This window comes from Erigeron canadensis, chromosome 4 (assembly GCF_010389155.1).
Source record: "Erigeron canadensis isolate Cc75 chromosome 4, C_canadensis_v1, whole genome shotgun sequence".
NCBI lineage: Eukaryota > Viridiplantae > Streptophyta > Magnoliopsida > Asterales > Asteraceae > Erigeron > Erigeron canadensis.
Genome location: NC_057764.1, coordinates 8937631 through 9009719, shown reverse-complemented (window position 1 = coordinate 9009719; position 72089 = coordinate 8937631).

The following is a 72089-nucleotide window of genomic DNA, read 5'->3' as shown; positions in this document are numbered from 1 at the left end:
TTTGAATTGATTTCCTGAAGTTTCACTTTGTTGTATTTTATTTTGAGATTGGTCTCATCTTGCTTAGTTTTAACATGCTTTTCTGGGGTAGGACACTTTGTTTTTAACTTATTGATTCTTGGTTTGGTGATAGTCTTTGGTTCAGTCTTGATGGGTTTGGAAATAATCCGTTTCTTTGAATAATATGAAGTTGGAGCTTTGAAAAACGATTTTGGAGATTCCTCTTTTGATTCAACTTTGATTTTGGTAGATTCAATCTTTTTCTCAGTTTCAGAATCAAAAACATATTCTCCCTCCATGAATTTATCAAAATCAGATTTGTTGAATGGTGAAACCGGAGAGAATTTTGAAAAATCAGGAGTTTTGTTATGTAGAAGTAGCAACACCTATACTAGCACAAGGCTTAGGGTGAACAACTAACTCTTCAGGAAACTCACAAGTGAAAAACCTAAAGTAGTACCATATCAAAACTAAACTATGCGCAACTTCGTCATTCGATAAATCAGTTTGCACATAATCATCAGCTATTTCAGTAGCAGTATTTTGACATGAATATTCAAAAGAATCAGTCAAGGTTTGGGTGGAGGAACCAGTAGATGAAACACAAGCAGTCTGAGTGGAATGATCTATTAAAAGACTGAAATCAGTTTGTGTAGAAATGTTCACACAAACTTTCTTGATATCAACAACAATTGATTCATTCTTTGAATTCAGATTTTGAGACTTTAGATTATTGATAAGGTTTTGTTGAGATTCCACCTTTTGTTGTAAACCTTCTGTTTGTTTTTCCAAAATTGTGGATGGAACATACACTTTAGTTGGTTTAGGTGGGGAAACGACAGATTCTTGGTTTTGAAAATTAGACGCAATCTCTTCTAATTCAAAAATTGATGACTTTTTCATTATGTAAGAAGTGTTGATAGCATCATAATTAACCAAAAATTTATTCTTTTGAATTTTCTCAACTTCATCAGTCTCAAATTCTTCATCCAATGGACGTATGAATTGTTGAACCATACCAAGTCTCAAAAACTTTTCATCATACAAGGGTTCGATCTGGTCTTTGGCTTTTTGCAGTGGAGTGATATTCTCAAATCCCAACCCAAGAAGAAGTTCTGATTTATCAATTTTTGACTTATTGAAATAGGCAGTGAAATCCAAAAGAGGGTTTTGTTCAACTTTGTACAACTTTTCTTGATAGAAAAGTATATTCTTTTTATGTTCCTCAATTTGTCTTCCAAGATTTTCAATCTCAATGCCTTTTAAAAAACAGTTATGATTTAAATCAGAAACTTTTCTTTCAAGTTCAATTGTTTTTGGTGTAGCTTTTTGAAGCTTCTTATTAAGAATATCAACATCCATTTGTCTTGCATTTGCACGAAGCCATTCATTGGTTTTTTTAACTTCAAGATCTTGATTGGCCTTTTCAAGATCAAGAATGGTCTTTTCTAAATTATGACATTTTTCCAATAACTTAGAGTCTAGAGACGCATTCATTTCATATTCTTTAACCAACATTTGTTCTTTAAAGTTTTGAAATTCTTGTTTCATAGCATTATACACAAAAAGAAGTTTAGAATTTTCTTCAAGAAGTTTTGTGTACTCCCTTTTTGAAAATACAATGCTATTTTTCAATTTCTTGTTTTTGTTGGCTAAAGAAGTGTAATGATTCGTCAGGTTTCATAAGGCAATGCTACAAGACTCTTTATCCTTAATTGATGAAAAAGTAGAATCGAGATTTACCTCGTCATCGGGATATTTCTCGTCAGTGTTGTTAGCCTCATACACTTTGTCTTTGCTCAACCTTGCCATGAAACATACATTGGCAGACAGATCTTCATCTTCATCATCAGTGAGCAAAAGCCACTTGTCATCTTCAGCAATCAAGGCTTGACCGGCTTCAACTTGTTTTGCCAGAAGCATCTTCTGCTTGTAATATTCATAAGTCTTCTTGCGAGGCAGCTTGCAATCCACAGCAAAATGACCAGGAATTCCACAGTTGTAACACTTTTTGTCAGAAGTCTTTTGTTTCTCCATGATTTATTTCTCAGTTTCTGCTTTCTTGTCTCTTTTCTTGGAACCAGTTGTTTCACCTTGTTCAAAACTCTTGTGATGATATTGTTCCTTCTTTGGAAATGCACTTGTTGATGAAGTTCGAAGATTGTTGTTAGTTGGCCTCGCTTTGAAATACTTTTTCTTGAAATGCTTGGTCATAGCGGCAAGAGCTTGGTAGAATTCATCAGGAATACCATCTCTTGGAGCCAAGTAATCTTCTCCCTCCTCATCAGACGAAGACACAACAGTCATTTGTCTTTTAAGAGCCTCGGAAACTTTTCTTTCAACGACCAACGCCAAAGGATCAGTAGATACAACTTCTGGCACTTTGTTGAATGAATTTTTACTTAGAACTTTGCTCTCATTCATCTTGAAAGATACATAAAGAGTATGAATGGTGAAATTGGTCAGATCTTGATGTTGTTTGATTTGAGTTCCATATTCTTCCCATTCGGAACCAAGTGCTTTGATAAACTTGATGTTCAACTCAATCTCGTCTTTCTTGACCTTGTTCTTTCTCAGTTCATTGATCACCTTGCAAAATCTGTAGTAGACGGACTCAAGAGATTCATTTGGAGATTTCTGAAAATTGTCAAACTCAGTTAAGACATTTGTCAGTCGAATTGTTGAGATTACATCAGAACCTTCCATTTGTCTAGCAACTTCATCCCAAATCTCCTTTGCTGTGTCGTAAGAGTCAACTGAGCCATAGATCTCATCAGGAAGTGCTTGGTACAAACATGACCTAGCTCTGTTGTCAGCAGCAGTACGATCTCTTTGTTCAGCGTTCAAAAGATCAGGAATCATAGTAGTGCGGGTAGTAGGATGACGATGCATAGCAAGTCCATTGAGGATTGAGTCCTTAAGCATGTGACCATTTGTCTGACGTTCAATGTAATCCATGAACCTTTTCTTCCAAAGTCCATAATTACCACGATAAAGAACTGGTGGTCTTGTATCAGTACCCAGAGATAATGCTTCACGAGTAGTCAATTGAAATTGATTTGTGTTGAGAATTGAATTGATTTTGATGAAATTGGGAAACTCTGAAACGATCTAATTTTGGAATGAAATGAAAATGAAACGATTTGATTTGAAGTAAGAATGAAACGATCTGAATTGGAATTAAAATAAAACGATCTGATTTGAAATAAGAATGAAATGATCTGAATTGAAGAAGAAAAAAAAACGATCTGACTTTGAATTACAATGAAACGATTTATTTTGAGATAGGAATGAAACGATCTAATCTTGAAACGATTTTCAGAAGAAGGAAAAATTCTAAGTATTCTGAAATGATTTGGGCAGAGTTTTGGTATGAAATGGAATAAAATGAATTGAGCAAAACCAATCACGAAGATCAGTTACCCAAAAGTAGTTTGATTTCCAAACACAACTCTTCAGGCATTACTTCAAACTAGAGAAAATTCAAGTGAAACTTGAAACGACCTAAAAGAGATCGTTCTTCTTTCTAGGAAAACTGAAACGATCTAAAAGAGATCGTTTTGGTTTCTCTTCAGAATTTCTCAATCACTTGTGTATTTTTCAAGAATTGAATTGACCAAAACCAATCGAAAGGATCGGTTAGCCAGAATCAGTTCTTCACAACACAACCACACTTCTCAAAACGATCAAAATTTGAATCGTTTGACAATTCACAACACTGATATGAAAGTATGAAGGAAAGAAAAACTGAAACGATCTAATTAAGATCGTTTTAGATTTACACAGTCGTCTTCAACCTCTGAACATGAACAACTCTATTGACGATATTTAAAACTTCAATATCTTTTGTTTTTTTGAGAATTGGAACATGAAACCACTTGCAAACAGTTTGTTTTCACCTCAGCAATGATCCGATTAACAAAATTTAGCTTATAACACAACAGAATCAAATCCCAAATTTTAGCGCCAAAAACTCAAAATCTGAACTTTTGATCCAGATCGAATTAGAACACGAAACTTGATAGGATTATGTTATTAACTATGAGGAATCGAATGATGAACAAACATTTGTGATTTTATGTCATTTGAGAGGTTAATTTTTGGATTTTCAGTAAAAACAAAACGACGAACAGAAACAGAAATAAAACAGAATTAATGGTGATTTTTGATGAAATGTGATTGAAGTCAGTTATGGATCGAGATCAAAATGATGTTTGCTCTGATACCAAATGTAATCAACACGATTTTATCAACCGAATTCACATCAACAATGGTGTTTGGTTAGTGTGTATTCTTGGTGTTTGTGTGTATGTTGAGAGAGAATTGGGATTAAGAGTGTGTTATTCAGGTGTAATGGTATTGAAATTATGTCAAGAGTTATGCTTATGTTATGCAAAAGTTATGACTTCTAAGGAATTGAGGGCTATTTATAGTCTAAACTATTCAACTATGCTAATTAACACTATTAGCCCCTCAACCTTAGAAATCATCAACTCATGACTTAACAACAAGTATGTCCATAACTTAAATTACAATGTATCACTATTTTTGGATTTCTAACACTCTCACAATCATGTATGTCTTTTTTATCTTTTTCAAATTAGCCTATAGGGTCATACACAATTGAACATATATAATATTTAACCATAAAGCTACAGAATGATATTTGATCATTTACGCATTTAATTAAATAGTTTTAATTAATTTATACGTTTATAAATTAACACGAGTTAATTGAGGATAAACGGATAAAACGACAACCGTTATTTATAGTAGTCGATTAAAGTTAGTTTTAATTGATTGATAAATAACTTATTAATTAAATGAGTTTAATTAATTAATTGAGTTAACAGGTTGGATAATTTATAAATGTCCATATTTAATTAATAGTTAATTAATTAAATAAGGAAAGTCGGTCCGACCCACATATCCCCATGGGGCGGTTCTAGATCAATCCTAGGAGGGGGAGGATGAAATTTGCAAGGGATTTTCAGGGTTTTTGGTTTCATAATTTGATTAGAATACTTCCCTATAAATACCTTAAGAAATCCCTAATTAATTCATTTATTCATAAATCCCTAACACACACACACATAAAGGTGAAAATCTTATTTCTCCCTTTTGTGTGTGTCAAACAAAAAAACATCCCAAAATAAGCAAAACCCCAAAATTGTTTTAGCTACAGGGGTTCGAATTCCATTAGGTGGAATTGTAAGGGTTTCGTTTGTTGCGGTCGTAAGCTTCAAGGTGTCTAGCAGATCCTTCGTTAAGACATTGTTCGTGTATGCACTTACGGAGGGTTCTACACTTGGAATCTCGTTTCCGAAATCTTCCACATCACGAGGTATCTTGTCTACCGCAACGAGGTCAGTTTTGTATTTATTAAGTTACTTATATTGCATTGCATGGTGATCTTGGTCCGAGATGTTAGAACTATTAAATGTCTCTTAAAATATTACCACATGTTTTTAATAGTTGCTAACAGTTTATTAACACGCTTCCGCTTAACAATTTGATTTGTATTTAAAATTTGTTTTAAAACTGGGTCGTTACCCGACCCCTTTTATGTTAGCCAGTTAATGAAATCCCAACAAAGGTGTGGGGTAAGATGGGGCAAATTTCACCCCTTTTGCTTATAAATTCGCCCCTTCTGCTCAAAATTTTGTCCATTCTGCTTTGACATATTGAGTTGAAGTGACGTAAAGTTGACAACATTAAAATAAAAAATGTCAGGTCAGATGGGGCGAAATTCGTCCCTTCTGCTCCTAAAATTCGCCCCTTTTGAGAGGTGTCGATAGACAAAAAAAGGGTATCAATAGGAAGCCCCTTTTGATATTTGTGTTTGACAAGTTATTTTACGTGTGTCTTCAAAAATTTTGTTGCAGTGTTATCAACGTGAGCTGTCATTGTGTTCACGTGATTTTAGTAAATTTGATGTGCTAAGAAGTTGTGCTGACATGTTGACAACAGGCCACATACCCCGACCACGGAATATTCTGTAACCCGACCACCCCCCTTTAGGAGCGACAGTCGCTCCTAAAGGGTAGACCCATTAATTGATCGCGGATACCTATGCATATACCCGTTGACCCGTTGACCCGTCAAACCCCCTCTTTAGGAGCGACGGTCGCTCCTAAAGGGGTGCCTCGAATAAATAAAAACCGATCGATCCCCCTGCTTCTTCATCAGTCTTCTCCATACTCCAATCTCCTTTTCTCTTCTCCATTCCAACCGATCCAACCGATCCAACCCCTCTCTCCCCCATATTTTCCGGCCAAGATATTCCGGTGAGGCTTTAGGAGCGACACAGTTTTCCAGTAAGGCTTTAGGAGCGACCCGTCATTACCCCTTTCGTAAACCCCAACCGATCCAACCCCCCTCTCCCCCATATTTTCCGGCCAAGATATTCCGGTGAGGCTTTAGGAGCGACCCACTTTTTCAGTGAGGCTTTAGGAGCGACCCGTCGTTACCCCTTTCGTAAACCGAACGTCGAAGTAAGTTTTTATTTTTTTTTATTTCGTATCTATTAATTTGCTATATAGTATATGTATTAGTTTGATGTTATTCTTGTTATGCATAGATGTATTAGGATCGATCTTATATGCCCATACATTTAACGTATTGTATACGCCCATAGATTTAATGTATTGTTGTTCTTGTGTTCTTGTTGTTGTTCTTGTTGTTGTTCTTGTTTTTGTTATGTAAAAATGTTTGTAAAAAAGTGTAAAAAATATAAAATGTAAAAAAAGTGTATTACATAGTATATAAAAAATATATTTAAAAAAAAGTTTATAAAAGTTTGTACTAGAAAATGTTTGTATTAGAAAATATAAAAATGTATAAATAAAAAAGGTATTAAAACATAAGTATAAAAAGATATTAAAACATATATTGAAAAAGTAGTAGTACAAAAGTCATATAAAAAATTAAGTTAAAAATAAATTGTTAAAAAAGTTGATATAAAAAGTATTATAATACGTGTATTATTTATGTAGATATAAGAAAAATGCTAGGAAAATGTATAAGTAAAAAAGGTATTAAAACATAAGTATAAAAAGATATTAAAACATATATTGAAAAAGTAGTAGTACAAAAGTCATATAAAAATTAAGTTAAAAAAAAGTTGTTAAAAAAGTTGATATAAAAAGTATTATAATACGTGTATTATTTATGTAGATATAAGAAAAATGCTAGGAGCTCACGGCGGCGACGGCGATGGGAGGGATCCGCACCGATCGTGGTGGAAGAAAATATCAGGCTGCAAAAACAGCGGTAAGAAAATTGACTTTACATTAAATTTAGTTATGCATTGAAATAATTATATTCTTATCGTTTAAAGTAACTTATTTATGTTATTGTTACTTATTAGTTTTGTAGGCTCGAAGAAAACACCACCACCACCAAGAGGGGCAGCCAAAAATCTAAAACTTGAGGCTGCCTTGAAGAAAAATGGAGGCCCGTTACCCATGTACTTCGACTACAAATCAAAGACCTTTCAGTCGATCGGGGACTACGGGGCTATGTACAAATCTTTGTTAGGCTCGTTGATCGGAGATGTCCCCCAGTACTACGAGTCATGGGACAATGTGCCTGAGTCTATGAGGGACCATATCTTGGAGGAAGTACAGGTTAGAATATGTTTCTTTTTATATTTTTTTACTTAATATGTTTTACAATGATAACCCCGAAAATGCTAACTTGTATTTTTAAACAATGTAGCGCTATTTTGCGATGGACCAGTACTTAGAGCTTGATGAGGACGACCCCACCCGGAAGGCAGCAAAACTGGCTTTCCGTGCTGATGCAGCTAGCATATATAGGCAGAGAAAGTCAAAATTCAAATCTCAGCATTTTACAGCACGGGGGGGTGTAGGCGCAGCAGATACCCTGCAGACAGCACCGCCAGCTGGTATGGACCCGGAAGAGTGGGGAAAACTATTGCGTTTCTATACGAGGGATGACCGGGTCAAGCGGGCCAAGACAAACCGGTCCAAATAGGCGGTGGGGACTCAGGGTCGGCGATCTATTTCTCTTGCCCACGATCGGGCGTTGGTACGTTTGGTTTTAACAAAAGTATACAATTCTTGTGTTTTTTTAATGCTAATTATTTGACTTGTTTGCAGGCCAAGCACCATAACGAAAAGAAGAAGGGGCCACCGCCCACGTGGGAGTCGACTTGGGCGGCAACCCACAGACTACAACCTCCGGAAGTTGCGGTATATACATAACTTTAAGTTAAATTACTTTTAATTACTGCTCCATTTATTAAACTTACCTTACTATTTATATGCAGTCCCGTCTGGAAGCTGCGCAGGAGAGACATTCACAGGATCCTGCACCGACACCTCCAACCCAGTTGTTCCCGGAAGCGTTTGGATCGCGATCGGGACATCAGCGCGGACTAGGGAGGATTCTCAGGGGTTTCGGATCCCATGATTTCCCTGTTGAGTTGCCGCAACCACATTATGGACCTCCGGAAGGATCCTCCTCCGGCCCGTCTGGATCCTGTTCTGGCCCCTCTGGATCCCAACCTTCCGGCTACCATGTTGACTTGAACCAGCCTGGTGATGCATATTTCGACCCCAGCCAGTTATGGGGTGGGACATCGGCGCATTATGGACCTCCATCAGGGGAATTTGGTAGCTTGTCGGATATGAGTGGATTTTTTAGTGGGACAGGCTCTGTATCCGGACCAGGTGTGGGTGATGATAATGCCGGTGAGGACGACGACGATTCCGATGATTAGACTTTTTTTATTTGTACGAAGTATGGACAATTTTATAAATACAGTTTCTTACATTCATTTTTATTATTTGTGTTTGATATGGACATTTTTATTATTTATGTACTGTTTGTTTATAATGATGGTGGACTATCCGGTTTGCAAAAATGTAACACCCCAAACTTCACGTTTTTTTTGTTTTTTTCTTTTTTCTTTCCTTTTCCAAAGTTTGTTTTTGTTGATTCTCTTTCAATTGGGCCACATCAACTTTTGGGCTAACTTTGTAAATTGGGTTAGTCTTTAAGTATTGGGCTAAACATCAAGTGTAGTTTGGGCTGAATATTTATTCTATTTGGGCTGAATTTGTGTCATTTGACAAATTGCTCACTTGTTATTATTTTTGGGCTAGATAATATTAATTGTTGGGCCTAAGTTTTTTTTTAAACTAAGGCTGAATATTTGGACTGAATTTTAGTCAAGATGTCGACTCCTTCAGACATTTTCTCGGATGATCCCATTTTGAAAGAGTTATTTTCGAACATGACAACAGAACCTACTTGGGATCAAGAGTACCGTCATAAAAATAGGGTGTGCACATGTTGTTAAACTACTTCCGTACAACCTCATACTTTTCCTTGTGCTGTAAAGATTTATTCTACAAAATTTTATGCTTTTAACAAGTTTCATGGGATCAAGACTGAGAATGACAAACTTAAAGAAGAGAATGACAAAATCAAATTATCAAATGATCTTTTTAAGAAAGAGAATGACAAACTCGAAGAAGATTTAGATAAACTCTAATTATCGAATGATCTTAGTTTGGAAAGCATTGAATATCTTGAAAAGGAAAATGATCATTGGTATTCAAAGGTTCAGAGTTTAACAAATAAATTGGAAGATTCTGAGACAAAACTCAAAGAAATCATCTCATATTTGGAATCTAGTCTTGCAAAAAATACCACTCTTGTTTCAAAAATACAATCTCTTGAAGACGAGCTTGCAAAACTTCTGAAACAGTCAAGTGAATCTTCTGTTCCAAAGATTGAGAAACCCCAAAGCTCTCCGAAACCAACGCCATCCAAACCAAAAGTCAATATTCCAAAACCCCTTGAAAGAAATTTTTCTCAATTCACCAACTATTCCTTGCAAAAGGATAGAAGGTATTCTCTGAAACCAAATTTTGATGGAACCAAGACTTCTATATCTTTCCTTTCATTTGAAGATAATTCACTGTTTATCTCCCGAGCAAAATCTCATTTGACAAGGTCAAAATGGAAGCTTATTCACAATGCCAAGTCATCTAAGTTAAAGTCATTCAAATATTCGTTTTTGAAGGTGTTTGACCTTGCACCAAAACCAGTGCAAAAAGTGAATGACTTTGTTTCACCACTGCTTCCACGAAAACTCTTTTCATATTCAATTCTGAGTTTTCATCCTCCGTGGAATGCATATTCTATTCGTCGACTCGATGAAACTTTTCTCTGGACTGTCAAGCCAAAAACCGTTGGGCCGAAAATCAGATGGGTTCTAAAGGTTGTTTGTAAGTGATTTGATGAAAATGGCTTATACATAACTCAATGTATAACCCGAGCTGCAGCTGTTTATGTAAGACATCAACTTCATAATCAACCTTTCCCCATTTTCGACTTATCATTACAGATGATGAACATGTTAGTCACACATTCATCATGAGGGGGGAGAAAAAGCATATAAAGTCGAAAAAGCTTAACTGAATGCTTATCTGAGGGGGAGCAAGAACATTATCCTCAAGTGAAAACCCACAAAAGTTTGTTTGATCGCATATACATTTGGGTTGTATAATACCAAGCTTGTTATTACCAATGTGGTGGGTTAGCCGCTGGTACACCCTTTATATAAGCTTTGGTGATACAAAGAAGGTCATTTGTTTGAGGGGGAGCCAGAACTAAAGACGAATTTAGTTTCTGACTGTACATGGTCGATAAAGGAAAGATTTGTTGGTAAAATGACCATTGTTCGATGATGAGAAGAGTTTGAGATTAAAAAGAGATTGCTTATTTAAGGGGGAGCAAAAGTGAACTCATCAAACGCTTAAGTGATAATAAGTTGCTCCAAAATGATTGTTTGTTTGAGGGGGAGCAAGAAGTTGAAGATTATTTGATAACTTTCCCGAGATACTTGATTGTTTGAGGGGGAGCAAGAAGATTAATTGATCATATGATCAAATGCTCCAAGATAATTGTTGATTCAAAGACAAGTTAGATCAAGAAATGCAGTTTTATAGTCAAACCAAATATCCAAATTCCTAAACCAAGCTTCTGCAATGCCAAAAGAATTCAAAGTCAAAACCAAGCTTCCGCACGCTACTCAAAGATTCAAGTTACAAAGATTTCAATGATGCACCCCAAGTTTTCAAAATTTACAAGAAAAGATCAAGATTTAGAAAGTCATCGTCAAATCAATATGTTTGTTGAGAAGATCAAAGTCAAGGTTGATACAAGACGTTGAAGACAATGAGAAAGCTTCAATGTCCACTCAACATTGAAGATTTTTAACAAATGGGCTCATCATGTTTATTTAAAGACCAATGACGATGCATCATTTACAATTCAAAACCAAGGGGGAGATTGTTAGCTATATAATTTATGGTGTTTAATTGTAAAATTATATTAGTGGAAGGGGTGTTATGTTAATTAGTGGAATGTATAAATATCCCCTTCCACCCCCATTTGTAATTAACCCTTTCATATAATAAAATCATTCTCTTTATAAATTATACACTAAAACCGGTATTCCCCCAAAACACACACTAAAACATACTTTTTCACACACTACACATAATCCACCATTTATCCATAATTAAGCCTAAATCTACTATTTACAGTATATAAAGCAAAAAGAAAAGATTTGCCGGAAGGATTTCAATATTTATAGGACAGTAGTCGAAAATATTCTATGTTACATGACGTTTTATGATAGATCACTAGTTGAAAGGACCCGACTCGATAAACCAAAAATACAATTTATTTTTTTTTACCCCACTACGACTCAGTGGGGTTAGGACACCTCCACTGCGACTCAGTGGAAAATTTCTAACCTGCGAGGTGAAAACCTCCCACTGCACCGCAGTGGGGTTGGACACCTTCCACTGCGACTCAGTGGAAAATTTCTGACCTGCGAGGTGAAAAACCCCCACTGCGCCGCAGTGGGTCTAGACCACTCCCACTGCGCCACATTGGGCATTTTCAGACCTGCACCTGATGCAAAAAATCAGCCATTTGACACACCAAACAACTCCAAACTATAATATTCATTTGCCCAACTTCCACAAACTAAATTTCAAATATTCTAACAACTATAAAGACACATTTCAAACACAATTACAACATCAACGAGTACACAAAATCAAGGTTTCCATCAAACGGGTCATTTAACCACTTTGACACCTTATTGACCAAAATTATGAATTCACAACTATCCAAAAACTTTACAACTGGAACATTTACAGGAATTTACCCAAAAGCATGACCCCAACTAAAATGTACCATGAGCCAAGAAATGAGGGACAACTAAGCTTCTATACCAAAAGATCGTCATTCGCCCGGGAATGACCTAATTACCTTCAAGACGTCCAAATCGCTTCAAACTCTAAATCAACTATCCTCAATCAACAATCACTAGTTCCTTCCTCCGGAACTACCTATATAAGAGGGTGAACATCTAAAATATAAGCAAAGGCTTAGTGAATATACTTGCATACAGTTACGAATACGAAGGAGGGCATAGTACAAGGACTTTCACATGTAACCTATGGCATCATCATGTCACATTTACATATTCACCTTGCACACAAACAATACATTATATGGATCCATATAAGCTAAACAATCATAACAAATCATATCTATTGGGATTCTTAGGCCCCGGAGGTTCTTAGGCCTCATATCACATCAAATATCGGGATTCTTAGGCCCTGGAGGTTCTTAGGCCTCATAAACAATGCCCCACATGGGCTTAACGCCGAACCAATTACCATGCTTAGAACATTCACATCTCATGGTAATTGGCCCAACGTATACATAAAGGTATGCAAGAATACTCACCTCCTTCGCAACAAAGAGAATAACGCTAACAACAAGCACAAGCAAGCTTCAACCTAAAATCATATCGAAAAAATGCATAAGCTTACATTCACAACTTGACTAGTTCAACCTAGCCATTCACAATCACTAGGTTTTTCTAAACCCAAAACCCAACCCATTTGTCATTGAGTTACTTTCATTTTAACTATAACATTAGGTAGTTCAACCTACCATTTTCATTTACACAACAATAACTAGTAATATTCATCTTTTCTTACAAACTCAATTCATCACATGAATTTATCAATTTCATAATCAAACACATCTTATAACTCAATGACAACTAGGTTAACTAAGGAATTGGAGAAAATGAACCATAATTCATTTTCTAGCAAAATCCCCTTATTTGGTTCATCCATGAACCCTAATTTCAAAAGAAAGATAAAACTAAATTAAGGGAATTCAATACCTCAAGATTCAATGAGCTAAATCAAGACTATTGGCTACAATTCCTCTTTCTCCCCTTTTTCCTCTTGATTTTCAGCCACCACCCAAAATCACCAAAACCCTAGCTTGTAAATTCCTAATATAGGTGGAGATGATTAATGATTTTGCTCTTGATGAACTACTCTTTGATTTTGAAAGAATATGAGAAGGAATGCATGAAGGGCAGAAGAAAATGAGAGTGGAAGTATGATTCATACTCAAAAGAAGATGTCTGGCACTTCCTATGGGTGCCACGACCCACTTCTCAATTTGGTGGGTATTTTACCCGCTATCCGCTAAAGTTCCAACTAAATTAACCCCATATCCAAAAATAAAATACTAGGAAGTTAATTTAATGTCAAAACTAAGAGAAGGGGTTAATTTCTTTTACCTTCAAATATTTGGGGTGTTACACTAGTTCCCTTTGACATTGGACATATATGTTTTATATTATGTACGGTAATCGAAATGAAAGTATCATTGTACATTGATGTTTTGATAAGAAAGTTTTATTTGACATATGTACGGAGGGAACGGTTTGCAATGTGTGTGGGGTATGATTGACAATTTGTAAATAACTTCTAAAACAATATATTAAAATACACTATCAATTACTCCATAGTATAGTACTGATTAATTATGTTATCCCTTAAAATTAGCTATATGGTTTTCAAAATCAATCTAACAGCCTAAAAAAACTCGTGAACACCCAAACAAAGAGACATTTAATACCCATAAAAAAACACTTTACTCTCCGTTAATCTCTAGTGTTAGTGAACAAGAAATCATATTTTGAAGTGCATTGGTGAACATGCATTCATAATTGGGTTTAATTTACAGGGGCGACCTCTCTCAGCCGCTCCAAAAATGATGCATTGGGAATGACGATTGCTTTAAATCCCGAAGCTTGCAAACATATGGTTCCAATCGAGGTGGTTGAACCTGGTAACAAATTATTTATTTTTTCTAAATAATAAGAACTGGACATTAGTTGATCATAAATGATTATGGTATTCATATGTGGAAAATCGACATTAGTTAATTTGTTTCCATGTTATTGAGATTTAAATACAAAATTTTATGTTGTAACTGTTGAGTCTTGGATTCGCCGATAAGACTTGCTGGCTGACGTGAGTCATCAGCGAGTCTTCAGTGAGTCCAGTAACTCTCTTCAGCGGGTTGTATGTTGATTCATGGATTCGCTGAGAGACTCAGCGAGGCACTTCATCAACGAGCTCTGAGTGACCCATATTATCTTAAGTTAAAGGATAAGTTCAATGACTCATCGTCATATTTTGTAAGTCAAATATGGGCGGGAAAATGAAGATAAGAAGGATGGTCCCAAAGACACATGGTGCAAGATTAAGATGAAGCCATGTGACCTTGTACCGGTTTAGTACCAAGGAGTTTCTCTTTTATGCCGTTTTGGGAAACAAACAAGATGAAGAAAGAAGAACTCTGCAGATAGTTGACAGTTGATAGTTGACAACCTTCATGTGTCAACATCTATTGGGTTGTCATGTGATTCTCAACTCTGCCTATATAAAGAATCACTTGACCTAGCCACCATTCTGTTGGTCTTTGCATTTTTCATACTTAGAGTTTTCTTTGTATATCATTGTTAAGTTTTTGGTGTGTCGAAAAACTTAACAATCTTTTCTTTTCTTCTTATTGTAAAACCAACCGACCATGTATTCACTGTTTAGTTTATAATACATATAACTAAACTTTCTTTCTTTCTTGTTCTTGTTTTAAGTAGTTTACATTAGTTGTTAATTTACAATAATCTTGCAAACGTTGGGACTTTTAGTTGGTATCAGAGCAGTGTTTCGATACACTGAAACTGATCTGAGTTGATCGTTTGCAGATTATTTTTCTTTTCTGTATCTCAATTTTTTTATTAAAAAACCCCTCTTTCTTTTCTTCTTTGAATACATGGCCTCCGTACCCTCTCTGCTAAACAACCGAGATTTCGGGTACGTCTCCATTCCACCCAGATTTGAAGCATATGACTTCGGATCTTGGAAGGAGAGAATGCTCCTACACATCGTAGGAGTTGAACCCTATCTTATGACCATCTTAACCAGAGGACCATATGTACCTGTTCTGGTCACTAGAACACCAGGAGCAACTGTTGATGCTCCTGAAGCTGTCACCGAAATAGTGAAACCAGAGGTACAATAGACAGATGATGAGCGAAGGCTTGTCAATTTGGATGCTCGGTTGAGGAACCTTATTATTAACACTCTTCCTAATAATATCATGAAGTCTGTTATCAAACTTCCTTCTTCTAAATTGGTGTGGGATAATCTCTGTACCATTCGATGGTACGGCTGATGTTCTTACTACCAAAAAGATCGATCTTAAACGTGCCTATGAAGGATTCTTCTCTTTTCCTAATGAGAATCTAGATGGCACTTATAATCAATTTAAATGTCTTCTGAATGATATGATCAACATTGGCATAGAGTATGATAAACTCGATAAATGCCACTAGTTCATTGGCAGCTTGCCAAGTAAATGGCAATGAATAAGACAAATTCTTAGGACCACCAAACAGCTGAATCAACATGACCTTGAATCGCTTTATGGCACTCTTCAATTTGAAGAGAGAGCTCTTGCTCAAAATTTGAGAGCATAAGCTAAGTCAAAACGTCATGCTGGTTCATCTTCTTCTTCCTCTCTATCTAATACTTCTAATAATTATGACCCTCTAGCCTTGGTCTCTGCTGAACCTATCAATCTAAATGATGGGGTCAACACTTCCACTCTTCCTCCCTCTATTCAGTCTCTTGTCAATATTCTCAATGCTGACGAGAAACAAGAGATGTTCAACGATTTTATGGATTTTGCCTTAATCGCTGGAAAGAGGTATTCCAGAAAGTGGAACAACCGTAAGTGGATTGCTTCATATAAACCTCATGTAGACAAGTCTGAAAAGGAATGCTGGAGATATGGTCGAAAAGGCCATTACCAAAAAGAATGCAAAGTGTCTATTCCCACTTTACAGGTATCGAAGCCCTCTTCTTCTTCATCAGTTAAGCCATCCGATGAATACAAGAAGAAATACTATGAACTTCGAGCCAAAATGGCAGAAGTTGAAGTAACAAGGCTTCCTGCCAAAAGTCTTGTTGCTGAGCAACATGACTGGGCAGAATCTGATGATTTTAATGCTGAAGGCGAAGAGTATGTTGATGCCATTTGCTTCATGGCACTTGCTGATGACCAGGAAATGACAAAAGATCAAGTGTGCTCTAGTCAATGGGTCAACGTCACACTTAAGAAGGTATGTAATTTTTCCTCTGCATCTGAAGAGGATAAACCTAAAATTCATGAATCTCTTACTTGTGATCTTCAGTTTGTCGAATCTCTTCGTGTTGATCTCCAGTTTAAGCTTAACTCAGTTAGTGCTGAGCTAAGTGACAAAACTGACAAGCTCAAGGACTTAAGAAACGTCCATGTTGAGCTTGAATCTCAAAAACTTGCTAATCAAACCTTGTAGGTTTCAAATGAGAAACTAAAAGACAAGGTCGCTGACCTTGAACGAATTGGTACATCATGGTCCAAAGCATCCAAGCTTCATGACCAAATTTATAGCAAACTTATGCCTACTCAAATCAAAGCCATCATTGGTAGAGATTATGAGACATCAGCTCTTGTTACCGCTCACTTTGGTAATAATCCTGCTGCTGAAGAAAGGCTTCCACCAAGTGTTGTGGCCTCTCCTGAGGAATTGATGAAGTATTACTTTATAAAGGGAATGGATAATTACCATTTTGAACTTGGTAATAGTTCATCCTCTCCCAACACTTTTTCCTTAACTCCAAGATCTGAAACTAGCGAATCTTCAAGATCCGCTGAAGTTGTCCTCCCAAATCATCCCATTATTGACGTGATGCCTAATGAAGGCAAAGGTCAATATTATTCTAAAACACTTGAAGGAAATCCCTCAAGTTGTAGTACTAAACCCATTGCTCCTCAGGTTGTCACTGTTGAACCTAAGGCTTTTGAACCCTTCAAAAGAAGCAAGGTCGCTATCCCTTATGACTACAGTACTCCTTAGCGAGTAGTACATATGAGTCAAATAGCTGATAACTCCATTCTATCAGCTATCGCTGAACACCCTGTGTCAGCCATCCACTTCAATCATTCATCTTCATGCTGAAAGTAAGTCTGATATGCATGATCGATTAATGAAAAGATGAACCAGGTTTGTTGATACACGCTATCAGCAACCCAATTCAGTCTATGTCCCAAAAGGAACTTACTTCCCTTTGCAACCACCACCTGTTCAGCAGGTCAAACCTCATCGACAACAAATTGCTCAAGTTCCTCGTGTGTCTCAGCAACCCAAACTTGCTCAGCAAGTTAGACCACCTCAGCAAGGAGGTCAGCGAGTTGCTCAGACCTCTTCAGGACCCTCTTCCTTCAATGCTCAATCAAATGGTAAGTCTGTTCTTGGACCAATCCCTAAGTCACATCCTCCTCATCAATCGAGGAAGAAAAAGACATCATCTGGAGCATCATCCTCATCTACCAATCCTGAGATAAGTGCATTAACCAAGAGAGTAAATGACTTATCTTCTCAGCTAAAAGAGTTTCTGATCTCTTAGAAACAAAACCCTAGAAAGTGTTATCTCTGTGAAGAGAGAGGACACATTGTTGCTGAATGTCCTAACCAGGAGTCTAGAAATCCTCTTGAGATAGTCATTCAACCAAATCCACCCTCTTCTTCTTCCGCTGCTCTTTCTACATCTACAATGGAGGAACCAGACTCTCCCATTGAGTCTGATGTCAGCTCCAATGCAATCTCAGTTCTAAATGACAGGCAAATCGTTGATCTTATTGCAGCTCAGCGAATTGCATTTCCTCAGTCTCAAGAGATCATCACAAATGATCATGGTAGTATTCTAGTGGAATATGGTGAAAATAATCAAGTCACCAACCTTACCATTCTTAATACTGAGAATATTGTCACTTATGTCTCTCATGGGGATGAAGGAACTCATGAAACTACTCGTGATATGCCTTCAATTCTTCAACTACTTTACTATTCAATCGATGAGACTGCTGATCACAGAATCTCTTTACCTCTTGAACCTCTTCAAATCTCTGCTGAACAGTTCATCAGCAGAGACTCTAATGATTCAACCTAAATCCTTCTTATGTTATCCTGCAGGCATCGCTAGGAAAAGAAGTGTGGTATTTGGACAGTGGTTGTTCAAACCACATGACTGGATTCAAGGACCTGCTGGATAATTATGTGGAGGCCCATGGTCCCACAGTTGTGTTTGGTGATAATTCTACTGGCCAAATAGAAGGATATGGTTCTCTCTTAAGTGGGCTGATAAAATTCACTAAGATCGCTTATGTGAATGGGTTAAAGCATAACCTTATCAGCATCAGTTAACTGTGTGATGCTGACTACAAGGTCATTCTTGACAAGCATCAAGGCACAGTTGTTAATATCAATAAAGAGGTAGTGTTAGTCGCTCCTAGAAAAAGAGATGTCTATCTAGTAGACTTTACTCCTATCAAAACTGACAGCGAGACCTGTTTCTTCTTTAAAGTTGCTTCTCAAATTAATTAGTTATGGCACAAGCGTTTGTCGCATGTGAACTTTAAAGCAATTAATTCTCTAGTGAAGAAACATCTGGTTCGTGGTCTTCCTCCACTCACTTATGAGAAGGTTAGGCTCTGTGGTGCATGTGAAAAGGGTAAAAGCCATCGAGCCACTTTCAAAACAAAGCAAGCTAATTCTATAAATAGATGCTTTCATCTTCTTCACATGGACCTTTTTGGTCCAGTGAATGCCCAAAGTATAAGGGGTAGCAAATACACCTTAGTTATTATGGATGAATATTCACGATATACTTGGACAATCTTTCTCTACTCTAAGAGTGAGAAAGATTGAAAACCTCAACAACATACGTGTTAAAGAACTTAGAAGTGATCATGGCACTGAGTTCAGAAAGCACACTCCTGAAAGTTTTTGTGCTGATCAAGGGATTGCACAAAACTTCTCTTCTGTTCGACGTCCTGAGCAAAATGGAGTAGTTGAAAGGAGAAATCGTACTCTCATTGAAGCTGTTAGAACAATGCTCAGCGAGTGTTCTCTTCCTAGCAAATTTTGGGCTGAGGCAATTAGTATTGTCCGTCATACCCAAAATAGGCGTCTTATTGTCAAAAGACATGATAAGACTGCTTATGAGGTTCTTAAGGGTAAGAAACCTCAAATTGGATATTTCCATGTTTTTGGTTGCCCCATTTTTATTCTAAATGATAATGATCATTTAGGTAAATTCGATCATAAAGCTGATGATGGATATTTCCTAGGATATTCCTCCATCAGCAAGGCCTTTCGAGTATTCAATACTCGAACTCAAAGAGTTGAGGAATCAATTCATGTTACTTTTGATGAAAGTAACTCAGCAATAGGAGACTTTTCTACCTCTTCATCTACTGAGGCTATTCTTGAAGATCTCGCTGACACTCTACATGTTTCAGCGACTCCTCAGAATCCCTCTGAGACAACTGACGCTGACCCAGCTAATGCATCAGCAATCACCGAGTTTGTGGAAGCTCACATTTACTCTATTGACCCAGTTGAGCCTCTCCTAAGGAATGTTAATGCCTCTTCCATTAACACTCCCCTTGCTGAATCTCAGGATAATGACAGTGTCGCTGAGGAAATCTTCCATGATGCCTCAGCGAATCCTATCACTGAATTTGCTAATGAGGATACCTCTCAGCAAGAAGTGTCTTCTACACTGAGTGATCCCCCTGTCAGCATTCCTGAATCATCCTTATCAATTCATTTCTCCTCGTACTCTCTTCCTCCCATCACTTCATCTGCTGCGACTCACTCTTCTTCCATCCATACACCAGCACTTCAATGGACTGCTGATCATCCTCTTGACCATGTGATTGGAAATCCACTCGATGGTGTCCAAACCAGAGCAGCGACAAGCAACACTTGTGTTTATGTTAATTTCTTATCTCGAATTGTGCCCAATAATATTGGGGAAGCCATGGCTGATCCTTCTTGGGTTGAATCTATGCAGGAAGAACTCATCCAATTTGAGAAAAATCATGTCTGGTTTCTAGTTCCTTCTCCTTCTTACAAAGAACCTATTGGCACTCGATGGGTTTATAGAAACAAGATGGATGAAGCAGGTGTGGTAATTCGCAATAAGGCAAGACTGGTGGCACAAGATTACACTCAAGCTGAAGGCATTGATTATGTTGAAACCTTTGCTCCAGTCGCTCGTCTTGAAGCCATTCATGTCTTTCTTGCTCATGCTACATATAAAGGCTTCATTGTTTATCAAATGGACGTCAAGAGTGCCTTTCTTAATGGTACTCTTGATGAAAAAGTCTATGTTAATCAGCCTCCAGGCTTTGAGGATTCAAAGCATCCTAACCATGTATACAAGCTCAATAAAGCTTTGTATGGTCTTAAACAGGCTCCCAGAGCCTGGTATGAAACTCTTTCTACCTTTCTATTAGGTCATGGGTTTCAAAGGGGAACTATTGACAGCACTCTCTTTATTTATAAAAAGAAAGCTCATGCTTTGTATGTTCAAATATATGTCGATGACATACTCTTTGGTTCTATTTCCACTAAGCTATGTAAGAAGTTTAGTGCTCTTATGTCAACTACGTTTGAGATGAGTATGATGGGTGAGTTAACCTTCTTCTTAGGTTTACAAATTAAGCAACTTCCTAGAGGAATATTCATCAATCAAGAAAAGTACATTAGGGATATGTTGCATAAATTTTACTTCACCCATGTCACTCCCAAACGTACTCCCATGTCTCCTCCCAATAATCTTCATGCTGATCCTGATGGGAAGTATGTGAATCCCACATACTATAGAGGCATGATTAGGTCGCTCATGTATCTCACAGCGAGTCGCCCTGGCATTATGTTTGCCACTTGTCTCTGTGCTCATTATCAAGCTTTTCCTCGTGAGTCGCATCTCCTCGCTGTAAAGCGAATCATCAAATATCTCAAAGGTACACCCACATTGGGCCTTTGGTACCCTAGGCATTCAAACTTTGATCTTGTTGCCTTTTTTTACTCCGACTATGCTGGTTGCATGCTTGATCGCAAAAGCACTAATGGATGATGCCAACTGTTTGGGGGGGGGGGGGGGAGACTCACTAGTTGGACTAGTAAAAAGCGACACACAATCTCCATCTCCACAGCTGAGGCAGAATATGTCTCTGCAGCGAGTTGTTGTGCCCAAATGCTTTGGATGAAGCATCAACTTGCTGATTATGATCTGGAATACTCCAAGATTCCAATCATGTGTGATAATACAAGTGCTATTGCTATTACACACAATCCTGTTCAGCACTCCAAAACCAAGCATATTGATATTCAATATCACTTCATTCGTAACCATGTCATGAAGGAAGATGTTGAAATCTATTTCATTCCAACTGATGATCAATTAGTTGACATCTTTACTAAACCCTTGGATGAAACTAGATTCAAACTACTTGTAAGCAAGTTAGGAATGCTAAATAGGGAATCAGCTACATGATTTGTCATGTATGTTACCTCAGCGAGTGTAAGTTTGTCTTACTCGCTGAGACAAAAAGCAATGAAGAGCTTAAAGTCTTCATCTAGTCCAGTATCAAACGGTTGCTGGTAAAGACTTCTAAAATCCGTGGATCCCTGTTGCTTTGGGAAAAAGCAAAACAATAGCAATGGAAAGCTAAAAGTTTCCATCTAGTCCAGTAGCAAACGGTTGCTGGTAAAGACTTATAAAATCCGTTGATCCCTGTTGCTTTGGGAAAAATCAAAACAATAGCAATGGAAAGCTAAAAGATTCCATCTAGTCCAGTAGCAAACGGTTGCTGGTAAAGACTTATAAAATCTGTTGATCCTTGTTGCTTTGGGAAAAATCAAAATAATAGCAATGGAAAGCTAAAAGTTTTCATCTAGTCCAGTAGCAAACGGTTGCTGGTAAAGACTTATAAAATCCGTTGATCCTTGTTGCTTTAGGAAAAAGCAAAATAAAAGCAATGGAGAGCTAAAAGTGTTCATCTAGTCCATCAGCAAACGGCTGACAATTTGCCAAAAATTGTTTTTCTCAACGACCTCGTGTTAGTCATGAGATCGCTGACCATCCTCTTTTAAATATAAGTGTCAGCACCAAAAAAATCTTTACCTTAAAAAGAGGTGCTGAAGCATTTTATAAATAAAATAAAATAATATTGAACATATCTTTTCGATATTAAATAAAACATAGGACTACATCTGAAACTAACTATTTCGGATGTAACTATGTTGTTTGACGTGGCAATTTTTGAACTATATGTTTTATAATTCAAACTAAAAAGGTCACCCACTTATCTCCTTGAGTACGTCATCCGTCCACTTGTGGCTGTCACTGTGCATCTAACTGACTGTTCTGTCTGACACATACGGCGCACACTCAAGTATCTGTGGACAAAATTTTCTTTTCCTTTCTTTAAACGTTACTCACAAAATAATTTTTTATATTAAATATGTATTTTCCCTATACATATATACATGACAGTTGTTAAATACAACTGTTCCATAGTGTAAAAAAGATGAGAAAGAAAAAACCACTTCTGTCTTTTCACTTGACCAATCATGGTCCATTACCATACCCTATATATACAAACTTATATCCATTTTTCCCATTTTCACGCTTCCTCATAACTATTCATCTTCTCTCAAATTGATATTTCTCTCTTAAATCTGTTCATCTTCCTTATTAAATCTCTCTAAATCTTTATCCCATCTCTTTCAAAATCAATGGCATCTTCATCCGATATTCCTCAACAAATAGAAAATGTTGAGATCTCCTATTCATCCATCACTTACCTAAATTCTCCCTCATATAATCCTGTCAATGTAAATAAATCTTTAAAAATTTCTTTCTCTTCTTCAGATATGGTTGTAAAACCCAACAATCATATCGGCTCGTTTAACGTGCCAAAGGGCACAAAAAGAAGATAAGCCTATGCTGGATTTCATCCACGCATCTCCTGCCAGTTATTGCATAATGGCAGATCCGGATAAGATATTTGTTCATCTTCTTCATGAGTTCTGGTGGACATGTGATTTTGATGAGTCCATTAAGACAATTTCTGGCATTGTTCATCAGGGGTCAAAGATCATCACGATCTCCCCTGCCTCTCTTCGCTAAACTCTTCGGTTTCCACAAGAAACCGATGATAACAAATTTGTAGAGGAAGTTGGTGATGATGTATGGAAGGCATGGTTACCTTCCATTTGATATTATCACAACTTGATTAATCCCCTGGTTGCCCCAAGCAACCCCATAAAGAATAATCTTCCAGGAATCTGGAGAGTTCTTTTCACCTATGTAATTCAATGTATGGGTGGAAACTTAGGATCGTATAACCAAGCATCCTTTTTCTCTATGCCGATCATCCACGCCCTCGCTGAAAGGAGGTTCATGGACTATGGCTTTCTAATCTTCAATGACATGAAGAACAAAATTAGCATGAACCATAGATCTCACACCGTGCCCTATGTAAGAATTTTCTCACTTATCTTCGAAGAGGCATTGGGTGATGAGTACGAGTTGCCACTCGCTGCCACAATACCAATCGCAAGGGTCGGCAACAACATTTACAAGCAACCTGCTGAGCATTTGATTGCACGCCTCACTTTATATATGAAAGAGGTACTTTTCTCCCTTAACCCTTCTTTATACCTGAAAGACAGCGACTGGGAGGCAACACTTCTTACTGATGAAGTGGCTGATACGGTCACTGTGGATGCTCCAATGCCTTCAGAGGCTGGCTCACTGGAAAACCCCCCATCGACCTCCAAAGCCTCCAAAAAGACCACATCTAAGACAACATCCTCAACAAAAACTCTATAATCTTCACCCTCCGCTGACGTCCCAAAACGTAAGCGGAGTGTACCAAATGGCAAACCAAAGGTTAGGAAGTCCTCAGCGCCCAAGGACAATAGTACCCAAACCACCCCATCAGCAACCTCCCAACAGGTTACTGACGAGTTAAAAGGGAACAGCGAGCAGCCACCTCAAACTTCTTTAGGCGAGGTTGGTGAAGATATTGGGTCACCCCAACCCACTAGAGGTATCAGTCTAACTCCACCCCCAAATAATTCTCCTTCTTCTTCAATACCCTCTGAGTCGTTGACAGCAGCCAGATCACAGGTGATGCTAGAGTCAACACCCGCTACGGCCGATGATGTCCTAGTAGAACAACACACTGAGATTAAGGTACCAAGTTCCCTTCCCCATTCTCCATTGAATGTCTCGGAAACTGTTTGTGCAAGGACAGAGACTAACTTTTTTGCAGACCTTGAAATGGATGATGACAATGGTAGCGAGTTTGATCCACAAGATACACAAGTTGAAGTTACACTCGCTGCCGCTGAAGAAAGTGAAGAAGTAGTTCACGTTGGTGACTTCTTGCCTTCAGAATTGGGATACATCATTGTGGCTCATCCACCACATGATGATGCGGATATCCCAGAATTCTTGGCTAATAGGCCCCATACTCCAAGTTTCTCTCTAAGGCCCACAGCTGAGTTCGAACAAGTGGGTCACTATGGAGAGTTTCAAATTGATTTAGATAAGGAGGAGCTGGCTAAAAGGAAAGAATTATGTCATCTTCAGCGAATAAGGCCAAGAGCATATGCTGAAACTGAAGAAGTAGATGATGACATAATCATGGAGGTGCCTCCTTTGCACCATCCAGATTTCTTCAAGGTACCATGTGTTAGGTACCCAGTTTCCTTGAAGTCACTTCGAGTTCATCAAGCTGATGAGGATCTTCAGACAGCCTTTACTGCTATCCAAGTGCCTGGGCTTGATTATGTGGAAACCTGCCAATTACATGAACTTTTGAAAAGAGTGCAAATTTGTCAAAGCCAAGGCAACAGGCAAGGTTATTTGTATGGATGGTTGGCTGATCAAGTTGCTAATGTACACAAGGAGATGCACTTTAAGCTCAAGGATGTGGTCGCTGGCAACGTCACAATTATTTATGAGCTAGCTGAGCAAAAAGACGCCATTTTTCAAATTACAAAGGCTCAGCATGCTCAAACTCTCTCCCATGAGCGCCTCCTTCAGCGCAATCAAAATTTGCTTGATGCAACCATGAAAGGGTAAGTGTTTCAAACTCTTCTATTTCTGCATCGCTTGACAACCTTAAAGAACAAATAGCCAAGTCAGCGACTGCCAGTGAAACACCTGGCCTCTTATCATCCCTTGAACAACTCTCTCAATCCAACATCCTCTTCACAGCCCATCTCAACCAATTACAAACTTCCATTAACCTCTTCTCTCGCAATCAAAACAACTTCCTTTCTACCCTCACAAATGAAATTTCTTTTCTCAAGGCTCAACTATTTTCCAAAACCCCCTTCCAGGTCGCTGTTGACCAAAAACTGCTTAATGAATCTGTCAACAGGACCAAGAAATTGGAAGAAGAGGTTGGAAGCCTCAAAGGCTTAATGAATGAGATCCTGGGACTTCTAAAAAAAGAGAAGATGGAAGTAGCTAGTTCCTCTGCTACTTCCAAGGGGGAGAAAATTGCCAAGGAGGTCCCAACAACTAAAAATGTTGACATAGAAAATGCTCCCCAAGAATCTCAAGAAAAATATGAGCAAGCTGAGAAGGTTGTTGAATCGGCAGCAACTATTGAGGGGGAGCAAGCTGAGATGGTTGTTAAACCGACAGCTGAAGTTGAAAAGAAGGTCGCTGAGGATGTGCCAGCGAGGCCAATAAATGTGTCTTCCTTCAAGCCAACTGATGAGTTCCATACTACACTTGTAAAATGGTATGCTGATAAAGACAAGGGCAAAGCAGTAGTGTCTACTCAAAGCAAGCCACCCAAAGATCCTACATCAGCAAGGGAACAACAAGAAAAGCTCATGTCTGGAGCTTTTCCCAAGCCTTCATCTTTTTCAACAACAACTGCCGAACTCACTCAAACAGAGATTGTGATTCAAGAAGAGTTAAAACAAAAGAAAATTCAAGAAGAGCTCTCTCAAAAATTCATAAGTGAGAAGGATGTTAATGAAGAAACAAAAAGACTTGCTCAACAGTCTGGTGGCTTGGAGGCATTAAGGAAGAAAGAAGAAGAAGAATTCTTTGCTGAGAAAAACAATGCACGCCAGACTTATCTTGACTCAAGAGAAAGAAGGCAAAGAAAAGAAGAGATCTTGTGGGTCAAGCCTTCTCTTACTCAGCAGGGAATGAATCTTCAAATACAAAGGAAGGGTGTGCCCAGGATGTTTACACTAAAGAATGTCAAATCAGACACTCTTGGGCCCACTTAATGGATCGAAATCTATAAGCTTGTCAAGGATAATAAAACTGCAGCTTTCAATCCATTGCTGAAAAAGGCTGGGGATTAAATCAAACATACAAGGAGGATGGAGAAGAAATACAAGGTTGAGGATTCTCTACTTAGCTCAGCCAGACATCCATATCCTCCTCCTCCACCTCACTAACAAAAATTTGGTGTCAAGAGGACAGCCTCTGGTCAAGCAACCTCTCAGCGTCCCTCTATTCTCAGAGTTGTGCCTAAGTCAAACATTGAGAATGAGCCAATGCTAAATCTCAGGATGCCATCAAGAACACTTTTTATTGATGGTGCATATGATGAGAAGCTGAGAGGTTTCTGTTTTTGCAATATCCATGGTCATGAACTCTTCTTCAGGACCAATGAAATTGGAATTGCTCCATCTGGCTTTCTTGTAAAGTTAAGAAAGTATTGCATTAAGTCCTCCAACAATCATGAATTCATTAAGCTGATTGATCAAGAATTGCTGAAGCCTGAAAGACAAAAGGATAGAGCATTCATTGAGGCGAAGGAAGAATGTCAGTGGGAGTAAATGAGTCTTGTAATTTCATTTGTAAACGCTGTATATTGTAAAGGTGTTTTGTCATATATAATATCAGTGTTTCCTCATTCTACTTGTTATTCTAATTACTTCAAGCGACTCATACTCAGCTAAGTCTCCTCAGCGAATAGGGGGAGATTGTTGAGTCATGGATTCGCTGAGAGACTCAGCGAGGCACTTCATTAGCGAGCTCTTAGCGACCTATATTATCTTCGAGTTAACAGGATAAGTTCGATGACTCATTGTCATATTTTGTAAGTCAAATATGGGCGGGAAAATGAAGATAAGAAGGATGGTCCCAAAGACACGTGGTGCAAGATCAAGATGAAGCCATGTGACCTTGTACCGATTTAGTACCAAGGAGTTTCTCTTTCATGCTGTTTTGGGAAACAAACAAGATGAAGAAAGAAGAACTCTGCAGATCTGAACCATCCTCCAATAGATGGTTGACAGCCTTCATGTGTCAACATCTATTGGGTTGTTATGTGATTCTCAACTCTGCCTATAAAAAGAATCACTTAACCTAGCCTCCATTCTGCTGGTCTTTGCATTTTTCATACTTAGAGTTTTCTTTGTATATGATTGTTAAGTTTTTGGTGTGTTGAAAAAGTTAACAATCTTTTCTTTTCTTCTTTGTTCTTATTGTAAAACCAACCGACCATGTATCCATTGTTTAGTTTATAACACATATAACTAAACTTTCTTTCTTTCTTGTTCTTGTTTTAAGTAGTTTACATTAGTTGTTAAATTACAATAATCTTGCAAACGTTGGGACTTCAACTTAGTTTCAAGTTTCGTTTCGAGCTCGAGCTTGATTAGCTCGCATTTGAGCCCGACTAAGCCCGTCTACCAATTTAAAAACTAACTAACATTAATCTTCAAAATTAAAAAGAATACAAATACTGTGAGACATAACGAGTCATACATAAAACAAACTTCATTACAAAATAGCTTATAACTAGAGATGACAAATTAAAGATAAAGTCTAACTAGATGGATTTCAAAATGAAAAAGTAGACATGTTTCCAACTCTTCAAATGCTTGTCAAATGAACTTGCAACAAAAGTCATCTCCTACAAAGCTGCGTGACATACAAAGTTAAAACTTTGGTTGAAGTTAAAACTAGTAAACTAACCCAACTAAAGATTCATATATCAAAGACATCAGGAAAGCATATCTCTTGCACTTGTGTTTCTTTCTGCAAAACATGTAAATGAGTTCAAGTTTTAATGTTATGTAACAAATGACAGGATAACAATATTAAATATACATATGTAGTTAAATTACCTTGTTTTTCTTTTTAACTCCATGAAGCTTACAAATCTAGTCTCCTCCACATATCAATGCTTGTAGAATTTCTGGTTTCAACGATGCTCGATACGTATCAATTACCCGACCCCCGGCACTAAAAGTTGCTTCTGATGCCACAGTTGTGATCGGGATAGCTATTTGAGCTGCCATCTTAGATAATACAGGAAACTTTGCCTCACGTGATTTCCACCAATCCAAAACATCAAAAGAGATAGCTGAATCATCGTTACAAAAATAAATACCCAAAACTCAAGTTGATAACTGCACTAGTCTCTTCGGCATTCGTGATTTTGAAACGATCGAAATTCATGGCCTTTTGAATCTTTGGGCCTTTAATAATCCAATGTATCAATAGTTATGATTTTAAATTTTCAATATTACACGACGTTTAAAATTATGTACACGCTTCACATGGGTATTTAGTTGTAAATGCAGTATAGTATATACTATATAGTATATAGTATATATTTATAAAAATTCTAGACTTTTGTTAAATCTTTTATTTATAAAAAAAGTCTCTTATTTTTGAAGGTTTAAAATTAATCAGTAATATAAGTCTATAAGTTGAAAATATATATATATGTATTTAACTTATAAATAATTTTATATAAGTTATAAATTAAAAATTACTACTGAATATAATAATAGTAATATGAAAGTTTATTACATTACATAGATATTTTATAAAATCTTTACATAACATAGACATTTGGACATAGTTAATGTAAGAACTCAACTCGACTCGACCATTTTTTTTAGAACACCTTAATATGTTATAATACATATATAAAATCTAATTTGTAACTTATAGGATGACCATATTAAGGTGTTCTAATTTGCTAGCTTACTAGGCTTATGTGGTGCTTGATGCACAAAGTTGAAATGACATGATTATGATTATGTGTGTATGCATTCACTAAGCGTAGCTTATATTTTTAGTGTTTAACTCTTTTATAGGAGTTGGTAGTAGCAAACTAGAACACCTTAATATGAACACCTTGGTGCTCTTCACTGGTCTTTCTCCTCCACAGGTTAAGCCTACTTCTCAATAAACATCTTATCTCATCCACCTATTTCATACAGACCTCTAATACATATCCTAACAATTTAGAACCCCTTAATATATTATAATAAACATATCCTATAAGTTTCAGACCTTAAAACCATCGGATGAAGCTCGGAAAAATTTTGCTCGAAGACTGAGGGACTGCGGCCGCAAGCACGGTCGACCGTGCTTTGCGTCCGTGCTCCCAGAAACTGAACATCAAGAGGAAATACTGTAGACGCTAAGCACAGTCAGCCGTGTCTGCGTCTGTACTCTAACTGCACGCACCAAACATCAAATTTGACTATTAACTCAATTTGCAACCTTTTTCAAACTCAAACACAAGTTCCATCACACATCAAATCTGATTTCAAACCTTCACAAGACATAATTAAAAACATAACTCAAGTGCCCATTTGATCATACATCATTTACACATCTATATGGGTCGTTTATCCATTTTGACGCTTTTCAAGTCAACAACATTTTCACGTACTAAAAGACCATACAAACTTTACCAAAAGCTTACATTTTATCACATCCACAAATTTCCAAAAACTCAATAAAAATAAGTTGACCAAAAGAACTTGTATCAAGAGCCTTTAGGTACCAAAAGGGACATCCGACCCAAATTATCCAAGATACCAACCTTGGATATGGCAAAAGACTTCACTTGAACTTCACTCTACAACCTCCTTGCTCTTGCTACTACCAACTCCTATAAAAGAGTTAAACACTAAAAATATAATCTACACTTAGTGAATGCATACACACATAATCTACACTTGAACTTCAATCTACAACCTCCTTGCTCTTGCTACTACCAACTTTGTGCATCAAGCACCACATAAGCCTAGCAAGCTAGCCTTTTCATACAAATCAAATAGCATACATTCATTTTCAACATGGCCATGGACAAAGTGTAGTAGGAATTTACCCACCTACTAGCTCTTACATACAATATGACTAGTATGAATTTACCCACCTACTGGTTCTCACAATCAATCAAATATTGGGTCATAGGAGCTTACCCACCTATGACCTCTAATTGCCTTACATGCAACTACTTACATTCCACAATTCTAACACTATGGTGTTGGGCTATTCAACCCTTTTCCAACAAATCCAACTTTTCATGATACAATTTTATTTCATGATTTCTAGCCAAACACCCCCAATTATGAATTTCTTACTAAGGGGAGTTTTCCATTATCAATAAACTCTTTAAATCAAACTAACCAAATTCTCAATAACAAAAACCCTCAAATTCTAAGATTAAGAACCCTAAATTTTAATAACAAATAGAACTAGGGTTATGGAAATAAATACCTCAAGAGTGAAAGACAAGAGATTAGGTTTCTCAAGATCACAATTCCTCCCTTATTCTTCCTAGAATTTTCGGTCACCACCATCTCCAAATCAAACCCTCAATTTCAATTTCTAAGATAAATGGTGGTAATTATTGTTGTTGTTCAAAGATTAAGATTCTTTAATTTGAGTTTTGAAGCTTCAATTGCATGAGTTTAGAGATTTTTGAGAGATGAGTTAGTTAGAAGTGGAGTGAAATTTGAAATTGGGAAAAATGAGTCACAACAATATGTGGCTCGCTTTCTTCTCAGATGGCCATGTCCCATACTAATTTTAATGGGTTTAATACCCGCTAGCCACTAAAGTTCCATCTAAATTAACCCCTTAACTCAAAACAAAATACAAGGAATTTATTTTAATGTCAAAATTAAAAAAGGGTTAATTTTTTATTACCTTAAAATATTGGGATGTTACAGTTAATTACATCCATAGCTAATAAGCCCTAAAAATTTATATTTATGGTAACAACAAATATTATATATATTTTAATACAAGAGTTCTAATTCTAATTATATTAGAAATTCATATTTTTAACTTAAAACTAAAGTTTATATAAGTTACAAATTAAAAATACTATGTATAGAAACAGTCTATTAAAATGACCAATATTGACAAAATGTTTATGTTATGTGAAGATCTCGTAAAATGTCTATGTAATGTAATAAACTTTCGAATTCTGGTTATTAGATGTACCCGAGTATATGTGACAACCATATAATCTGTCACGTGTAAGTTTTTGATTGATCATGTACATCTAATAATCGGGGTTTGAAAGTTCATTACATGACAAAGACATTTCACTAGATCTTTACATAATATAGGCATTTGGTCATAGTTACATTCATAGGTAATAATCCCTTATACATATAATTATATGTTATCCTTATAGAAAGAATTTTGGACAAAATCAGCTATATGATATTCGTTTTTGTTTAAGTACTAAAGGATACCTAACATATGTATTAGTTATCAAATATTTTACCATTAAACATTTATCAATCTTTATACATGTATAATTGAAACTTTGATCACATTACTATGAACAAAACTGATCCACTAAAAAATGATCACTATTGAAATAAAGTTATTCAGAACATACATGTAGTAATATGTTATTCACAACTATATGAGAAATTTATTGTTTTATTTGTCTTTACTTGAATACTTGTTTTATATTTCCAATAAAATAAAATGCTAATCTTAATTTTGATAGAACGTTTTAATTCATGGTAATATGATGAAAAGTTTGTTTGTATTTTTGCATTTATCTTAGAGCAAGTGATCTCACAAAAATTAAAATCAATAATAACATGTTATTTTTAATATATATATATATACATACAAAAAGTTTAGAAAACATATTATATTTATAATTTTTAAAGAATATAGATTAGTTATCAAAATAATAAGTTAAAAAAAGTTAAAAATGTCAAGAGCAAGCGACACATATCACATTATTTGGAAGTTGAAATAAATTGGAAAAAAATTAAGTTTGATACACTATTAAAGTATTAAGTCTTAATTTAATTTTTTATTTAAGTAATACATAAGAAAAATGAATAGTAATATTTAAAGACTTAAATATTTGAACCTTTATATAAAATATATGCCAGGATAATAACAAAAAGATGGTTGTCTTTAGTGGTTAAAGTGTCATCCATTAAACTTAGAGGTCATGGGTTCAACTTTTCTTACTAAGCTCGCGAACAGCTCGACTCGATTACCACCCCTACCCGTATCTTTTAAAATGGCCTCATTTAAAATTAAAAGTATATAAAACCATTAAAAATATAACAAAAAAACTTTTAAAATTTATGCTTATAGAATATAAAGCGTATGATTCATGCTTCCTTTTCGGCACACACGTAGATATAAACTTAGAAGATGAATTAATTACAAGTGTGAATATACTACTGATCAAAAAGAGAGTTGCCGATGAGCTTTTGATTTAGTCTATGTTTTGGTGGTATATGGGTGAAGGTGGTTGGACAAAACAAGATCAGTAAACTCATTTCTCCATATCGTTTTTCTTTTTACTATCTTATAAAACATTTTGATTTTTTATTTATAGTATGTCTTAAGAAATTAAGCATATTTCTATTTAGCCCCTTTCAGTATATTATAGTTCACAAAATGCCCCTCCACACACTATAACACTAAATTATCATATCTACCCTTATAATAAATTGTCACTTCTAAAACAAAATTCCGCTGCAACGCGCGGGTATTATGCTCATTAAAATTAAACTAGTTTACTTTCATCCAAGACTTACAACTTCTTATAATTGGGTTGATATATAACACCAGCTTAATAAACTTCATTCTCAAATTCTTTGATAACTTTGAGATAGAAAATTCAAATATCTTGATTCAATGTAACTTTAAGTATAAGTATGAAAGTAATATGTGTGTCTAGCATGTATAGTTGAACCTATATACATGTGTCCATCATTCCAATTTCTAGGTTGCACTTATTGCAAACATGCATAAACATGAGAATCAAATAATTATAGAGCTCCTTTATGTTTGCCGATTAAAGAACAGAATCTATGAATTAAAAATCTTCAAAACATGACTATATTATTTACTTTTCTCTTTTAAATAACAAATTTTATTAATAAACAGAAAATTTACAAAATGGTATACACAAAGCAAAGTTGGGGATTTATAATTAACTGCTTAAAACTAAATTTATTTGTTTCTGTCATACTAACATTGTCCTTGACGCTCTAATTATATTCCCATTTTATAAGATCTTATTTTAATATATATTAAAACACAACCGACCTAATCTCAATTGATCAATAATAACCCTCAAATTTTTAAAATTAATTAAATCAACACATGTCCAAATTAAATTACATTTTTTGGTTTTCCATCACCAAGTTATACTTTTTGGTTTTTCATTACCAACTTACACTTTATCCCAATATAAAATACTTAATACTTTATTGCATAATGTCTATCCAATAACAAAATATAGATAAAAATTAGGGAGGTTACATATTTATATTAATATTTTATTTTATATTATTATCTGTAATCAAATTAATTATAATATTGATGTTATTAGTATTGTAATCAGACTATAATTAGAATAATCATTGTTATTATTAGTAATAAAATCGAATTATATTTAGGATACAAATTCTTCTTATGTAAACTAAAATCTACAAATAAAATTACAACAGGCAAAAATTATTGAAATCTCCATGAACTAGTTGCTACTCTTATTCTTCTTAACAATCATGACTAACAAATATAAAATTACTCTTTTGCAAAACATCAATGAGAACTCAATCAATTATGTACTCAAATTGAAGATATTGTTTCTGTGAAGTCCCTTACTCGATGGTTTAACCCACAAGTGTAGAATACAACAAGTCAAGTAATCACTAAATAGGACTAGTATGAAACGTCAAGTAAGCACTAGATTGGACTAGTATTACGTTAAATATAAATTCAAGAATATATATAAAGTAATACGTACTTAAGCAATATGAAGATAAGCAAGTAAAGTAAATGGTGAGACACAATGTAATTTTCAAGTGTATTTTATTTATTGATGTTCAATAAAATACAAGGTTGTTGCGGAACAAGATATTACAAAGTAAGTATCTAAACAACCTATGAATTACAAGTGATCTAATGTTGCTAAATAAACTCCTTGATCGATATACTTAAAGTTGTGAAGTATAACTGTTTAGATCGAGAGTATTTGAGCAAAGACACCAAATTGCAAAAGTATGTCATTTGGACGAGGAAGTGACTTGGTATTTATAGGCAAAAAGAATAAATATAATATTCTTTTTGCCGTACAAATATGGTTACATGCATTTAAGGAAATTACTTTAATTCCTTAAATGCATTGATTAAAGTACAAGAATAAAGTCACATGATAGTGACTTGTCTTCAACTTAACCAACCTTCTTTACATGCGTGTATGGCTTTTAACAAAGGACAAATGGATTGTTCGGGTAAAGGCATGTAAAGGCATAAAGTCAATTCCTCGTAATCAGTGTTCAGACTTGTAAGGTCTAGAAGACTGACAAGAACTCCAGTCAGGAGATCTGGTAAGTCTTCCAGTGAGCTCCGCTATTTGTCAGACTTCTTTCTTCAGACTTCAGTATTCGACTTCAGTTAGAACGTTCTTCAGTGGAAAGATCTTGACTGGAGTGAAGTCCAGTGAACAAATCTGGTGGAATCCAGATTCCTGTACAAGTAAGTTGTTCACTGGTCTTCATATAATTTCGGGACAAATCTTCAGAGGGCTCCACTAATCACGTCTAGAGCGAGTCCAGTAAATCTGGACCTAACAAATTCCCCCTATTTGTTTAGAAATTATGCAAGGATTTTTAAGCTTTTATTTATACAAGTTTGTGCTTGCAAAATCCTTGAAAAATTTGAGTAAGTCTAATTTGAATTACTGGAGAGCCACTTTATAGATCATTAGTGTTCCCAGTTTATACAATTTAAAATCTAGACTTAATCTGGATAAGTACTTGTGAAAAATAGGAATTGCAACTTATATTTACAGACATCAACTGGAGGAAAGTTACAATTTTATCAACATAAAAAAAATACAAGTACAATATCAGATTCAGGCCATTTTCTTTTCAGCATGCCCAGATGGCTCTTCTGTGGCCTTCCTCTGTACACCTGGAGATAATGAAGTAGTAAGAGTAGTCCTTAAGCCCAACTCCATCTCCATTAGTTCCTTCCTCATCTATTCCTTGCCAATTCTCTTCATAAAATACTTAACATCCTGGGAAACATCTTTACCTCTAAAGGAAAGGCCAATCTTTCTAAGTTCTGACCATCCGAATGCCCTGATTGACGTGACTTTTCTTTCATCAGTAAAGTTCCCTTCTCTAAAGAGTTTGACATGGAACTTTGAGAAGTTATCATGATTTTATGCCAGATAGATCTCAGCACCCACTATAGATCGGACATCAGCTCTAAATTGTGACAAATGTTCATACTTTTCTTTTGTCTGAGCCCTTTTTACCATTTCATCCACTTCCCTGGACACCTTTCTCTGTTCAGCAGCTTGTTAAAATTTTTCTTTATTGATTCTTTCTGTAGTGTTCAAGGGAATGAAGGTGCTAAGATCTGCATCTCTGGCACTTTTGGATTTTCTGGCTGGTGCCTTGAGCAAACCCTTGATCTTCTTTCTATATTCATGCTCCAGAGCAGTAGCATTACTCCTTACTTGTTGCTGGAGATTTTTCAACTCTTTTCTTCTCTGGGCAATGAGATCCAGTATGCTCACACCATAGATTTCAGAATCATAGACTTGTTCATCATAAGCATAGATGGATCGAATATAGACATCATCCAAGGGATCCAGACATTTCTTAAGCCTGGGATCATCCTTTATCTTTTTATATACTTCAATTTGTACGCCCAACCTGCCGGCGTTGTAAGAATCCAGAGTCCCATGCCTGGCCATATCTAACTGGTGAGCAATCAAGTCATCCTATAGATTCTTCTTGAAAATTTCAATCAAGATGCACTCTTGCTCCAGAGTCTTTGCCTTGGCCTCATCAGCAGAAACATATTCCTCTTCTGCTTCATCTGTTGGTTCACCAGACACCACTTGCTTTTTCTTGATCTTTTTCATTGTGGTTGGGATGTCTGGGAACTCTTCAAACACTGGCTCACTGCATTAGTACCAGCAGCCTCTTCTTCAATTTGTCCACTGGCTTCAGTACCAGTGACATCCTTTCCAATCACCTTCTTCCAGACGTCAATTTTCTTCTGAAGATCACCAACCTTTTCTGTTCCAGAACCTTCCCCCTTGGAAGCATCTCAAGATTGAAGATGATTCCACACCTGGTCCAGCTTATGTCTGTCAGCTGAATCAAAGGTTTGACCAGACACTGGAGCAATATTGTTCACAGTTTTCCTCAATTGCATCACTTCCTTTTTAATAATTTCAAGATCCTGAGGAAAGTGGCGAGGCAACTAAACCCCTATTTAAGTCGAACTAACCCTCAAAACCCTAAGAGAGAGCTGATTCAGCAGCCCTAGCCACCGAGGAATAACCCTAGATCGAAATTGCAGATTCCAAGAAGGTTTTGGAGCATCTAAACACCTTCCGATCTTCACTCTTGGTCTAGATCTTTCATCTTTATTTACTCTTTGTTAATGAACTATGTGTTTTATCTTCTCAGACTTTGTTATTCCTTTAATAATGCTAGAGTAGTAGGCTGAATACTTGTTTGGATCAATGTGATCATGTAGACGCTTATTGTTTTGCTGTGTTTGTTTAGATTCTGTTGGAGTGTGCTTTACTGTTTATCGTAGATCCATGTTTATTAGTAATTCATGTTGCTATTGGTTTTATATCGGAACATATTAGTTTAATTCTAATGGTTGTCTATGATCATGCACTAGGACTAATATGCTAGGACAGAAAACAACTAGTCGGTCTATAACTAGAAGTAAAAAGTGATTCACTTGTAACCGAAGGATCCAGAACCATAGTAATTAGGATGAATTGAACATGAAGCTTAACAAAACCAGACGCGATCTTTTGACTTAGAAACGAGCACTATGGTCACCGGAGGGAATCATATCTGGTCATGGCTTAAGAGCCAGGTAATTAAAAGATGAATTAGTAACACAAACTTTAGGTCATAATGCTTAAAACAATGAATCTAGCGAGAATTTGTTTTAAAGGGTAATGTGAGTCTAGCGACAGCACTAGTAACTAGGTAAAGTGAATCTAACGAGAATCTGAACCGTGATTAAGTTTCCAACAGGCTAACAAACCAGTAAGTTAGTATTTGGTCGTACCATGAGATCGGAGATGCCAAACAAGTATTTTAATTTAATTACTGTTATTTGCTTTTTCCAAACTATTTTCAGATTAGCTTCTCGCTGCAAAGCGCGTGGTTAGATTTTATTTATTTTACTATCAAAAGTATTACTTTATTAGGAGTTAGTAACAAACCCCCAAACAAACTAGAATTACACGTACTACTAGATTAGGTAACACAACGTGTCCCTGCGAACGATCCTGTAACTTACCACTAGGCTATATTGCATTGATCGGGTTCTCTGCTGGTTAAAGTGTATGTTAGTTTAGATAGTTACTTGTACTACATAAATTCAAAGACAAGAATAAAACACCACCCATCAGGGACCACAAGTACCATGAAAGGCACGATTGATTATTCAGAAGAATACGTGGCTGAGTTAGACACCAAGAAAAGAAGGGCTTTCGCCAATAAAAAGGCTCATTCCTTGATTGCATATGTGTGGGATTCCTGAGAATCATTCTTCACACAACTTTTCTTTGCTCTTGTATACAGCTTAGTCTACTTGAGATCAGCTTGGGCTGATTCTCTGAGTAGAAACTTAATGATTGTAGTTTGTCATTTCAAAGGGTTGTTTAGATATTTGTAAGTTATCTTGTTTCCTTAGCAACCCTATAATTCTTTGTAAAGATATTCTTACTTAATAAAGGATTACATTGAAAACTATAATCTGTGTTCAAGAATGTTTATTTACTTTACTACTAAACTGTTTTATTGATTCTTGTTCTTTACTTATTCAATACATAATCTGAGTCCTTAAAACATTTTTGGTTAAACGATTTGTAAAGTTCAAGAAAAGTTGTATTCACCCCCTCTACTTTGGTATATTGAGACATAGTGGGACGTATCAATTGGTATCAGAGCAGGGGTTGAGAATTAACTTGACTTGATCCTTGCATATTTTCTTTATTTGTAAAGCATTATATCGTCTTATTTTGATAAAGATGATTTCAGTGGGTGGTAAGGTCGAATGTCTTTGTTCCTTGAATCAATCAATAGTAATATGTCTGGCATCCTTGCGGATGGTCCTTATGTTCCTACACAAACCATTGGGGTAGATGTTGTGGTTAGGGATGGTCAACCACCCATTCCTGCCAAAGTCAAATCTATTGTTAAGGACAAGGCAGATTGGGGGGATAAGGATATGAGGTTGGCAAACTTGGATGTGAAGGCTAAAAGTTTCGTTGTCCAAGTTGTGCCCAAAGATCTTTACCATTATATTAAAATGTGTTCTACAGCTAAGAAAATGTGGGGTACTTTGACTGTAATGTTTGAGGGTTGTTCTACCTCTATAGAATCCACCATTACTACTTTAACCAGGAGGTATGAGAGATTTTTCTCATTGAGAAACGAGTCCTTGACTGACACTCACACCCGCTTTAATGCTTTGGTAAATGATTTAGCTGCTGTTGGAATTAATAAGAAATATGAAGTTTTAAAGAGTAAATTCCTTGATTCATTACCACCTAAATGGAAAAACTATATTTCTTCTGTCAAACTAAGTTATGTTTATCAAGATCTTGATCTCCCTGGACTCTTTGGTTTACTCCATAACCAAGAGTGTTCAGAGGCTGAAAACTTAATTGTTATGGGTGACTCTTATAATCAGCCTGCTGTTGCACTTGTTGCTTCTATGATTGAACACCCTAGCTCTATTAGTAATGAGATCATTCCTTGTATCAATGATGATATCCCTGTGATTTCTAATCCTAACTCTGTTTGTGATGAATATGATGGTGATGAACTAGCTAATGAAGTAGCTATGTTGGCTGAAAGGATCAGAAAGAGATCCTTTAATAGGTTTCAAGGAAAAGGTGGCCAAGCTAATAAGACAAAGAAGCCATTTGACATGTCCGAAGTCACTAGTTACAAATGTGGCAAGACTGAACACATGGCTGGGGATTGAAGATCCAAAGAATCTTCTCAAGCTGTGTCAACCAAAGGTGGAAGAAGTAAAAATACTCAAAGCTCAAGACAAAGTACAAAGCCTTGAAAGCACAAGTAGCTGAGCTGACTGAAAAGGTGAACAAAAGTGAGAAGAGTCTAGTAGCCAAAGACTGGGCTAAAAGTGTCACTTTAACTGATGATGAGTTGTATAAAGATGCCAAATGTTTCATGGCTAAAGAAGCTACTTAAAAGTTTGCTGAAGATCTGGTCAAGATTCAACAGCAATCTGAATCAGCTCACCAGGCATCTATCAATCAGATCGCTCCACCTGAGGTAATTTCTTTTTCAAATTTGTCTGATAATGAAAAACTGTGTAGACTCAATAGATTGGGTGATGAGGTTCTTTTACAAAAACACTTCAATCAAGAACTCAAAAAGGAAATACATGTTTTGAAACTTGATAAAAGTTCGAAAAATCACACCATTCAAAAACTTAAGTTTGAAGTTAAAGCTCAAAAACAATTAAATTCCATTTTGGCTAAAGAAGCTAAAACGGCAGAAGAAAAGTTTTTAAAAGTCAAGCAAATTACTGAATCATGGTGTATTTGTTCCAAAAGAACTGCTAAGTGTGTAAATGACCAAATTCCTCATCAGATCCAAGCTATTTTTTATGGTGATTCTGATAGGGCCATAGCCATTGCTGAAGTTTGTGCTATGGATCCTTGTTATCAGCCCCCTTCACCACCCAAAGTCCAGACAAAAGGGAAAAAGTCTAAACCAATTAAGTTGTTTCAGAAATCTAGAATTGGGTTTAGTGATCCGGAAACCATTGGTCATACCATTGCTGAAGCTGTGTCTGAAGCTGATAAGGTTGTTGAGTTAAAACCTGAGGAAAGTCTTGACTTATCAAACTGACCATTACTCAATCTGAGTTAGATTCAAAAGTTTAAACAAACAAGAACAACTCAAAGAGAAATAAAAGAAAGGTTAGAGATCATAGTATTCCTAAAGAGAAAATAAAGTCTGGTTTTCAAGGAAATATGTCACAAACTGAATTTGTGTCTATTTCAAACAACACCAAATCTAACTCTGACAAAATCATTTCAAAATATTTTGAGTCCAGAAGTAGTAAGGTTTCAACTGATGTCAAATTTCTTAAAAATGTGTCTGATCCAAAATTTGTTGATCAAGAAAAATTGAGAACTGACTGTAAGAAATCTGGAATAGGGAAAGGTTTTGTTAAAAAGAAAACTCTAAATGTTGCTAAAAAGAATTTCAAATCTGGTAAAGGACAGATCAAGCAGCAATGGGTGTTCAAATGTGATAAGACTTTAAATCTGTTTCTCAGTTTCAGTCAGACCAGATGGTCAGCTCTGATGAACCCATCCTTGGATGGGTTCCGAAAAAAAACTAATCTCTTATTGTAAATGCAAGGCAATCATGACGGTAATACCTAGCACTTGGGCAGTGGGTGTTCCAAGCATATGACCGGATGTAAGTCCCTTCTTTGTAGCTTTAGGATTCGCGCTGGTCCTTGTAACACCCCAACTAAGGCGGAAACACGAAGTGCCACAGAACGACATGGTACAAAAGATTTAAATATAAAACATCAACATAAGGTTTCAAACACCATTCAAATTCAAAAGATTACAAGTTTAAGTTGACTTTTAATAACCATTACATAATCCAAATCCATAATCAAAAGATAAATTGTTTGCATTACAAACCGTCAAGCATACACCAAATAGAGCAATCACAGAGGCGGTCTTGCTACGAACTTACTGCTCTAAACCTGAAAAGCATGAAGAAAAAGTGTCAACTACGAGAGTTGAGTGAGTTCATAGGTTTATACTAACAACACATTTATATTCCATCAATATTCAAAAATAATACGTCATAAAACTTTCAAGAGTTCTTTCATAGTGCTCATACCCAAACCGTATGTTCAATTCATAATATTCAAACATAATTATAATCAATATCACTTACATTTAGCCAAAGGCAAGATTTTCATGAGTAAATGCTTGAGCCACTACTAAAACCATTTCATGTCCCAGTCAATATAATATTTCATTTCATAGCACAAGCTGTCAATCAAGTGCTTTAACAATAATTGGGTCATGCCATGGAGACGACCATTTAAATTTAAAGTAGATTGGAGCACCGCTCGGGTCGGACTGGAAGAGAAGGTCGTCACGAAGGCAACCAACATTCCACCGTTACCTATTTAGTGGGTGAGTGGATGACTCTTAGTTGTGCAACCCTCTAACTACAGGCTTCCCCTTTCGGAGTTAATAGTAGTGTACCGAAGTGATACAATTTGACAGAACTCAAGCTCATCATACAACGTATATCACATTGAACATACAATATATTCCATATCATAATCATTCTTTCAAGAATCATTTCATATATATAAAGCAATTTTATTTATCATGCTTTTCACCCCAAAAGTAAAACACATAAAAAACTTTAAAAGGGGGCTATGACTCACTTGTTTGGAGTATAAAAAGGATCTGATCAAATGCGAGATCTTCGGCTAGTGGTTTCGTTCCCCAAGCAAGCCTAAACCATGGTATTTAAGTATACACAACGTAAGTGTGTGTAGCATGAACTAGTAAGCTAGATCATGAGATATTTGCTAGTAGACTTGCCCATCTTGGATTTTTATTAGATTATGGAGTTCAAGTGTATTATATTACTCACATTATTTGGTTAGAAGATATTTGGTGGTGAAGGCCACTTCTCATTATACGTTTTTGTTCGTTTATTGGAATTTCGGTAATTTAGCCTTGATTTATAAAATTTCCATAGCATACTTTGCTTAATAATAATATTTGACATCTGTGATCTTATAATATGAATATTGATGAATATTTATGATTGATATTTATTTATACAATTTAATATTATTTAATTAGTTATTTATTCATTTTATTGATATATTAATTAAATAATTCCTTATAATAACCTTTAAGTTCTTAAATTGCCTTTAAAATTTATGGATAATTATTTTGTGATTTTATACTGATTTTCATACCTTTTAATTTATAACATTATGATTTGTGCATTTATTTGTGCATTATTTTTTTTATAATTAATTCAATAATAGTGATTAATTAGTAAATTTTACTTAATTATTTTCTTTTAAATTATATAACACTTATTTCTTGGCTTTTACTTATTTTTCTACAGTAAGTTTATAATTACTTTCACCATTGGTTATGTAAATTTAATCAAGTTCATGATTTACATAATTTATTTATTAATTTATATATCTTTTAATTTCTATTTAAATTCATTTAATCACAAAAATACTTAGAAATCACCATACAAGCTTTTGTCCAAAAATCTCAGGCTTTTCTAGGCAACTTTTAACATGTCAAGTTCATATAATTTCAACCCCTCTTGTGTCTTGCTTATTTGAGGACTTTAAGCATGAAAATCGTTTGTCGAACTAGTGTTTTTAGCCTCATTTCTTAAGCAATTTAAGTACTTCAAATTGGATTATTGTCCTTGTTTCATAATTTCCAGAAAGTTTATCATTTTTTTGATAACAAGTCGTGATAGTGGTGATGGTGTGATATGTGCAATTTTGTGCTTTCAGTTAGCGATTAATTGATCCGAAAGGTGATTTTTGAGCTTTATCTTGCCATGCATCTAATGACTTGAGTTTTACACTTTTGTTACATCATATTTCCAGTAGGTTTATCATATTTTTATGGTCATTTGATCATAGTGCATGTGTGTGCTAGAAATGCATTTTTGCATGCTTTCGGTTTAGGATTTCAAGCATATTTTAACATGTTGTGATTCAAGCTTTATATCCTTGATATTTTATGAATTTTTCCAGAATATATTCACCAAGATTAACATATTTTTCAGTTAAGACAAGTCTCTAATCATCTCATAATCCAATAATAAATCCAACCTTCTTAAATCTAACATGCATGCAATTATCTCAACATTTTAACAACAAATCTTAATTCATCTATAATCCATCAACATAAAAACATATATTTATGAAAATTTCCAGAAAATATATTCATAAAGATTATATAAAACATATTCATCTTTTCATGCAAAAAAGTTGCTTTACAATTATTAACATATATCAACACTTTTTGATGCAAACTTTTATAGATCCAACAATACAACAACAAAAGTTTACTTTTTAGTAAAATTTCCAGAAAATAAACCTTCAACATATATAAAAATATAACCATCTTTCAAAGGAAAAATCACTTTAAAAGCTATATAATCTATAATTATACTTTTGGGTCTTAAATTAGTTGAATCATTGGATATTTCTTCATGGATTCTGTTGAGTCTTGGATTCGCTGACAAGACTTACTCGCTGACATGTATAGTCAGCAAGTCTTCAGCAAGTCCAGTGACTCTCTTCAGCGGGTTGCATGCTGACCAAATGTTTGTCATGGCGGGAAGTATTCAAACCATATGAAGACAAGAGTCACATGGTGGTTCTTCCAACTGTAACATACCTTAATTGGAAAAGGTACTTGTTGGGACCAAAACCTGGGTCTTCTCTTTCATACCCATTTTGGTACAGAAGACAAAGGCTCTTGCTTGGAAGTACAAGGAGCCAATGGAATGTCGACAACCACCATCTATCACTATCAAAGGAAGGCTGTGTTCCCTAATTCTTCCTCTATATAAAGCAACACAGCCACATTGTATGAAGCGTGTTAGTCACCTTAAAAGTGTGTATCACTTGTAATTGTTCAAGTTTTTAGTGTGTCTAGACTTAGCAATTACCTCTGTTCTTTTGTATTCTTGTAAGTCAAGTGTGTAAGATTTACCATGTATTCATCGTTTAATCAATGATACATATGATTATCCTTGCATTGATTTATTACAATTGAACTTGTTATTGTTCTTGTTCTTTACCTGCTTATTTACTTTCTTGTCTAATTTAAATATAACATAAGTTGTGCATTCGTGACCATCAAGTGGTATTAGAGCCACCGTTCCTAAATCATTGGATCAAGATCTGTCACAAATGCAAGCATTGCTGAATACATTGCAGCTCAGCGCTTTGAAATTCCCCATTCTTAGAGGGTTATTTCAAATGCTTGGGGGCAACCTTTAATGCTGGTTGAGTATAGCGTTCCTAATGTAGTGAGCAACTATGCTTATTTTCATAGTAATGAAACCAGCATAATGCCCTCCAATGAAGATAACACTACTGTCTCTGTGGGAAATCACACTACTCTTGAGGAGGCTCTCTCTGAAGAGCCAATATCCTCCCCTGAAGTACCTTCAGTTAATCCTGCTGACATCGTAATGGATGAACAAAGTGAACCCTAAATCCTTTCTTTTCATCCTTGCAGGGATCGCTAGGAAAAGGAGTGTGGTATTTGGACAGCGGTTGTTCAAAACACATGACTGGTTCTAAGTCCCTGCTGGATAACTATATAGAGGCACCTGGTCCTACAGTGGTGTTTGGTGATAACTCCACTGGACAAACTGAAGGGTATGGTCTCCTTTCTATTGGCCTCATAAAATTCTCAAAAGTTGCTTATGTAAATGGATTAAAGCATAATCTCATCAGCATAAGTCAACTATGTGATGCTGACTACAAAGTAATCCTGGATAAAAATCAAGGCACTGTAGTAAACATCAACAAGGAAGTCGTCTTGGTTGCACCAAGAAAAAAAGATGTATATCTTGTAGACTTCACTCCTATCAAGACTGATAGTGAGACTTGTTTCTTTGCTAAGTCAGCATCCGAGTTAAATTGGTTATGGCACAAGCGTATGTCGCATGTGAACTTTAAAACCATAAACTCACTGCCCAAAAAGAACCTTATTCGTGGCCTTCCTCCTCTGCCCTTTGAAAAAGATAGACTTTGTGGTGCTTGTGAAAAAGGCAAATGCCATAGAGCTACTTTCAAAACAAAACAAGCAAATTCTGTTAAGGGTTGCTTTCATCTTCTTCACATGGACCTCTTTGGTCCAGTGAATGTCCAAAGTCTAAAGGGTAGCAGATACACTTTAGTAATTGTGGATGAATGTTCACGATACACTTGGACAATTTTTCTTAATTCTAAGACTGATGCTGCTGACGAAATTATCAAATTCATTAAGAAAATGGAAAATCTCAACAACATAAGGGTTAAAGAACTCATAAGTGATCATGACACTGAGTTTAGAAACCACACTCTGGAATCTTTTTGTGCTGATCAAGGGATCTCACAAAACTTCTCTTCTACTAGAACTCCTGAGCAAAATGGTGTTGCTGAAAGGAGAAATAGAACTCTTATTGAGGTAGCATGTACGATGCTTAGTGAGTCCTCACTTCCCAGTAGGTTTTGGGCTGAAGCCGTCAACACTGCTTGTCACACTCAAAATCGATGCCTCATTGTTAAAAGATATGACAAGACAGCATATGAAGTGTTAAGAGGAAAGAAACCTCAAATCAAATACTTCCATGTATTTGGTTGTCCTGTCTTTATTCTTAATAATAAGGATCATCTAGGCAAATTTGATCCTAAAGCTGATGATGGTTATTTTGTTGGATACTCTGCCATTAGCAAAGCTTTTAGAGTATTTAATACTCGACTTTAAAAAGTGGATGAATCCATTCATGTCACTTTTGATGAAAGCTCATCTGCTCTTAAAGATATCCAGCCATCTTCTACTGAAGAGATCTTCAATGAGTTCACTAATCTTCCTACGGAGGATGCTGACTCATTTGTTGATGCTTCTTGATCATCTTCTCTTGATCAGCAACTCACTGAGGACAGTTCAGCAGATCTTGAGCTGGAGCAAGTTGCTGCTCATATCTATACGATTGAGCCAGTTGAGCCTATCTTAAGGTCAATCCATGCAGCATCAGCCAAACCTAGATCACTGGCTGATGATGTGCAAGTTGATGACTCTGCTGATGATGAGTTTCATGATGCTTCAGCTAATGCTGAAGACATGGAGTCTGCTGATGACCCCATCATCATTGATAACTCAAATTGGTTAAATGGCTCCACTGATCAAACTCTTGTTGAACCATCAATAACCATTGATCTCTCCTCTTATCCTTCTCCTTCTGATCCCTCACAAGTGTCTTCCGCTGCCACTCTAGGCTCATCTAGTGTCCCATCACTTAAATGGACCACAAGTCATCCTGCTCACCAAATTATTGGTGATCCTCCGCAGGGCATTGTAACTAGATCAACGACTAGAAACACATGTCTATATGTAAATTTCTTGTCAATGATTATTCCTAAGAATATTGGAGAGGCCATGGTTGACCCATCGTGGGTTGCAGCCATGCAAGAAGAACTAACACAATTCCAAAGACAGCATGTCTGGTTCTTAGTTCCTCTTCCTCCTGGGAAAGAACCCATTGGAACTAAATGGGTTTATAGGAATAAAATGGACGAAGATGGTGTTGTTATACGCAACAAGGTTAGGTTAGTAGCTCAAGGTTACCTTCAAGAAGAAGGTGTCAACTATGACGAAACCTTTGCTCCAGTGGCCAGACCTGAAGCAATATGCTTATTCTTGGCACATGCTGCTTATTGAAACTTCACTGTATATCAAATGGATGTAACACCCCGACAGCGGCGGAAAACTCGGGATGTAAGATAAAGCACACGCGCACATGGATGTTACATAGGAATACTAAATGAGTGCATACATTAAGCATAAATAGTCAATTTCATAACCAAACAAGCATAATAGTAGTCATTGCACACAAGTTAAAACAAGCATTTCAAATAAGATGAGATAAGTTCCCACGCAGGAGAAAAGGTTAGGCATATTGCCATTAACCATAAACAAGAGCATGCAAACTTCAAAACCTAGCCCGTAGTCTGCTAAAGGTCCCATGCTACCTAACCTAGCCACGATTAGCTTGCATACCTGAAAGGAATACTTAAACGTGTCAACACAAAGGTTGGTGAGTTCGTAGGTTTAAGTTCATAAACAAGATGTATAAAAACGTTTTATGCCGTCAATAGAGATCGAGAGTAAAGTAGTATAGTGTGGCTAGAGACCAACTTGCACATAAGTAAGTGTTTGTATATAATCGTGCACACACAGTCATCAACATGACCGGCAAGTATGTACAAAGCGAGCACACACAATCCTCAATAGGACCGGATAATATGTATACACCAGCACACACAATCCTCAATAGGACCGGCTGATATGTAATAAGCGAGCACACACAATCCTCAATAGGACCGGCTGATATGTAACAAGTAGTCAGATAGCCATAGAGTAGCAAAAGCAGTTATGGCATATATAAAAACATATGTAGTATTCCTTTCACCCGAAAACATAAGTAAAGAAAAAGGGGCTACGAAGACTCACAGTGATCTGATACAAGCACAAATTATAAGCACATAGATAAATAGGTTGTATCTATCGGAGTCCAAGTACGTCTTGATGTAAACCTAATCCCAAGTCATTGATCATAATTAAGCACACGTATTGGTTCTTGTGATTAATTTATCATTGGAGTGTTCATGATGAACTAATGATTTGGTCCTTAAAGATCTTAGAACGTTTTGACTTCAAAAAGAATTTGAATGGACTTTAAGTACTTGAATTGGACTCGTTTTGTACGTCTTTGAACTCACACATATGTAATTATAATGATAATGTGTTAAACATGTCTTTAATGATGATCTTTAGACTTATGAACTTTATTTACTTGTTTATGGAACTTGTACTTTAATAATCAAGATAGAACATGTCTTTGTGTACTCAATTAGGGTTTGCACAATGTACATTGTTTTAGGTCGATTTATGAACTAGCTTTGATGTCAATGTGTAGCCTTAGATGTGTTTAATCGAATGAAAATAATGTTATGAACTTGGTTTGGGGTTAAATAATCAAGTACGGTGTGTTATAGAACATGTTCATGTTGCTTTTAAGATGAACAAGATCGTATTGAAGTTTGGATATAATAAGTAGTGAGTGTAAGATCGTTTTAGGGTTCAAGGTTGATCTAGGGTTCCATTAGTTTGAAGATCATTTTAGAGGTCTGGATATAAGATCGTCCTAGGAGTTTGAAGCTCAAGATCGTCCCCCTGGACAAGGTGCAAGATCGTCCTAGCTGTTCTAGGGCAAGATTGTTTTGGTGACTAAGGGTTCAAGATCGTCTCATTTTCATGACTCAAGATCGTTTTAAGGGAACAAGGTGCAAAATCATCTTAGGTTTTCTAGTGTCAAGATCGTTTCAAAATGAGGGAGCTCAAGATCGTCCTAAGGGTCCAAGAACAAGAACAAGGTATATGATCGTTTGACGAACAAGTGTTTGAGCTAAACCAATCCAAAGGATCAGTTACCCATTCAACGTACCACAACAAAACAACACCTCACAAGAACATACGAGCAGGAATCAAGAATCAAGAGGCTGCCCAGGACGATCTTGGGGTCAAGATCGTCCCAGGGAGATCGTCCCACATACAAAACGGGCTGATACTTGAACTTAAACAACACACGAAGATTTAGATCGATTCTGGGACTTGTTAGAACCTAAAACTAATACATATATACATATTAACACTAACCATTAACACTTTTAACGATTTCGAGACCATCTATAACATAAATAAGACGTGGCACATTATGAACAAGTTTTCCCTCATATTCAAAAATGGGGTTTGTAGATTAAAGCATGTTATGACCCAAAGTTATTCACACAAATGATGTTAAACATATTTAGACACAAACCCATTAACTTTTAACACGATTTTCGATCAAAATCTGGACCAAATCATCAAGAACATAATACTTGAAAAATACACTTTTAATTTGATCAAAAACTCAAAATTTGTTGTTGTTACCTGAGGATTGTTTCCAGAAATGTGTTTTGATCGTCACAAGGATGATAAAAGTACAAATGATTTTGATTTAACAACCCAAAATCAAAAGATGAATTTTGTGTGTGTGAATGGAGGCTGCAAGTGTGTGTTTTAGAGAGAGAGAGAGGTGAGATGAAGAAGATGAAGGAATGAGTTTCTCTCACTAAGTTCTTCTATTTATAATTTTCCAATAATAATGATCTTAATAAATGTAGGGACTATTTGTGAATATCTTAGGGCTAGAACTTTCATAAAGACGATCGTTTGCAACTCGAAATCCAGTATTTTATCATAATAAATTATGAACTCGACTTATAATTCAAAGTTTAAGATCAAATTGACCTTCATGTGAGCACATATCTTAAGTCTAAAGCACGTCATGAACTTAGATAAAATTTGAGAAACTTATTTACTACATTTCTAAGGCGGTTGTTACAATGGATGTCAAGAGTACCTTTCTAAATGGAAAACTCGAAGAAGAAGTTTATGTGGAGCAGCCACCTGGTTTTGAAGATCTAACCAAGCAAAACCACGTATATCGTCTTTATAAAGCATTATATTGTCTTAAATAAGCTCCCAGAGCATGGTATGACACTCTTTCTGAATTTCTTATTTCTCATGAGTTTCAGCGAGGATCTATAGACAGCACCCTCTTTATCTATAGAAAGGGTGCTCATGTTCTATATGTGCAAATATATGTCGATGACATCATATTTGGATCTTCCAGCAAGAAACTTTGCAATAAGTTTAGCTCACTAATGTCTTCTCACTTTTTTTTGGTGAGCTAACCTTCTTCCTTGGTCTACAAATTCGTCAACTTACTGATGGCATCTTTATAAACCAAGAAAAATATATACGAGACATGCTGGCCAAATTTGATATGTCTAAAATCACCAAAAAGCCTACTCCCATGTCTCCTCCAAACAATCTCCATGCTGACCTTGATGGTAAGCATGTGAACCCCACCTTCTATCGTGGGATGATAGGCTCGCTGATGTATCTCACAGCAAGTCGTCCTGACATTATGTTTGCCACTTGTCTTTGTGCAAGGTATCAAGCATTACCCAGGGAGTCTCATCTTCTCGCTGTCAAGCGTATCTTCAAATATCTCAAAGGGACTTCCTCTCTAGGTCTTTGGTATCCGAAGGATTCTAACTTTGACTTAGTTGCATACTCTGATTCTGACTATGCTGGTTGCATGTTAGATAGGAAAAGTACCAGTGGTGGATGTCAATTGTTGGGGGGAAGGCTGACTAGTTGGTCTAGTAAGAAACAGCATACAGTTTCCATCTCCACTGCTGAAGCAGAGTATGTGTCAGCAGCAAGTTGTTGTGCACAAGTCCTTTGGATGAAAAACCAACTTGCTGACTATGACCTAGAGTTTTCTAAAATCCCCATCATGTGTGATAACACTAGTGCTATTGCCATCACACTTATCTATTCAGCATTCCAAAACTAAGCATATTGACATTAGGTATCACTTCATTCGTGATCATGTCATGAAGGGGGATGTTGAAATTTACTTCATCCCCACTGATGACCAACTTGCTGACATCTTCACTAAACCTTTAGATGAAAAAAGATTCAAGGATCTCATCAGCAGGTTGGGAATGCTAAATGGTGAGTCTGCTACTTAACTTACATATCTTTTGTAAGTTAAAATCTCTTGACTTATATCAAGATTTTCAGCAAGTTCAAGTGTGTCTTACTTGCTACAATACAAGGCAATGAAGAGCCCTAAAGTCTTCATCTGGTCCAGCAGCAAATGGCTGCTGGTAAAGACTTCTAAAATCCGTTGATCCCTGATGCTTTGGGAAAAAGCATAACAAAAGTAATAGGGTGCTGAAAGTCCCTATCTAGTCCAGCAGCAAACGGCTGCTGGTAAAGACTTCTAAAATCCGTTGATGGCTGACAATTTGCCAAAAATTGTTTAATGCTCATCAGCATCCACTCTTTCTGTCTTTGTGGTGCTGATTAAAACTTGGTAACCATTCTTTTTTTTAATTAAATAAACTCTTCAGTAGATACCTCAATTTATTTGAGTGTATTCCACTACGTATTTTTGTTAATATTTTATTATATATATCTCAAACGTTACCACGATTTTCTCCCAAATGGGCAACTTGTACACTGTACGCGCCATATGAACTCGAGTACAGTTGAAATCGTGGTCCGTATAGTTACATCATACTTCTCTCATACGTACATATAAATACTGTCTCATAATTTAATATAATTTTTTTTGCCACGTATGAAAGAGAGTACACATGACGACTCACTTTTTGCAGTCATGGGACCCATATCCATGCCATATATATGCAAATCTCTTCCTCTTCACCTTCTTTTACGTTCATTTCTTTCTCTCTAAACTTCCAAAATTTCTCATATTCTCTCAAATTTCTAAATTTCTCTCAAATCTTTGATCCTCCCTTAAAACATTCATCTTCTAATCTTCTTTCATCTTCACTCTCATCTAAAATGGCTTCTTCATCTGCTCCTGAACAACAAAATCTTTCTTATCTCAACTCCAAAATCTATGATAATGAAGGCATTAATCCTTCTAATCAAGTGTCTTTCCAAGCCTCTAAGCTGGTTATCAAGGCGAATAACTATCTAGGATCTGAAGAGATCCCATCAAAAATCAAAGGTTACTTCTCAATGCTTGACTTCATAATGGGATGCCCAGTTAGAAGGGCTATTTATAGCGATCCTAAAGAAATAGTTGTCCACCTCCTAAGGGAGTTTTGGTGGACATGCGATTACAAAGTTGCAAATAGCACCATTACTGGTACCGTCATGAAAGGGACGCGTACTATATCTGTCTTTGTGGATCTACTGAGACAATTTCTTCGTCTTCCCAATCAGACTGAAGAACGACCATTTGTTGGACTTGTAGAAACAAATGTTTGGAAGGAATGGCTATTGTCCATTGGGTACGGATCTAACACAGTTCCACCCACACCTGTTCATAGCAATCCACAAAAGAAGTTCTTGCCTGGGGTCTGGAGGTTGCTATTTACTCATGTCATTCAATGCCTTGGTGGAAATAGTGGCTCATTTGATCAAGCCACTGCTGCTCAAATGCAGATGATTTATGCACTGGCAAATGGTCGAAATATAGACTTTGCCAGTGTCATTTTTGAAGACCTAAAGGGAAAGGTCACCATAAGGAACAAGTCAAGCTCTGTACCATTTTCAAGATTTCAATGATCTTCAAGCATGAATTGAAGGAAGAATATCTTCCTGAAGGTGCTCACTATCTTCTCTCTCCAAGGGTGGCGAGCTCTGTATATAAAACTCCAGCTTGCGACCCTGAGCAATTTGACTCCAAGTATGCTGTGCTCACTTCAGCTATGAGGCAGGTACTTTATTCTGTATATCTTGAAATCTATAAACCTAACCCTGCTGGAGCTGGTATGCTGATAATCCCCCCAGCAACCTCCAAAGCTCCCAAGAGAGCCAAAACAATTGTATCTTCTTCCACTTCACCTCCTGCTGCTGTCCCAAAACAGCAGCAGCGAGTACCAAAGGGCAAAACTACTAAGGTTAAGAAGTCCTCACTGCCCAAGGACAATAGAGACCCAGCCAGCCCATCAGCAGCCTCAAAAAAGGCAGCTGGCGAGAAAAAGGGTAACCGAAAGCAGCCACCTCAAACTTCTATAGGCGAGGTTGGTGAAGTTCAAGGGCCACCTCAGCCCATTAGAGTTGAGTCCACCGAACAACCTATTCCCTCTTCTTCTTCTCAACCCTCTAAGTCGTTGTCAGCAGCCATATCGCAGGTGATGCTAGAGACAACAAAGTCTACGACCGATGATGCTTTGCTGGAACAACACACTGAAGCTGAGGCACTCGGTTCCCCTACCCCTCTAAATTTTGCTCTTGAAGAAAGGTTAGGTGCTGGTGGTGAAAATTTTGAAGGTGATGCTGAAGGAGATGTTAGTAATGATGAAAGTGATTTTGAGTTGGGAGAGTTTGTTGCTGATGAATTCCAGCTGGATTCCTCCAACCAGGCTGATGAAATTGAGGCAAGTGATATAGAGGTTGATGAAGAGGCTGCTGCTGTTGATGTAAATGGAGCAGCCATCAATGAAAATGTTGAAGAAGCTGCTGCTGATGATAATGCAGCAGCTAATACTGAAGAAACTGAGGTGCTGACTCTTTCTGCCAGACCTCAGACTCCACCCTTGCAACCAGTGAACACTATGCCCTCCCTTGGCATGCCCTCTTCCTTTCAAAGTGTTCCTGGCTGTTCTTTTGCTGCCAAGCCTGTCGATTCTCAAACTGTCAAAGAGTTGGGTATCTCTTACTCCACTAACTCTTCTGACAGGCTGGCCAGGGTGGAGCACCAATTAAATGATCTTACCAAGGCTGCCACACTCGTTGTTCAACTTAAAAATCATGAAGATGACAGATTGGTGAAGATATTGGAGAGCTGGTACAACAAGCAGAACGAAAACACTACCAGCATCGAGACTCCTAAGGAAAAATCTGTCTCTATGGCTGCTGATCAAGAAAAGCTACGCACTTATACAAATGTTATCAAAAAGGATCAGCAGGCCATTCGAGGGTTCTCACGATCGCTGTGCAAAATTGGAACTGCTGTAAGGTTCTCAGCAAAGAAAGCATTCAGTAGTAGTGAATCTGCTGCTGCTGAAGCGAAAAGTTTTGCTGACCTGGTTTCTCCTCTTATCTCCCAGGTTGAATGCAACACCAAGGCCATAAATGCCTTGGAGACTCAAATGGCCAGTCTTACTCCTCAAGTCTCTTTCACTGAGGAAGATCGTAAGCGCCAAATGCACCTGGAGCAAGAAGTATGGGACATTAAGAAGATGTTGTCCCAACTTCTTGAACAGCAGGCAACTCCAACAACAACAGCAGAGGTAGTTATTAATGATACTATCTCCAAGGGGGAGAAAGTTGATGCTGCCGTGATGGCACTTGTCAGCGAAGCTGTTAACAAAGCAGTAAATGATATATATGAAGCTTCAGCTGACAAGGTTGCATGTGAAGAAAACACTGATGCGGCCACTGATAAACAAGATGAACTGGCAATAGTGGCTGTCAGTGAGGACAAGGTTAACTCTCCCCTGCTGATGTTGAGGGGGAGACAAGAATTTATGATGAAGTTCCCCCTGCTGGTGCTGAGATGGAGGCTGAGGAAAATGTTAATGTTGAAGGGGAGCAGCAGATTGTTGTCAAATCTCCCCAGCCTGAAACATTTGAAGCTGAGCAGTTGGAACCAGATACCATGAAGGCTGTATGGGAAGCTGGGTTCGCTCGGGAAATGGCTCAAGACAGATCTCGTGAGTGTTGCCAATCTTTCATAGACGGTATCTGGCAAATGCTGAAATCACTCCAATGACTGATAGTCAAAGGAAACAGCTCACGGAGTCTGGATTATTCAAGGAACCTCAAGCTGCTGCCACCTCGTTCTCTGCTGAATCTCTAACCATCCAATCCCCAACAGGTCATCAACATCAAATGATTGACATTTTAGCCTTGACTGCTGAGGGTAAAACTCAAGAAGAAGCTATCAAGGAGCTGGATAGAATTAAAGAAAACCAAGAAAATGAAAATAAAAACTTGGAATTCATAAGACAACTACCACTCCTTGAAAAAGACCAGTTGGATGCTGAGCAAAGAATGATTCTACAATCAGGTGGTGCTGAAGCTCTCTACAGGCATAAACATGACGAAGTAGAGAAGCAGCTGAATGAAAAGAGAGCCAAGTTTGATAGTGAAAAGGCTAAATGGCTGAAGCATATGAATGACAGGTGGCGGCCCCAAAGAATAGTGGCAGTTGAAGCCTTTCGTGCTGACATGGGCTTAAAGACAAATTTGAAGATCTTAAGGGAAGGTGCTGATAAGCCTGTCAGGTATGAAGGTGTCAAGGCAACTACACTAAGTGCCTCGGAATGGGATGAGGTGTATATGCTAATAAAGGACAAAAAGGCTCCTAGCTACGATCAATTGAAGAACATGCTGAGGGAGTACTTTGAAAAGGCAAAAGTTTTTGAAACAAAGTTCAGGTGTGACTTGCCTATGCTGAGGCTAGTGTTTGGAGCTCCAGCAGCTACCTCAATAACTGCTGGAAAGAAAACAAGAAAAAGAAAAGAAATGCATCAAACCTTGCCAGCAGCTCTCCCTCCTTTAGCTGGTGATGCCACACTGAACCTTCGATTGCCCCCAGAAGCATTTTTGAAGACGGAAGAATATTGGAGTCCCCTGCTGGCATATTCTTCCAAAACTTCCAAAATGATCAACTCTTCTTCAGATTGGCTGAAATTGAAAAAGCGTCGACTGGTTTTCTGATTAGCATTAGAAGAAGGTTTGCCAAGATGTCAAGTGCTAGATCAGTCATCAGCAAGATAGATGAAGAGTTATTGAAGCCAGCAAGAAGAGAAGATCCAGTACTAAGGATTGCCAAGCAGGAAGATGCTTGGGAGATAGAGGCTGCAAATCTTTAGATGTCTTAACTTTGTAAAAGCTTTATGCTTCAGCTTGTAATTCACTTTGATGATATAAAAGACATCTTTTCTTCATATTACATTCTTCTTACTTACTCAGTAAGTCTCTTCAGCGAATAGGGGGAGATTGTTGAGTCTTGGATTCGCTGACAAGACTTACTCGCTGACATGTATAGTCAGCAAGTCCAGTGACTCTCTTCAGCGGGTTGCATGCTGACCAAATGTTTGTCATGGCGGGAAGTATTCAAACCATATGAAGACAAGAGTCACATGGTAGTTCTTCTAACTGTAACATACCTTAATTGGAAAAGGTACTTGTTGGGACCAAAACTGGGTCTTCTCTTTCATACCCATTTTGGTAAAGAAGACAATGGCTCTTGCTTGGAAGTACAAGGAGCCAATGGAATGTCGACAACCACCATCTATCACAGCCGCATTGTATTAAGCAACACAACCGCATTGTATTAAGCATGTTAGTCACCTTAAAAGTGTGTATCACTTGTAATTGTTCAAGTTTTTAGTGTGTCTAGACTTAGCAATTACCTCTGTTCTTTTGTATTCTTGTAAGTCAAGTGTGTAAGATCAACCATGTATTCATCGTTTAATCAATGATACATATGATTATCCTTGCATTGATTTATTACAATTGAACTTGTTATTGTTCTTGTTATTTACCTGCTTATTTACTTTCTTGTCTAATTTAAATATAACATAAGTTGTGCATTCGTGGACCATCAGATTTAACATGCATGAGCATGGAAAGAAAGATCCTATCAACTTTGCCCTCATCAAGCGTATATTAGAAAGAAAACATAAAGAAAACATAATTTTTTGATGAAACCTTTTTAATATAAACATAAACAAAATAAATCTAGTAAAGAGATGAAGATATATATACACTTGAAGAACACTTTTTGAAAATAAAAATATGGCAGAAAAATAGTGGCCTCCAACCCTTATAATACCCTCCTTATTGTAGAAGCAACTTCTGATAGGCTTTTGTTGTCCGTTGCAATACAATTCTATGGGCTGATTATGAAGAAGAAGAGATGTCTTCAAAGTCGTGATGACGTCATCATCACTTTGTGATGATGTCAGCACGAGGCTAGTAGTTCGTGTAAGGGAGTTCAAGGCCTACGAACGAGATAAAAGCCCAGCCCATGTATATATACTAGAATTAGGTTACAATTTACGTTTGAGGGTTTGAGTCTAGACAGAAATCGTCCATAGTGCATGGGGTAGAGATCTATACCCCGTGCCAGTTAGATGTAAACTGATTTGGTGTAATATCCATATGATCAATGATATTCACGAGTTTTACATCTGTTCTTATCTCTTATTCTTCATGTAATTCATGTTTATATGTCCATTAATTATACAGAAACCTCAAAGTCGATTATGAATGGATTCCGCACTTTCATAGTCGAATTGGTCACGATTTGAACGATCCAACTTGTTTTAACACTTATTGCTTGCAAACACCCTTAAATCTTAGCTTAATCTAGTCTAAACCCTTATTATTAATATGAGTTTAATATGATTTTTGTTGCCTTTTTCTTGGATTATGGCTGCCGAAATAAGGAGGAAGGGAAGAGGAGAAGAATTTTTCTAGAGAGAATAAAAGATAATATGTGTAAAATGGGAAGAGTTTGTTTTAGGGGATAGTAAATTTGAAATGGGAGTGTGTGTGTTGTGTATAGGGGACGGCCAAGGAGGTGGAAGAGAAAGGGGTTTCTATTTTTTATTTTTTTTATAAAAATCAAGTGTATAGGTACATATTTTATTTACATAAGTTGTATGTGTGATTTAGTTGTAAAGTGAATTTATTTACCAGCTCAAAATACAAGTTTGTGTGTGTGTGTATAGTGTATGTATATATATTTTGTGTTTTTAATTGTTACATAAGCCTTTGTTTATAAAGTTGTATTTAATTGTAAACATATACATATATATACTTATTATTATTTAAAAACTTTATGTACTTTAGGAGTTATAAATATATTTTTTTTAAAGATGTTCATGGCTTAATGTTGTTGGACATTTACAAGAATTTTTTATTGTTATCTCAACTTGTAAAACTTATGTTATTATTTATAATTTGATTAAATATTAATTAAAATTCTTGTTCAATGGTATTTTATTAAATTGAACTTAACACTAACAATAGCTTTAGATTGCTAATTTCTGTAATACCCTGCTTTGAAAAAATGTAGACTTCAAAAAATTTTCAGCTTTAAACATAACACCGTCAGCAAAATGCGGAAGCGACGTTTAAAAATCCCATTTGATTCCTAACGGAATCAATAAAACATAATAAATGTCTCAAAAGGTGTTACCGACAAGTATCATCACAATAATCCAAATGAAACCCACAATCTAAACCAACAAAGTAACGGCCAAATGGTTAAATAATAAGTCTACTTAAATAAATGCAGCTACGGGTAACTAAAGCCAACATCCATAAGCTCCAGTAAAAGCTACCCATCTCACAAGCATGCTACCAAGTCGCCAACCAATGCCTAACCTGAGAGCACAACACATTTTTCACAAAAACAAGTGTCAGCTATTAAAGCTGAGTAAGATAATAGGTTAGTTTAATGAAAAGGATTGCCAATTAAATCAATTATAAAACAACTCATGCATATATAAAGGCACAACAACAACATCAACACAATCTGTATAGTAAGAATATTAAATCCTATAATGTGGCTAGCAATCCTCCATATCAACACTAGCTACTTAACTGCACAAGCAACACAATTAACGCAAAGGTTATGCCAAATAAAATCTACACAAATAATTTGTGTGAGGCAAATAGGAAACCTCACACATGAGTAACCCGTTACTACACTGGTGGTCAATCACTTCACCCGGAATTACTCTACCAATGCTAATTGGGTTAAATGAGAAACATGTACAGTGCCCCCGAATGATCAACGCAACACAACTAGCCTAAATAGGCTAATTGTGGGTTAAGCTTAACTCTTTCAACACAATGCTCGAGACTTATCTACACAAATAGGCTGCAACCAAATCTACTTATCAACACTAGGGCCCTTATCGTGCACGTGACATGGCAACTTAAATCATGTCTAGTGTTCTATGTCAACAAGTCCACACAAAATATTCACAACTCAAGCAACAAGCTACATAAGTAAATCATGCACTAAACATCTCATTACTACATAAACATGCATAAACAATACCCCAGTCAACCTCCCTCATATATCCCACACCCAACATACGCATTAGATAATTTAAGCAACATAAAATGGGGTTTAATTATCAAAACTAAGTTTTGTTGTGTCCCTCATGTGTCAAAAGTAAGTTATCCTACCTTTACGTTTCACAAACCACAAATGGTAATAGTTTGTCAAGCTTGTTATGTATTCCCGACAACTTTTTGTGCCGTTGTTCCAAGACAATCTTACTTCCTGCCTGAGATAATACTACGGCTTCGACACCTCAAAACAAATATATTTAGCTTTTTCTCTTTATTGTTCGACGGCAAATAAACCTAATGGTTTTATTTGAGTTTTGTTTTATGTTAGGTCCAGTTTTGCTGAAAACTAGAACTCTCCAGTTGCATCTGGAGAGCATGAAGAATTGTCCGAAATATTTGAAGTCCAGTTGCAATGTACAGTTTATGCAACTGACGACTTCCTCTAGTTGAGATTTGAAGAACAACAATCTGAAGACATTCCAGTTGAAGTCAAAGACAACAAGTGGAAGAAAGAGAAAGGCAATGGCAGCGAAGCCCAGTTGACTTTCTACTAGATTAATCAACTGGAGATCCTCCAGTGTAAATGAATTTACAAACATTTACACTGATTACGAAGAGGACCTTTTACACTACATCCTTTTACCCGGATAATAATCTTGTCTATGGATAAAAGTGCAAAGATGTAGAGTGGTTAAATAAAGTAACCTTTTGTCTTACTTTATTTAGCACACACACAAAGAATTATATACTAATACTTTTGTGTGCTGTCAACCATATTTGTACTTCGAAGTTGAGATCCCAATGCTCATACCTCGACTATAAATAGAGGTCCTTGCCCAAGCATTTCAACAACTTTGCAAACACATATATTCTGCAATATTGGTGAACTTGTGCAATATTCTCTCAATCGCAAAAAGGAACATTTCACAACTTTAAGTGTTTTGATTGTTAGGAGAATTTCCAAGTATAGATCAATTGTATTTCATAGGTTGTTAGGATATTTACATCTTTGTATTATCTTGGTTCCGCAACAACCTTGTATTTTATTTAACAATCAATAAAGAAAATACACTTGAAAAATTACATATTGTCTCACCAATTTACTTTACTTATACTTTACATTATTGCATTGTATTTACTTATTCGACTTATCACCTTAATAAGTCTAACTCCAGTTAACCTGGTACACTGTTCACTCTAAACTGGTCACGTCCAGATTAAGTGAAAGTGTTGCAAAGCACACTCACCATTGACATAGAGTTGTTTTCAACACTCATCTATTCATAGTTGGGACTTAAAAGTGGTATCAGAGCAGGCAGGTTGAATTGTATCAATTCTATAACCTAGGTCTGCTAAGATGTCTGCTGAAGGTGAGAATGGTTCTGGTCGCCAAAATGAAACTAATCAGAATATTAATTTTACAACTCCTTTAAATACCAACCCTCATCCTCCTCCTCCTCCTCCTCCTACACCTGGAGCCACTCACGTCCATGTACATTACTCTAACACTCCTGTTCTCAAATTTGATGGGAGCAGTGAGACTTTTGGTACATGGAAGGCCAGGATGCTTTTGTATTTTGGTGGGATAGAGAGGTATATGTTGAAAATCCTCAAGGATGGACCATATATACCCATGTCCAGTGGTGTTAGTCCTCTTCTTGACCCAACTGGGAGAAGAGGTACCAAGGAAAAGTCAAAAGAACATTGGTCTGACGAGGATCGCAGACTGGTTGACCTTGATACCAGACTGAAAAACATGATCCTTGCTGTTGTCCCTGAGGAACTAATTCCAACACTTGTGTTGTTTCCTAGTGCCAAATCCATGTGGGATGAATTAGTTCTCCAGTTTGAAGGAGGAAATGACACCATTGCCACCAGAAAGGTTGCATTAAACAAGAAGCATGAATCCTTCTATGCCCTTCCCAATGAAAGTTTAACTGGTACTCACACTAGATTTACTAGCCTAATTAATCAACTTAGAGGCTTGGGAGTGGAGAAGGATAAGGATATTCTTCTTGAAAAATTTTGTGATATCTTGCCATCTAAATGGGCACACATGGTTCTTGTCTTAAGACAAGGTAAGACATTGCACAACCATACTCTTGCTTCCCTCTATGGAGCCTTCAGATTCACTGAAGATAACAATGCTGCAAGGTTATTGGCTGAGCAAGATGCTTTAAACCATGCTCAGAGTTCCAAGGTCGCCAGTTTAACTAGGCAACCTTGTGCTGCTTTAATGTTTGCTGAGAATGTCCAGTCACATTATATGAAGGACATGTTAAACAACTTACCATTGATCTCAGTAATGGTTGTGAGAAAACTGACGATGATGATCTGGTCACCATGATTGCTAAAACCTTTAACAGGTTTAAGCATAAATCCAATCGATTTAATGGGTCCAATAATGCTTCTAGGTCCAACTCTCGAGATAAGGCCAATCTTACCTGCTATAAGTGTGCTAAGAAAGTTCATTTCATGAAGGAATGCATATCTAGTCAGATGAACAACCGAACTGATCCCTCTGTCCCAAACTTTGTCAAATCTGATGATTATAAGGCCAAATATAAGAAGCTTAAGGCCCAGATTGCCCTCATGTCTCTTGAACAAGAAAAAGAGAAAGAAAAGAACAAGTGCATGATGGCTCAAACTGGAGGGAAATGGGAACTCTCTGATGACTCATCTGATGATGATGATGAAGAGATTAGAGATGTGTGTTTCATGGCATTAGAAAATCAACAACCAGTTGTAAAAGATGATGCTGTTTCTGGAAGATTGGTGGACATCATTTTGAAGAAGGTAAGAGATTATGATGTTGAGTTGGATACAGAACTAAAATTGGACATTGCTGAATCATTAAATGATGATTTATTATTTGTTGAAACAATGAGAACTGATTGTGAAAGATATCTTGACACTGTTTTAACTGAGCTAAATAACAAGAAAAATCAATTTAATGATTTACAAAGTGCCAAGTTGGCTATGAAGGAATCAGATTTAAAAATTGAGGCATTGGAAAAAGATAACCAAAAATTGAAATATGATCTTGAAAAAGAACACATGGTTATCAAATCTTGGGTACAAGCATTTGGTAAAAATTATGATGCATTTTCTAAAACCATTAATGCTCAAGAAACTGCCTGGAAATCTGGTGATCTCCAGATGGCAGCTGGTTTACCTTCGATTCACCAGATGCCTGAATTAGTTAGAGTTGAGACTCCATATGACTCTTCTAACATTGCCAAATCTGAATCCATTGAGACCACCCCTGTTGAGGTCAAAACTGGAGCCTGATGAAAATAACTGTTTGTTGAATCTGGAGAGTCAACTCCAAAATTTATCAAGGCAAGTACAAAGTTGTACTGCCAGAATCAAAAATTTGGAAGGAGCTTCGTCTTCTTCAGTTGCAAAACAAGTTGTTAAAACCCCTCCTTCAAAACAAAAACAAAAACAATCAGCTCAGAAAGGAGCAAAATCTAAAAAGAAAAAGGAGGTTGTTGTTCCCATCAAACCAATTGTTTTCACTCCTGAAGCTGGAAATAATCCTCCAGATTCAGCCTCCAGTTCCAACCTGAGTCAATCTGCTGAGACTTCTCAAGAGAAGTCTGGTGGACCCATCAAGAAAAGATCGGTTCACAAAAATAACTAATTATCTACTTGGGCGTGCAGGGCGATCGAAAAAAGAATATCTGGTATCTGGACAGCGCTGCTGGCCGGACTATGACCAGATGTAAGCCCCTGCTGGAAGAGTTCACTGTCTAAGATGGACCGGCAGTGACATTTGATAATGATGGAAGTAGGAAAACTGAAGGATATGGTGTTATTGACAATAGACAAGTCTAGTTCACAAAGGTTTCATCTGTCAATGGTTTGAAATACAACCTGATAAGTGTCAGTCAACTTTGGGATGATGCCTAAAAGGTATTGTTCGATATTGCTCAAGGTACCATATTTAACAAGGATTGGAAGGTGGTGATGATTGCACCAAGAAAAGGAAATGTGTACATTATGGACATGAAACCAGCTCCAAAAGGTTATCCCATCTTAATTTCAAAAATATCAATAAGTTGTCAAGAAAACAACTAGCGGATGGGATACCTTTAATTTCCTTTAAAAAGGAAAAGCCATGACCAGGGTGTGAGATGGGCAAGAAGAAAAGAGCCAGTTTCAAGACCGGGCAAAACTTCATAATCACTAAACCTCTTCACAAGTTACATATGGATCTCTTTGGTCCAGTGAACGTTCAAACTAAAGCTGGTAAGAGATACATTTTAGTTGTGGTTGATGAATACACAAGTGTAACACCCCAACTAAGGCGGAACAATGAGATGTACAGAAAGTCGAGTATTCAAAACAAAGGATTATAAATAACATTCACCATAGTTTTATTTGATAAAAGAATTTACAAATGTACAAGCATGTGAACCAATTTCCAAATACAAATGCGTCCACCGTACTTGAATTTTAAGTTCACGAAACAAATAACAAGCACATGAAGTAGTATACTACAATGATCAAGGCGGATTCCATTGCCTATCACAAGGTTTGATCTTTGACTCCAAAGTGCAATGCAAATAATCATAAAGCATATAAATCCTCAATGCTTAAGCTTATTTCCTGAAAAGCATGAAGAAAAAGTGTCAACTACGAAAACGTAGTTGGTGAGTGCATAGGTTTTTATATAAATCTTGGTACATCACCGTTTTAATACTTAGAAAAACTGATTACTATTACATTTCGAAATATCCAAACCATATGATCGACAAAATTTTCATATCATGTTATCAAGTTTCCATATACCATAATGTCATATCAAGACATGGAAAAATCCATAGTAAAATCTCAGGTTCTCATTTGTCAAATCATCATAAGAGAAAAAGTATATAAATCGATTACTCGTATATCGTACCAAAATCATTCGGTTACCAAAATCATTTCAATATCACAAATTTCAACGTCTTTCAAGATATCATATGAGGGACGATACCCAATCCGTATGTCCAAACAATTTCCAATTATCAACAATATTAATATCAATTTCACTTAGCCACAAGGGCATAATTCAATATCAAATTTCATTTAGCCACAAAGGCATAATTTACATAATTTTGATGAGTAAATGCTTGAGCCACTACTACTACCATTTTTTCAAAGTCCAATAATAAATAATACAAATCTTGCACAAGCTGTCAATCAAGTGTCGTAATAATAATAATAATAATAATAATGGGTCGTGCCTTGGAGACGACCTAAGTAAGGTAGCTAGAACACCCATGGTCGGACTGGAAGTGGAGGTTGTCACAAAGGCAACCAACCTTCCACCGTTACACTAATGGGTGGGTGGACGAAACCTAGTTGCGCAACTAACTAACTACAGGTCTCCGTAATCGGAGTAAATAGTAGTGAACCGAAGAAAGCGGTTTGACAGAACTCAAGCTCATCATATAAATCATTTATCATAATGAACATACGAAACAATTTCATTTCATATATTTGTAATAATAAAAGCAATTTAGCTTATATATCATGCTTTTCACCCCGATAGTTAAAACACATAAAATAGTTTGAAAGGGGGCTATGACTCACCTTGATATGCCGCATATTATACTCATCTATCAAAAATGGGTACTTCCCATCTATAGCTTCCTTGACCATATATCTATTATCTTCCTCCATCATTTTTCAAGCCAAGACTATCCCTACGATAGGACTAATATACGTAAGTTCCTATCTTAAACCATCACTTAGAAATGTCATTTTCATTATGTTGCTATCAATTGTGGGGTCCAAGTATATTGGTAACACTCGCATCGTTTTGGTTGTAGAGATTGATAGTGTAAAGGGTTACTTTCATTACATGTGTAGTTATAAGTTGTTAGATTTTTGGCAACTTGGCTTCATTTGTGGTTTCACTTGATATATTAGGTTATCATATAGAAATGCCATATTAAGTTATGTTATTCTTATTCATCATTTGTTGTGTAACCGATTTTGGCGTGAATAAACATTTGTGATATCAATATATAGCTTGGTTAACATAATTACTTATGTCAATCTCACTTAATTATCTTTGTTTTATTTTGATTATACTTATCTTCAACTCGTATATTCCTCGATTTTTCTTATGATTACTTGGTTCATGAAGTTCGTTTAAGTGTTATGGGCCATTACCAATTGGGCCTTAAGTGTTATGGGCTTTTAAATATTTTGGGCTTACATTAGTTATTGGGCTTTACCTTATTTGGGTTAGGTGCTTAATGGGTCATAGTGGTTATTGGGCTATAAGGATTATTGGGCCAAGTGGGCCTACTGATTTGTGTTCCTTATGGGTTCATTACTTGGGCCGGGTTAGCCCATTATGGTTCTTAGTTCATTACCTAGCCCATTATGCCATTTATAAGATTACTTACAAATTTTCTGTTTTATACTTTATTTTTAAGAAATGATAGCTACTATTTTGGGGTCAAGACGAATTATTTGGACCTTCATGATTTTTACACAGTGACTTACATGTATCTAGTATTTTTGTGAATTTATGGTGCATTTTTAGATGATGTTTGGTGTCCGTAAAAATTATCCAAACACAAACTGTCTCGAATGGGCACTGCTTGCGACATCAGAAGTTTTATAAAAGTTCTTGATGTTCTGATTGTTAGAAAAATCCCATGATTTTATTTTAAGTTCACAAAAAATTTAAATTACTTTCCACCAAGTATGACCTCCTGGAACTTTATGGATTAGGAGATAAAAATTGTTAAAGTTTATAAAATATTCATACAAAATTACAGTTTTGACCAGTTTCAGTAGAAAAATCATATCTTTCGTTTGGTTTAGTATGTTTGAGTAATTCCAGTTGGAGGTTAATCTTAACTCATTTGTATACAACTTTTATTTTGATAGTTTTTCTTCAAAATGTACTCAAATGTTCAGTTTATTCGTTACAAGACAGAAGACCAATTCTGTCAGAATGTTTATTGGTTAATGCATCCCACCAATGGTTTTGTTTGCTTGCTTTAACCTCTAGATTCCAACTAACAAAATTATTACTTTATTTTGTGTTCCTTAACATCAAATATACAGATTTCAACTAATTTCAAAATCAACACACATCATTCATACTTGAACTTTTACCCAACAAAATCAATAAACTTAGTTCTTGCAAATATCATCCAAAAATGTGATTGCATGTGACCATCTAACCATTTTATGAACAAATTTCTAGACAAATCTTTCATACAACATAAAAATAAGTTTATTTATGAAAATCACAGAAAATATGTTCCATTTATATCATCACAAATCGATTTTTATATAGGTCTATCAACTAATTTGAAAGCTTTCTCATGAACCATCACTTTTGGGTCTTATATGAGTTGAATCCTTGAATCTTTTCTCTAGATCTTGACATGCAATGGCATGAAAGGAAATATTCTATCAACATGCCCTCATTAAGTGTATTTTGAAGAGGAAAATCAAAGAAAAGCTTAATTTTTGATAAAGATCTTTAAGTATGAACAAAAACAAGATAGATTAAACAAAGAGATGAAGATTTATACCCTCTTGAACTTGGTTACTTGATGAGAAAGATGGCAGAATTTTCGTGACTCTTAAGGCCTCTAATAACCCTTATTCAAAGCTTAATACCACCCTTAATCCTTGGTTGAATCCACCCTTTAGTAATCTAGCTTAAAAACCCTTCTTATTAGTATGTTTAAATGGATTTTAGGTGATGTTTTCTTCTTGGATTAGTGGTGGCCAAAAATGGAGAGGGGGGAAGGTAGTGGAGGAGTTGTTGTTTAGAGAAAATGTGTGTGAAGAGTGTGTGAGAAGTGAGAGTTTCAAGAGAGAGAGTTATGAGTGTTTAGTAAATTTGAAATGAGGTTATGTGAATGTGTGAGAGGGGGGGGGGGGGGCTATGGGGAGGTAAATGGAGGGTTTTCTTATTATTATTTTTTTTTTGTATAAAAATAGTGTATATATTGTAGTGTAAGTATATGTTAAGTGGGTATTTATTTTGTAAGTGTTATGTTAGTTAAATGTAGGTAATTAGTTGTTTTGGTTAAAAATATGTAAGTGTATGTATATGTCATGTATATATGTATGTATGGATATATTCTTGTATTGTTAGTTGGTTACATAAGCTATTAGTTGTAAACTTATATTTATTTTTAAGCATATATATACTTACTCATTATTTAAGCACTTTATGTACATATAACTTACAAATATTTTCGAGATGGAAATTTTTACTTTCATGGCCATATTTACTTAAATTTGGTTTGGTGTTTAATTTGTTGGACATTTTATAGCAATTTTGATTGTTATCTCAACTTGTGAGTCTTACATTATTGTTTATATAACTTAATTGATTAACAATAAAACTATTTTATTGCTTGAGATTATCTCAAATGATTCTAGTTATTGTTTATGGCATTTCTAAGGCATTTCACCGTACTAGAGGGCAATTGTCAATATGCCTAAATGTCTAGAAGGTCAATTTCCCTAACAAACCTCTAGGGATAGATACCTAGATAAATATAAGTACGTTGTCTTAGTCGGAAAATGAGGGTTGTCACAACCAGATATTGTTGGGTGGTATTCATCAGATCAAAAAGTGATGCCCCTGGTGAAATCATCTCTCTCATCAAAAGAATTGAGCTCAAGTATACAAAGAAAGTGTGTCAGTTGCGAAGTGATAATGGTACAGAATTTATAAATAAAGAATTGGAATCATTCTGCATTGACACTGGCATTTCTCAAAACTTCTTTTCAGCTCGTTCTCCAGAGCAAAATGGTGTGGTTGAAAGAAAGAATCGCACATTGATTGAAGCTGCAAGAAGTATGCTATCTGAATCAGGTCTTCCAACCAGTTTTTGGGCTGAAGCTGTGGCAACTGCCTGCCATACCCAAAATCGGTCAGTTTATGTCAAGAGACATAGGAAGACTGCCTATGAAGTCCTCAGGGATCGTAAACCAAATATTGGTTATTTTCATGTATTTTGTTGTCCAGTTTATATTCTTAACGATTCCAGTCAGTTGGGAAAGTTTGATGCAAAAGCTGACGAGGGTGTCTTTGTGGGTTATTTAGATATAGGAAAGGCCTATAGAGTTTATAATTATAGACTCCAAAAGGTACATGAGACAATTCATGTCACATTCGATGAATCAAATGGAGCAATCATTAAACGACCAAGCCTTGATTTATCTCCAGTTGTCCCAGTTGATTTTGGTGTATCTGATCAAGTTCATCAATCAGTTTCTACACCACAAGATGTTTCCAGTCACCAAGACATGGAACTAGTTGCACATAAGAAAAGCTCCAGTGACACTTCATTCTATCCCTTCATCAGTTTTAATTTACCACATAAACTGGTGATTGGATTAGATGTACGTGCCACAACAACATCAGAACCAGACCAAACCTCTCCAGTTCTTCAAGATATACCTTTGTTTGAAGAAAATCATGTTAACAATCTAGGTGACACTAATGATGAAGTTGAAGTAGTTTAGGCTGATCCCTCTCTAGTTGCTACAACTGTTGAAGATTTGACGATGACTTGCACTGATGTTGTGCTATATCAACCTAGTCAATACACTAAATAGACTGTAGCTCATCCTATTGAGCAAATTATTGGAGATCCAGATAGTGGGGTTCAGACTAGAAGAGCCACAAGTAAACAATGCTTGAATGTCACCTTCTTATCACTGATTGAACCGAAGAAGATTGACTAGGCTTTGGCAGATCCAAGCTGGGTTGAGGCTATGCAAGAAGAACTCAACCAGTTCGAAAGGAACAATGTTTGGGAACTTGTTCCTTGTCCTCCAGGGTTAAATAAAGAACCCATTGGTACGAGGTGGATCTACCGAAACAAGATGGATGAAGATGGCAACGTTATTAGGAACAAAGCTAGATTGATTGCCAAGGGTTATTGTTAAGTAGAGGGTGTTGATTTTGATGAAACTTTTGCTCCAGTTGCAAGACTCGAAGCCATTAGAATATTCTTGGCTTATGCTGCTCATTTGCAATTTAAAGTCTTCCAGATGGATGTCAAAAGTGCGTTTCTGAATGGAACATTGGAAGAAGAAGTGTATGTTAAGCAACCACCAGGTTTTCTTAATGAGAAGCATCCTCACTGGGTATACAGACTGAACAAAGCTTTGTATGGTCTTCGTCAAGCCCCAAGAGCCTGGTATGACACTTTAACTAAACATCTTCTTAAAAATGGTTTTGAACGAGGTGCAATAGATAATACCTTGTTTATTTTGAAATAAAAAGGTAATATCTTGCTGGTACAAATTTATGTTGATGATATTATATTTGGGTCAACTGATGATGCAATGTGTGAAAAGTTTTCTAAAATCATGTCAACTGGGTATGAAATGGGTTTAATGGGTGAATTAACATTTTTCTTAGGTTTACAAATTAAAAAAACCATGGATGGCATTTTTATTAACCAAGAAAAATATGTCAGAGATTTGTTAAGAAAATTCAAATTTGATTCAGTCCTATCAAAAACCACACCCATTGCAGCTCCTTTAAATTTGGATCCTGACCCAAATGGAAAACCAGTGGAGCAAAAGGAATATCGTGGAATGTTTGGTTCACTGATGTATTTAACTGCAATTCGACCAGATATAATATTCATCATGTTTATGTGCCAGATTTTAGGCTAACCCAAAAGAATCACATTTGCATGTTGTTAAGCGCATTTTTAGGTACCTGAAAGGGTGCCCTAGCCTTGGTCTTTGGTATCCCAAAGGCTCAGGGTTAGATCTAATGGGTTATTCACATTCAGATCATGCAAGGTGTAAGATAGATCAGAAAGTCAATAACTGGTGGTTGTCACATCCTAGGGGGAAAACTGGTGAGTTGGACCAGTAAGAAGCAGACTTCGGTCTCAATGTCAACTGCTGAGGCAGAGTACATTTCTGCTGCCAGTTGTTGTACCCAGATTCTTTGGATCAAAAATCAATCAATTGATTATGGTATGAAATACACAAGAACCCCAATCTTTTGTGATAACACCAGTGCAATTGCTATATTTCACAATCCGGTGATGCACTCACAGACAAAGCACATTGACATCAGGTATCACTTCATTCGTGATCATGTTATGAAAGGAGACATTGAAATTCATTTCATCCCCACTGATAATCAATTAGCTGATGTTTTTACGAAGCCTCTTGATGAGAAAACTTTTAAACATCTCATTAGTGAACTGGGTATGTTAAATCCTTATTAAACTGGAGAGGCCCTCCAGTTGAGGATGGTCCAAGTGATCCTTGATTGGTTGGATATTGAACGCCTTGATGTACTCAAAGACCAGTCCTCAATCAAATGGATCACATTTTAAGGGGGAAAGACTCAAAATATTTTTCCAATTAAGATTCTTTTTATTTTGAAAAATGCAACTGGGAATCTCTTAGTTGAAACTGGCATCTGGAAAGTCTTTCTAGTATGCTAGTTTGGTCTTGTCTTAAACTGGTGGTCAACCAGATTTCATAACGTTATGTTTTCCTTGGTCAATACTCGTGACACGTGATGGTACTCGGGTGTTTGTAACGCACTCCCAACCGTCACCTGACATGTCTTACGTGTCAAGACTTTTTGTTGAAAAAGAATGCACTTTTTATGGGGATTGTTGAAGTTAATGGGCACGTGGGAATACCAGCCGTCATAACATTAAATGCTTGATGGAAGGTATTAAATGTTTTTGAATTTCAAATTTTCTAAAAATCAAATTTATAAACGATTTTGAAAATTTGGGGATTAAAATATCTTTTCGAATATATGTTGGTAATATTTTATTGCCTATATATACCCCCACCAAAATCATTTATCATTTACATCGCACAAAAAATTCCTTCATTTAATCTTCAATCATCAAAATTGTTTCCTCTCTCTCTCTCTCTCTTCTCAATAAATCAAGAACCCTAATTCTCATTTTCAGTTTCCAATCATAATCAAATGGCTCCTAAATCTTCATCTTCTTCTCGTTCTCGTAATGTTAACTTGCTCACTGTTAAGTATGTTCCATCTGGGAACATTCATCCAGCCGTGGGCTGTCCAAATCCTAAATTGATTAAATTTAATCCTAACAACCCATTGGCTTCTTAGAAAGGGAAACAATCAACCGATTCACTCATTGGGAGAATCCAATCATTTCTTTGTGATTCTCCCCTTGGCGATTGTTTTTATTTGAACCCACATAAGTTATATCATGAGTACTTATGTGAGTTCTGGTACACGGCCACCATTTCAGATGACTGCTCATCCATTTCCTTTACTTTAAAGGATGGGTCAGTCCCATGTACCATATCTACTGATACGTTAAGGGATGCCCTTAACCTCAACTACTGGAGACAAGCTGAATCTTCAGTTGTAATCTCCCATAACATAAATTTTCGCTAGGTGCTTCTTGATATGGGAAACGAGGAAGTACTAGAGAAGGGAGTGTTACGAACCAAGGAACCCATGACTATGAAAGGTCTCTCTCCATCCTGGTAGTACCTTATGGTCCACTTGACTGAAAGTTTGGGTGGGAGTTCTAGTGGTTTGGACCAGATCAACTCCTTTCAAGCAAAGATGGCGTACTGCTTGTGGAATAGATTGAGGGTAGATTTCGCGAACATATTGTTCAGAAGCCTTGTCTTCATGTTGAAAGGTAACAGGGGTCCCTGCATACCCTTCTCGCGATTTCTATCTCCCAATAAGTATCCAGGTTTTTCCAAAGGCTAGAAGGTCTACAAAGAGTCGAAGGAACAGATCAGAACTTGCTACATCTGGCCAGTCACAGCCAGTGATCATGGTTACAAAATCTGAAGCTCATGATATTGCAACTGAGGAAAGAGCAGTTGTAGTTCAGGCTCCAGTGACCTCTTTCCAGGGAAAAGATGCTTTGGCAACGGATCCTAGAACTGATGAAACCATTGAGGAAACTCAAACTGGTCATCAGGAGTCTGAACAACTT